Here is a 71243-nt window from a genome sequence, read left to right on the forward strand (position 1 = left end):
CCCGGAAGGGAAAACTGCCAATAAGGCAGCTCTCAAGGTGGGTGAGTAAATCTTCATCCCGCGGCGAAGCTTAAGGAACTGGCGTAGAGCACGTTCCTCAGAAATGGACTGGCCAAGGGGTGAGGGAACTGGGGTATTTATACCCCCACACGTCATTCCTAAGAACTTCTGGCACACGTCCAACAGAGGTCCAGGTACTTGCCACCAGAAAATGCTGCCTGACATACACAGACAAGTAAAGGGGATCCCAGGTGTCATGGATTGATCTCCCATAGCATTAGTACCTGCAAGGTCGAACGACAAAGTCGGGTCCAGGTCTAAAACTGGAAAATGAAGAGTCACTGCTTGAGACGGAGTTTTATTTTGTTTCATTCCTGAAGCAGCAAATAAGCTTTTCGAATGATCGAAATCAGATAAGAAACAGATGGGTACACATGTCTCACCACTGCTTCCTTTGTGCCTCCAGCTCACAATTTTGTGGTCTCAGCAGTTGTACTGAGAAGAGCCTACTATTGGGGTTGATGACCTTTTATTGCCTCGGACACACAATTTATCCTGCTAAATAAGCCATCGGTTACGGTGCACAAGCATCAGGTTTGTGGGTCTTTTGAAAAGGAAAAAATAGCCTTTGGCCTTTAAAAAAAATTTTTTTAATGTTTATTTATTTTTGAGAGAAAGAGACAGAACGTGAGTGGGAGAGGGGCAGAGAAAGAGGGAGACACAGTAGGCTCCAGGCTCTGAGCTGTCAGTACAGAGCCCGATGCAGGACTCGAATTCCCAAGTGGTGAGATCATGACCTACGCTGAAGTCGGATGCTTAACCGACTGAGCCACCCAGGCTCCCAGCCTTTGGTCTTTTTAAATATAAACGGACACCTAAAAACCACCAGACAATGAGAAAAACTAGCAGCATAAGGGAGAAAGACAAAAAAAAATAAGCAAACAGAATAAATTGACTCTTGAAGAATTAGAAAGCTGGAAAGAAGAGAATGTCACAAAAACACAAATTCTAAAAGACTTGACATGGTAGAGTATCCATAAAACAAAGACAGGATGTTATTTTTTTAAAAAAAGAACAATAAGAATAAGGAAATACTTTTGAAAATTAAACACATAATTGCAGAAATAAAATTTTCATTAGAGGTCAAGGAAATCAGAATCAAGAGCGAAAATACAAAGAGCTAAAAACTAGAGAGAACAGATTAAGAGACATCAAGGGGGAATCAGGGAAGTACAACGTTCTACTACGAAGGAAAAAAGCAGAAAAAATGGAAAGGAGAAAGTATCTAAAAAATAGTACCGTCTGGGACACCTGGATGGCTCAGTCGGTTAAGCATCTGGCTCTGGCCATGATCTCATAGTTCGGGGGTTCGAGCCCCACTCCGGCTCTCTGCTGACAGTGTGAAGCCTGCTTAGGATTCTCTCTCTCTCTGCCCCTCCCCCACTCCCACGCTCCGTCTCTCTCTCAAAATAAATAAACTGAAAAAAAAATAGTACAACAACGGGGCTTCTGTTTCTGGCTAGCGTGGAATAACACAGGCCAGATTCACTCTCCTGACTTAAATTATCAATACGCAAAAAGACAAAATATATTTTAGATAGATAATTGTTAGATAATAATAGGCAGCTCAAGACAGCACTGCTGAGAAAGGAAAAACAAACAAGATAAGCTCTGTAATTGCCCAAGCTGACTTCCTGGAGATAATTTCCAGCCCTCGGCACAGGAGGGAGGAACCCAAAGTCTTGTGAATTGAGAATACGGAGCCCAAGCAAGCTGAGACAGTTGGATCTGACAGGGCAGAGTGCCAGAGAGGACAATGCCGCGCACGGAGAAAGCTCTGGAGGTCTGCAAAGGGTCCCCCGAGGTATCTGGTCACATGAAGCGATCAGAGCATGTATTGTGAGGAAACTGGAAGCGAGGGAAAGAACCACCCCCCAAAAAACAAAGATGACCAACCCAACAGGCTCTTACAGGATGGGAATAGTTCACCGGCCAGAGTGGAAAGCCTCATAATTCATGGGGCATTGGGAACAGTACTCAGGAGACTATGAGTGGGGCAAATTTAGCCCCACATTAAACACTTCCTTGGGGGCGCCTGGGTGGTTCAGTTGGTTAAGCCTCCAACTTCGGCTCAGGTCATGATCTTGCGGTCCGTGAGTTCAGGCCCCACATCGGGCTCTGTGCTGACAGCTCGGAGCCTGGAGCCTGCTTCAAATTCTGTGTCTCCCTCTCTCTTTGCCTCTCTCTGACTCATGCGTGCACACACGCACACACTCTCTCTCTCAAAAATAAATAAACATTAAAAAAAATTGTTTTTAAATAACACTTCTCTGGTACCACCTAACAAAAGCAAGCCTCAAGAGGACAAAACTATTTCCAAGTAACTTAATTACATCCCAGAATGAAACTGAAGCATATTTATAGGAATACAGAAATTTCCAATACCCAATAATGTAATATTTACAGTGTCTGTCATCCAATCAAAAATTGCCAGGCATGCAAAGAGGCAGGCAAATACAACACAGAATGAGAAGGAAAAGAAGTCAATAGAAACAATAAATAGAATTAGCAACTTAGAATATTAAAACAGTTACTGAAATCATATTTCATATGTTCAAGAAGGTAGAGGAAAGCATTAGCATGTTAAAGAGAGACATGAAAATTTATTTTTAAACTTATTTATTAAATAATACGTTTATTTTTAACTTATTTATTAAATAATAAGTTTATTTTTTAACTTATTTATTAAACATAATTTATTTTGGGGGTACCTGGGTGGCTCAGTTGGTTGAGTGTCCGACTTCAGCTCAGGTCATGATCTCGCAGTTCATGAGTTCGAGCCCCGCGTCAGGCTCTGTGCTGACAGCTTGCTCAGAGCCTGGAGCCTGCTTCGGATTCTGTGTCTCCCCCTCTCTCTGCCCCTCCCATGCTTACGCTCACTTGCTCTCTCTCTCTCTCTCTTTCAATAATAAATAAATGCTAAAAAAAGAAATTAAAAAACAAAACATAATTTATTTTAAAAAACCCAAATCAAACTTCTAGAGATGAAAAACACAACGTCAGAGATGGAAAATATACTGAATTAGGGTTAACAGAGATTAGACACTGCAGAAGAAAAGATCAGTGCGCTGGATCACATCGCAACAGAAACTACCCAAAACTAAAGCCAGGGAGGAAAAAAAGAAAAGAAAAGAAATGAGAAGGATCCCAGCGAGCTACACCAGAATTTCCAGCAACCTAATATGTGTGTATTTGGAAAGAGAAGAAAGAGAGGGCGGGAAAGAAAAAAACATGTTTGAAGAAGTCATGGTAGATAATTTTCTAAACTTGATAAAAACTAAAAACCCACAGATCCAAAAAGCTCGCAAGCTGCGTTTCCTTCAGCGGAGGAGGGACTCCACGTTTTCAAATGGGAAGGGCCCGCTGAGTGATGTCAAGCAATCAAGTGTCCAGAGAGTCAGCTAGGACAAGAGCCCAAGTGCAATAAAAAGCAAGACTGTATTCATGTCCTGCCCCAGGCCAAACAAGAGAGGCGCACCGGCTTGCAGTGCTCCCTTTTCCCCCAGAAGTGCTCAGGGAAGTGGAGTAGGTGAAGCACCCGGGGTGGGAGAGCTCTCTCACCGACAGAGGCTTCCGAGCAAAAGAGACTGGGGAGAGTGGAAAGGGAGTGAATCCACCTGGAGGTTTCTGGATTACAAATAGGTATCTGAGCCTGGCTGTCCTGGGGCGCCCCGAGTTTTTGTCTGCAACGCCCTCTCTCAGACTGCAGTGCCCTGCTGTCATCAGGGAATGCCATCAAAAAGGCATGACCGCCCACTGACACATGAGCTGGACCAGGCCTCTCAGAGGCTCCTTGGAATGTGGGTTTGGCTCGCCTTGCTTCAAGGGCACAGTCTTGAGATCGTGACACACTATTGAAAGCCCCCGCATGGTGTATGGGACTGAACCCAGTTAGGGCCTCTTTATTAAGATTTGGTTTCAGGGCGGGAGTGTGGGGATCCATTCATCTTGCTGCCGTCCAAGACAAGCCTCGTTTGTAAATCCACCTTGCTTAAAATGAACTATTGGGACCTCATGAAGATAAAAAGCTTCTGCACTGCCAAGGAAACAATCAACAAAACTAAAAGCAAAACTCAAAGGCAACCGACGGAATGGGAGAAGATATTTGCAAATGACGTATCGGACAAAGGGCTAGTATCCAAAATCTATAAAGAGCTCACCAAGCTCCACACCCGAAAAACAAATAATCCAGTGAAGAAATGGGCAGAAAACATGAATAGACACTTCTCTAAAGAAGACATCCAGATGGCCAACAGGCACGTGAAAAGATGCTCAACGTCGCTCCTCATCAGGGAAATACAAATCAAAGCCACACTGAGATACCACCTCACGCCAGTCAGAGTGGCTAAAATGAACAAATCAGGAGACTATGGATGCTGGCGAGGATGTGGAGAAAAGGGAACCCTCTTGCACTGTTGGCGGGAATGCAAACTGGTGCAGCCACTCTGGAAAACAGTGTGGAGGTTTCTCAAAAAATTGAAAACAGATCTACCCTATGACCCAGCAATAGCACTGCTAGGAATGTACCCAAGGGATACAGGAGGGCTGATGCATAGGGGCACTTGTACCCCAATGTTTATAGCAGCCCTTTCAACAATAGCCAAATTCTGGAAAGAGCCTAAATGTCCATCAGCTGATGAATGGATAAAGAAATTGTGGTTTATATACAGCATGGAATTCTACTTGGCAATGAGAAAGAATGAAATATAGCCCTTTGTAGCAACGTGGATGGAACTGGAGAGTGTTATGCTAAGTGAAATAAGTCATACAGAGAAAGACAGGTACCATATGTTTTCACTTTACGTGGATCCTGAGAAACTTAAACAGAAGACCATGCGGGAGGGGGAGGAAAAAAAAAAAAAAGTTAAGAGAGGGAGGGAGCCAAAGCATAAGAGACTCTTAAAAACTGAGAATAAACTGAGGGTTGAGGGGGGGTGGGAGGGCGGGGAGGGTGGGTGATGGGCATTGAGGAGGGCACCTGTTGGGATGAGCACTGGGTGTTGTATGGAAACCAATTTGACAATAAATTTCATATTTAAAAAAAATAATAATAAATAAATAAATTCCCCTTGCTTATTAAAACTGCCTCTTTCTTCAGTCTCTCCCTGCCCTCTGGGTATTGGGGGCCAGTTTCAGATGATACCCAGGACAGCTGTGCCCCAAGTCTGGCGTGGGGAGGGCAGTTTCCCCCGTGACGCCCACCAGGCAAAGCTTTGTGACTGCTCGTGGTCAGGACTGAAAGGTCACACAAACGACCTTGGCCTGGAACTGGACTCCCCAGATGGGGAGCAAAATAACTGGGGAATGAAGTGGGAAACAAAGACAACCTGAGGGCAAGGCAGGAACTAACAACCCGCCCCCCCTTCCCCCCCCCCCCCAGTGGGATCTGTGTTACATTCCTCAGGCCGCCCAAGAACAAAGGAAAGGGAAAAAAAAGGTTAACTGATTGAGATCACAGGCACGCAGGACAGGAGTCTCTGTAAGTTTACATCTGACTTCCTGGTTTACAAGGAAAAAAAGCAATGTTATCAATAGCCAAACTTCCAGAAACCTACAGACTCAATTTCCTGAAGCCCGAACGTCACCCTCCCCTCCCTAGGAAAGAAAATCTTTTCTAATCAGTCACTCCTCACAACCCAAGTGCAGCTCTTTCTGCACACGGGTCCTGTCCCCCTGCTTTAATAAAACCACCTTCTTTGCATCAAAGGCCTCTCAAGAATTTTTTCTTAGCCATCGGCTCCAAACCCCAACACTTCAAACTGCATCAGGGAGTACTTCCAATACGTTGGTGGATGTAAAATCTGGATATCAGAAGGGAGATCTAAGCCAAAGACAATTTGAGGCGCCATCAGCATAAATGACAGCTAATGAACTCATACAGGGGAGGAGACCTTGAGGGGATATCACTTCAATGGAGAAGAGAGGAGGCTAAGACAAAGCAGTGAGTGACACCAATATTGAAGGGACAGGCAGTGGAGTGGGTTTGCAAGGGAGAATAACATGAAGGGGCAGAGAGATAGAAGAAAAGGCAAACAACTGTGAAAGTAGGAGACTCCAAGGGGAAGGGAATAGGAAACGAAATATACGAACTGCTATCAAGAAGTCAAGCATGACAGGGGTGCCTGGGTGGCTCAGTCGGTTGAGCGTCTGACTTCAGCTCAGGTCATGATCTCACGGTCTGTGAGTTCGAGCCCCGTGTCGGGCTCTGGGCTGATGGCTCAGAGCCTGGAGCCTGCTTCCGATTCTGTGTCTCCCTCTCTCTCTGCCCCTCCCCCATTCATGCTCTGTCTCTCTCTGTCCCCAAAATAAATATTAAGAAAAAAAAAAAAAAAAAAAAAGAAGTCAAGCATGACAGACGCCATAGACTTAATGGATTTTAATGCTAGAAATTAGCTGGTGACCTTGCTGAGAACAGGCTAAGCACAATGGCGGGGACAGAGAGCCAGACTCAGTGGGCTGAGGAATACATGGGAAGTGAGAAAATACAGATGGGTATGGATGAATGTAGCTATGAATGGTAGACAGCTTCTGGAGAGAGTGAAGGCTGTGCCTTGTTTAAGATGGGAAAGACTTGAGCGTGTTTCACTGTTGATGAGAAGGAACCAAAGAGAGGATGAAGTCATGGGGGAAGGGAAAGATAATCAGTGGAAGGCCATATGTAGAAAGGAGCTGCTTTTAGAACCTTTAAGAACCTATAGAACCTATAAGAGCTATAGCTGCTTACAGATAGATTATTGTTTGACTGAAGGAAGAATGTGTTCCCAGCCACAGGAGGAAAGAAAGGCATGGCTGCAGGTCCGAACGAGTTTGAGGTTTCGGTGGTGGGAAGCTGAAGTCTGGTCTGTCGAGAATGAGAAGTGGTGAGGCAAAGATTTACAGCGAGTACAGAAGGTTTTAAATTTCAACCCAGGTGAGGTTGGGGAATGAAGTTTTGATCACTGGGGCCATGTGATCCTTCTAGTTTTCTCTGGCAGAACTAGAGTTTCCCCCTGAGCCTTTCTGACGTACAAAAAACAATCATCACAATGGTTTGGGGGCGCGGGGGGGTGGGGAATAGTAATATTTATTGAACACCATGTGCCAGATACTGAACGAAAATCTACATGCATTAATTCACTGAATCCTCACGGCGCCACTAGGACATGCAAACTCTTATGGTCCCCATAAGAAAACAAGGTGAAATAACTTGCACAAGGTTCCAGAGTGTTGGAGCCGGGATACCAACCCAGGTCAAGCGAGCTTCAGAATTCATACTCTTAACCAATCATTCCGGTGTTCCTTTTTTGCTTAAAAAAATTTTTTTTATTATTTATTTTTTGAGAGACAGAGCACAAGAGGGGGAGGGGCAGAGAGAGAGGGAGACACGGAATCCGAAGCAGGCTCCAGGCTCCGAGCTGTCAGCACAGAGCCGGGTGCAGGGCTCGAACCCACAAAACCGTGAGATCATGATCTGAGCTGAAGTCTGTGCTCGACCACCTGAGCCACCCAGGCTCCCCAGTTCCAGTATTCTGTTTCAAGGATGCTTAGTTACCAGCTGGGAAAGGCAGGGCTGTCCTCCAGGGTATCACATACAACTGGTATCTTTTTCTCCATGTGGACTGGGACTCATGAACTGTGGATCATGACCCAAGCTGAAATCAAGAGTCAGAGCTTAACGGACTGAGCCACCCAGGTGCCCTGCCCCTGCTCACTTTTGAAGTTTGTGACTATGTCTAGCTGTTTACTTGGCCTCATTAAGTGTGTGTACAGATGACATTTGCTAGCTCTAACTAACTAGTTTTAACTAACTCAGGAATGGATTCTTGCAAATAAACTGGAATTAAAGATAATACTATCAACACAGTGAATAAGATAACGTCAGAACTTCCTCTTCCATTGGTGGTATGAACTTTTTTTCTTTTTTAGCACCACATTATGTTGCAAAAACAATGACAATCTGATCAGACCCTTAAAGGAGTTAGGAAAAAAAAATCATCACAAAGACTATTTGAAAAATGTCTTTTATGCTAATTTTATTAACCACTCACCTTGCCCTAAATCATATTAGCCAATTGACAGTGTGAACCATTGCCTTAGGAAGGCCATAAAAGCAAACCTCTACAAGTGTTTCAAGAATATGTTTAAGTCATGTGATACTTGGTCACTCCAGGTCTTTGCAAAGTTTCATAATTGAGGACAATGTTTAGAAGCTGCCTTCGATGTTCTCATTTAACAGCCAAAAAACAAAAAAGCTGCATGTCATAGGGAAATATTTGCTCTGCTTGCCACTGTATGATGATGCCTATTCCTTTGTCAGCAAATCTATTAGAAGGTGTCTAGAAAATGTGGCTGAAGGTTTGAAGAAGCAAAAATTAAACTTCATCATGTGAAAGTTTGCCATATAACTCCCTGGTAGGGGTACCTGCGTGGCTCAGTCCGTTGAGCATCCGACTTCTGTTCAATCTAGCTTTTTTTTTTTTTTTTTTCAACGTTTATTTATTTTTGGGACAGAGAGAGACAGAGCATGAACGGGGGAGGGGCAGAGAGAGAGGGAGACACAGAATCTGAAACAGGCTCCAGGCTCTGAGCCATCAGCCCAGAGCCCGACGTGGGGCTCGAACTCACGGAGTACGAGATCGTGACCTGGCTGAAGTCGGACGCTTAACCGACTGCGCCACCCAGGCGCCCCTGTTCAATCTAGCTTTAAATGTAAAACTGCTCCAAAAAATAAAATCTATTAGTTAAAAAAAAATAATTGTAACAAATAAGGATAGTGATGAACTATAACCTCTGAGAACACCGCACAATTTATGCAGTACTCCAGCCAGGACTGTGTAATCTAAATCTAATCTTTACAAGCATCGGACAAGCCCAAATTAGGTAGCGTTCTATAAAATAATTGGCCTGTATTAAACAGGGGGGGGCAGTGTTGTGAAAAACCAAGGGCAGGTAACAGATCAAAGAAAGCATAAAGAAGTTCAGGGAAATATTCCATTTGAATAGGAGAGAGAGAGTACAAATGTGGCAAAATGTTAACAATTTGGTGGATCTGAGCAAAGGGGTAGGGAGGTATTTTCATTACTTTCGTGACTATTCTTGTAAATTTGAAATTATTTCAAAATAAAAAGTTAAAAAAAATGTTTTATGGAAGAACTCCCAGTGTAACCTCTGACGAATCATTTTGACTTGAATAAAGGGGGTGGAGGGCAAGTTCTGGGCTAAGGTCACAGAACTGGCACCACAGGGGAAATTAATTCATGTTTTATCCATAGACAAACCACTACAGCAAGTAAGTCAAAATGAATACTTAGAATATTCCTTACAATATATTGTATTAAGATGGGGAAAGATGCTGAAAATCTTCTGTGCAATACAAATGCTGTCAACTTAAAGATGACTTATGTATTTTTTTTAACCTTCTCTCTGGTAACTGGGTAACACTAGCATGTTCTGTAGCAACACTGAAAAAATGAACCATTAAATCCTTTAAAACTGCTTTTATTGGGAGCAAATGAAAATCAAAAGAAATTATATAGGCATATACTATATATAACTCTTGCATTATTTTTTTATGTGTACTTATTTTGAGAAAGAGACAGTGTGAGTGGGGGAGGGGCAGAGAGCGAGGGAGACAGAGAATCCCAAACCAGGTAGACTGATGGGGGGTGGGGGTGGGGGAGGGCTCGACCCCACAGAACTGAGTAACTCTTGCATTTTAAAATACATTTGGAAAAAATAAAAAATAAAATAAAATATAATAAAATAAAATACATCTGGAGTGTTTCCATATGGATGTGATTTATGTTGCCAAAAATGCTATGTGCATCTGTAAAAAAACTCTAGCTTCCCATTTTTAAAAGTGGAGGAGGGGCATCTGGGTGGTTTAGCCTGTTGAACCTCTGACTCTTGATTTCTGTTCAGGTCTTGGTCCCAGGGTCATGGCAGCCTGCTTAAGATTCTCTCCTCTCTCCCTCTGCCCACCCCCTTTGAAACATTAAAAAAAAAAAAAAAAAAAAAAAAAAAAGCTAGGGTAGGGGGGATCTACCAACATATTTTAAAATATTTCAGATGGACTGTTTCAGTTCATGAAATGTTTTGGGCCCATAGTTTTAAATATAAAACTGCAACCTATTCCAACCAGTTTGCAAGAACAATTTGGACAACAGGAAATGGAAATTTTAATAAAAACCTGAAGTCAAAAAGTCATTGTAAAGTCTTTAAAAATAAGTATGATTTAGTAAGTGCAACCAGGAATTTCCCTTTTCCATTTAGCCCCACATATTCTCGTGGGTTATTTTTCCATCTACTACATCCTTAAAACAAAGAACTGACTGGGACGCCTGGTGGCTCAGTCCCTTAAGCGGCGACTTCAGCTCAGGTCATGATCTCCCAGTCTGAGTTCCACCTCTGTTAGGCTCTGTGCTGACAGCTCAGAGCCTGGAGCCTGCTTCAGATTCTGTGTCTTCCTCTCTCTATCCCCTCCCCCACCCTCAAAAAGAATAAACATTTAAAACAAAACAAAACAAAACAAAGAACTGACAAACTCAGAATTAAACCTAAAAGTTTCCTGAATCACAAAGTAGTAAGTTTTTGGTGTAAAAACAAAAATGAGGCTTAACAACTGGTTAGACTTACTAAAAATCATTTCTCACTTAAAATGGCTGAATCTCATGGTATGTAAATTATACTTCAACGTTGTTTACAAGGCAAATACCAAGTGCATTGTTCTCTACAAATATTCATTGTATCACATAATTGATAATATCCTTTAGTTGTAATTAACAGCTAGCTTTGCTTATTTCATCTCTCATCCTTTATATTTTTCGTTTTGCATATTTCAATAATGTACATAATCTGTTATTTAAGCATTTAAATAACCATTTAAATGGTGGACCCATAGTGTTTACAGCTAAGGGAAAACGATCGATCAAAAATGCTTAGAGACCACTGTCTTGGAGACCACCCCAAGCCCGGAGGCCGTCAGGACTCTCTCCCAGGGTCTCGGGGGCCCCTCGGCCAGGTCGCCCCGAAAACGAGTGCTCGAAACATCTTGGTTTACCTATGGACACTCTTGCCCTTCGTTCACAGCGCTCTGCACGGAAACGGCCTGGCCCGCTCAGCAGCTTCCTCATTCCTGCCTCCCTGAACCCCCAAGCCGCCCTACGCAGCATTTCCAAGGCCTCCCGCCGCGATTAGAGGACAAGAGGCTGGATAACTCCTGGGCCCTAAGGCCAGTGCAAGCGCGCGCCGCAGTCTTGCGAGGGTCAAGGCCTCCAGTTGGGCGTGGTCTTTCCGGAATGAGAGGGTGAGCCGCCATGGGCGGTCACTGGCGGGAAAAAGGAGGAGTGAGGAGCACAACATACTGCCCACCGCCACTCGAGGAGCGAGCGGCCGTCTCACCTCCCTCCTCGCCGGAGTCCACCAGCGCCCCAAACTCGTAGGAGGGGGAGCCCGCGCAGAGGGCGGGGCGAGCGTGGGTGGGCGGGGCGTGCGCGGGGGGGGGCGGGGCGAGCGCTCGTTGGGGGCGGGCGCGGGGAGGCGGGGCGAGCGCGGGGTCAGGGGTGGGAGGCGGTCGCGGACAGGAGGTGACTGTGCAGTGGGCGGGGCGAGGGGCGGAGCGAGAAGCCGCTTTTGCGCCGAGGGTTGCCTTGTGTTGTGGGGTTCTGCCCGAGGTGACCGAGGATGTGACTGGCCCGGCCGGCGGCGGCCAGCGGAGGATGTTCTCCCTCCTGGGCGCGACGACCCTGATGCTGGTTGCTGGAGCGCCGTGGACTTTGCCCGCAGCCGCAGGTGAGAGACGAGGGGTCCGGGGTGGGGGGTGGGCATCAGGCTGGGCGGTAGGGGCGTTGGAAGCCTCCGCCCTTGGAGGCCGGTGGAAGGGGCTGATGTCTGGGAGACCTCTGCTCGTCCGTGGTCACAGCGCTCAAATCGAAAATCAAGAGGAAATAGTGTTCGAGGATCCTTCCACGCCGCTTGCTTGGGAGCCAGCGCCCCCGTCCCCCGGCAGGGGACGCCCTCCTCGCCATCCCTCCCCGGGTTCCCACCCCCGCGGTGCTGGGTGTTCAGAGCCTTCCTGTCGCCTTCGTGTCTCTTTGAAAAATCCGGCAGCTTGACTAGAGCCTTAAAAAATAACCAGGGCTTTAGCCGCGAGCTATGCTGCTGCTCCTGAAACCGTGTCTCAATTCAGTAAACAGTTATTGAGATCCTAATGTTGCTCTCTTTCAAAGTCATAAAAATATTCATACTTTTTAAACCTAGTAAATGCAATTCTGGACCCTAGCTTCAGAAAATTATCCAACATGTGGGAGGAAATTTAATATGGGAGGATGTATGTGTTTGGATTTATGTCAGACTTAAGAAGATAGTAAATCATTTCTGACCATCAGTAGGCATGTGAAAAGCTGGAAGCAACCAATTGTGTAAATTGTACACGGTACAAAGGTGAAATAGACTTGTTGTCAAAAGGAGATTGCTGACAGTAATAGGACAAAATCTGAACTCGAAGATGCTACTTAATGACTATTTCCAAGTCCTTTTGCATTTCTCAGTCAATTATTTGGTGGTCTCCCAAATGCCAAGATGCCCCTAACTTCAGGGTCTCTCTCCTTCAGCAGTAGAAGGACTGCATCCCAGAGGAAATCCCTGGTTCTACCCCATCAATGTCCTCTTGTCTCAAGGCTCAGAATTGCTGAAATTAGGCTGTCTAAACTGGAGACTATAAATGCTTTCAGATCTTTTATTGATTCCCATAAACTCAATCACTGCCCTTTGGCTGCGTAGAATCCAGAAAATTACAACAAACGGGATGGGAATAAAGTTTAGAGGAGTGCAATAAGGAAAAGTAGTCTCAGTGATGAAGTCACAGAGAAAATGAATGTAAAAAAGAAAATTGAGGGAGGGGAGACTCAATAAGGAGCTCCCCAAAGTAAAAAAAAAAAAAAAAATTTCAGATGTTTTCTAAGATGCCTCCCCTTTTGACTGCATACCATAATATCTCCAGCTGGAAAATAGAGGAAGCAGTCCCAATAAAGAAAGTTCTACATGTGGACTCCTATGGTCGAAAGTCTGCAAGGAGATAATTGCTTGCCTTGAGGCAGAAGTAAAGGCTAGAAATACGGTAGGAATACATTTTAAAGCCAGTCTTTAAAAAACTGTAGTTTGTCATAACGAAAGATCAGTCCTTTGTGATGTTGAAGAAATTCCTGTGAACTCAGCATTACGCTACTGAGAAATGCAGGTTAAGTATGAAGCTATACAGACCCTGCCCTTAAGGAATTTGTAATCTGATTGCAGATATGTGCGTGACACAAAGAAGCAATTGAGTTTTGTTTTTTAGTTTGTTTGTTTGTAACATCTTCTTTCAGTGAGTTTTGAGGTCCTGCTAGATGTCAGGTACTGTCTTGAGTATCTACTTTAGTGTGAAATTAAGCAAATGGATTCCTGCTACAGCATATAAAGAGCAAGGTTAGTGTGGGCCGCAGTATTTGAGCTTCAGTATTTGAGCTTCCGTGAGCTGGGTCTGGAGGGTGAGAGGAAGAAAAATTCAGGTTGGAGGGGCCAAAAGGGAAAAATAAGAAGACAGGAAATCCAACTGGGGGAAGATTTGTACTCAAAGCATAAGAAATAAAGCAGATCTGTAGATAGAAGTCCTTAAAAATAAACAGAAGAGGGGCGCCTGGGTGGCTCAGTCGGGTAAACATCCGACTTCGGCTTAGGTCATGATCTCGCAGTTCACGAGTTCGAGCCCTGCGTTGGGCTGTGCTGACAGCTCGGAGCCTGGCGCCTGCTTCAGATTCTGTGTCTCCCTCTCTCTCTGCCCTTCCCCGGCGCATACTCTCTCAATAATAAATAAAACATTAAAAAAAAATTCTTAAAAAACAAAAACAGAAGGGTTCAGGCTTGTTAATGAACACCTTTGCAAGTTCCTGTAGGGCTCGGCTGACATGATCAACATTCCTACCTCTATCTCTCGATTTTGTCATGTGAATATCTGGTTTCTGTCAGTAGCTGTTCACTTTGAATCACACCTGTCTCATTCTCTATCAGAAAATATGAAGCGTGAACATAGAATGTGGAACCAAACTGAGGCTGTTTGTTACACAGTGGAACCCTGTATCCTCTCATTGCTTCTAAGATCAAAGAAAATGTTTATACAGACTATTTTTTCTTTTTTTTTAAACCTTAACTAAAGAATACTTTTAGTGCTAAAAAATGCCAACTGTAATCTGAGATTTCAGCAAGTTGTAATCTTTTTGCTGGTAGGTCTTTTTTTTTTTTTTTTTTTTTAATGTTTAATTTCTTTTCGAGAGAGCACAAGTAGGGGAGGGACAGAGAGAGAGGGACAGAGGGAAGGGACTTGAACTCACAAACCACGAGACCGTGATCTGAGCTGAAGTCAGACGCTCAACTGACTGAGCCACCCAGGTGCCCCAAGGTCTTTTTTTTTTTTTTTTTTTTAATTAATTAGTTTGTATTTATTTATTTATTTATTTATTTATTTATTTTTGTCATCATGATGAGGGCATTAATCCCCATCTCCTAGTTCACCCATCCCCCACCTACCCTCCCTCTGTTAACCATTAGTTTGTTCTCTACAGTTAATCTGTTTCGTGGTTTGTCTCTTTTTTCCTTTGCTCATTTTGTTTCTTAAATTGCACATATTAAAAGAAGGGGCGCCTGGGTGGCTCAGTCGGTTAAGCGTCCGACTTCAGCTCAGGTCATGATCTCACAGTGTGTGATTTCGAACCCCACGTCGGGCTCTGTGCTCACAGCTCAGAGCCTGGAAGCCTGCTTGCGATTCTGTGTCTCCCTCTCTCTCTGCCCCTCCCCTGCTCATGCTCTCTCTCTGTCTCAAAAATAAATAAAAACATTTAAAAGAATTTTTAAACTTGCACATATTAATGAGATCATACGGTGTTTGTATTTCTCTGCCTGACTTACTTCGCTTAGCATTATATTCTCTGGCTCTCTCCATGTTGTTGCAAATGGTAAGATTTCATTCTGTTTTACAGCTGAATAATATTCCATTATACCTACACACCACATCTTCTTTTTCTGTTCAGCTACTGACAGACACTTGGGCTGCCCCCATAACTTGGCTATTGTAGATAAAGCTGCAGTAAACATAAGGGTGCATGTATCCTTTTGAATTACATTTTCACATTTTTTGGGCAAAGAGACATTTTTTCAAATAAAAGACAATTTCCCTTTGTTTCTTTTCTCCAGCTTTACTGAGATGCATTTGCCATATAAGGCTAACTTTTTGCAGATTAAAAAAATCTCAGCCTTTCTCCAGCTTTCTCAAATGCAGAGATATAATTAGCAGCCTCCCTGGGCCGCGAGCACTCATTGGGTTTTTGTTGTAGATTTTTGTATATGCTTTATTATATTTGAATGCATTCACCCTTTGATCAGTGATGTGAAAGGAAGACTCACGTTTTAAAGAATATGCACGGTGTATATGTAACTGTGTTCTTTTTTGTTGCCTTTATTTATAGGGGGAGCAAATCTAAAATCTCCTGAAAATGTAGAGGTCCACATCATTGATGATACCTTCACCCTGAGGTGGAATGGGAGCGATCCAGCTGGCGGGAACGTGACTTTCTCAGCAGATTATCAAGTGTATGTGACTCTACTGATTGGTTTGCAAGAACCACCTGGATAATTTCAAACCATTGTAACCCTGTCATTTACTTCTCAGGGTTGGGAAACCATTGGCTTTTCCATCTTCTAGAGGAATTTTATGTTTGTGTGATATTTATGCCTTCGTTTCTACAAATTCATCTTTGGGTGTTTCAGCAAAAAAGGTTTGGGGCATAAGGACAGCAGACAGCTTCTGTAGACCACGCTTTTCTCTTCTAGACGCCCCGCCTTCTTTGAGTATAAATTAGGGTCGGAACTTGAACGTGTCTTGAGGACATGGGAGAGGGCCCCAAAAGGTCTATCCATGGTCTTGGAATAGGCCACCCGCACCCTGCCGGTCAGGCTTTACTATCTCCATTAGGCACAATGTTTGCATTTTAGATACAGGACCTCGCATTTCCACAGACCCTGTTTCTGGAGTTTCTGTCTCCTCCCTGGTGCTAATTTCCTACGTAATAGCTGCCAAGATAATTGGGCAGGTGGGGAGTTGCAGAAGAAAGGATTACAGAAGGGACACAGCTCAGGAGGCACAGTACTTTGCTTTGGGTGTCCTGGGTGTTAAGTGATCCCTGTCCGGGGTGATCTGTGTCCAAGAAAGAGCGGCCGGTAATTGGGCGGTGAAGAAACGGGGTGCAGGACCTCCAGAACCAGGACGCTCCCACTTCAGCCACAGCCCCGGCACCCTCCTTCTCCCATTGATTGTTCTTTGGAGTTTTGTTTGTTTTTTTAGGTTTATTTATTTATTTTGAGAGAGAGAGAGAGAATGAGCAGGGGAGGGGCAGAGAGAGGGGGCAGAGGATCCGAAGGGGGCTTCTGTGCTGACAGTAGACAGCCTGACACAGGGCTCGAACTCACGAACCGTGAGATCATGACCTGAGCTGAAGTTGGACGCTTAACCGACTGAGCCACCCGGGCACCCCCTCCAGTTGGTTGTTAATAGAACTGTGAGATTAATCCCACAACTTTAGTAATTAGCATGTGTGTACTTGTGCATGTGTACATAGATGTATGTGTGTGTGCGTGTACACACACGAACTTGTATACGTACATACGTGGTTTTTCTCGGAATTAATTATTTAAGAATTTAGCTCTAGAAACTCTTTAAGTTGAACTTGGAGTTTTGTCACTTTTGTTCTTTGCTCTCGTTGAGAACTTTCTCATGAAACAACGGCTTTCTGTATAACAAAGGTCGTTTCGGATACTCTTTTTTTTTAATTTTTTTTAACGTTTATTCATTTTTGAGAGACAGAGACAGAGCATGATCAGGGAAGGGGTGGAGAGAGAAGGAGACACAGAATTCGAAGCAGGCTCCAGGCTCCGAGCCATCAGCCCAGAGCCCGACGCGGGGCTCAAACTCACGAGCCGCGAGATCGTGACCTGAGCCGAAGTCGGACGCTCAACCGACAGAGCCACCCAGGCGCCCCTAGATGCTCTTAATTAAAGTTACCCTTTTAATAAAGAATAGTCATAGACAGCGCTCTTGTACTGTCGTTCCTCCGCATCCTGTTGCTTATCCTGAATTCTCCAGCCCATAATAGCCTTTTACCCTTTCTGACTTTAGCATCGAATGCATTATTTCACGGTGTTCTTATTCTACCCTGTTCTACTAGCTTTATAAATAATCGCCTTGTAAAAATATGCCAGACCACCAGCTTAAGGAGACAGTGTGGCGATGGTGTAGTGTCGTGCGGACTTGGGCCAGGCTGCTTGGGTTTAGAGCCGTCCCATGCTACCTATTCTGTCCCAGTTTTCTTGCCTGTTACGTTGTGATAATAAAAACTAATATGACCATATATGTTTATCATCCAAACCAAGACACTTTTCGGAGTTAGAAGGGGCAGTTCATTTTAGATAAGCGAGAACAACAAACTACAACCAGCACCACCCCGGGCACGCTGAGATGGGGCACCCCTGAAATAAGGTGTCTAACTCTGAAGGCTGTTAGAAGTATATAGAACAGTTGTATGGAAGGTGCCCAGAGCACTGACATGGAGTAAATGATCAGTGGAAGTGTAGTTAATCACAGCAGCAAACAAATATTTTTTAACGTAGTGTTTCTCAGAACATAGGACATAGGCACCGGTGATAAATGCCGCATAAAAAAGCTGTTAGGATTCCGGCGTCTGTAGAACACATGCTAAGACATCAGTGTTTGTAACCTATATCTACAGTTCATTATGATGTATGTAGTGTTTAGTATTGATTCTTTCATTCAATAAACACTGAGTGCCTCCTGTGCCGAATCCTCCTGTGGGCGCTTAGAATATATCCGTGAATAGGAAAGACAAAGGTGGCAGGTGATTATGTTATGACACTGGTTTTATGAAATGAGTTTTGTGTTGGTTACATAATCAGTTTCAAATTCTATTTTGTTCCGATCTAAATACTTTTATGATAAAGTTGAGTTCGGGGTTTGTTTTTTCTTTAAGTAACATAAAAGCAGCTACCGCTGCATTAGCTCCCTCGTCTACAGAAGCATCGGAATCAAGGATGTAAGTGCATCTCCTGGAACAGGAAAGAGGTAAAGAGTGAGAGTGGGTTAGAACCATGTCAAGACTTGGTTTTAGAAGTTTTATAAGGTCGGGGCCCCTGGGTGGCTCAGTTGGTTAAGCGTCCGACTTTGGCTCAGGTCATGATCACACTGCTCGTTAAGTTCAAGCCCCCCATGGGGCTCTGTGCTGACAGCTCAGAGCCTGGCACCTGCTCTGGATTCTGTGTCTCCCTCTCTCTTTGTTCCTCCCCTGCTCATGCTCTCTCTCTCTCTCTCTCTCTCAAATATTAAAACAAAACAAAACAAAAAAACCCACAAAATTTTTATAAGGTTTTCTGTTTATATTAAGAGTTTCTGGATTTTTAAAAATAGATTCTGGGGATGCCCGGCTGGATCAGTCAGTTGAGCATCCAACTTGATTTCAGCTCAGATCATGATCCCAGGGTTGTGGGATCTAGCCCTGCGTCGGGCTCCATTCTGAGTGGGGAGCCTGCTTAGGGTTCTCTGTCTCTGTCTCTCTCTCTCTCTCTGCCCCACCCCCACTCTTTCTCTCTCAAAATAAAAAATAGATTCTGGTGTGGAAAAGTGTCTCAGGAATGGTATCATTAAATGCCAGCTCTAACCTCACAGCTCAGATGAGTAAAATAAAAAAGGGAAACTGGCCAGGAATGAAGCTTTCCACATGCTAGTGTATGTTTTTGGCAGATTTTTCAAAGGTTTCTTTTTTGAAAAATGAGATAGACTTGTATTGGGGTCCTCAAAGAACTTATGTGGATAGATCACCCCTGGAGTCTGTTGTCTTAAAGCATTTTTATTTCCATGTATTTCCTTTATTTATTTATTTATTTATTTATTTATTTATTTATTTGAAAGAGAGAGAGAGGGGCGCCTGGGTGGCGCAGTCGGTTAAGCGTCCGGCTTCAGCCAGGTCACGATCTCGCGGTCCGTGAGTTCGAGCCCCGTGTCAGGCTCTGGGCTGATGGCTCGGAGCCTGGAGCCTGTTTCCGATTCTGTGTCTCCCTCTCTCTCTGCCCCTCCCCCGTTCATGCTCTGTCTCTCTCTGTCCCAAAATAAATAAAAAACGTTGAAAAAAAATTAAAAAAAAAAAAAAAAGAAAGAAAGAGAGAGAGCACGCACCCAAGTGAGCTGAGCGTGGAGCTTGACGCAGGGCTCAATCCCACAACCCTGGGATCGTGATCTGAGCTGAAATCAAGAGTTAATTGCTCAACCACCTGAGCCACCCAGGTGCCCCTTAAAGCATTTAAAAAAAAATTTTTTTTTAACGTTTATTTATTTATTTTATTTATTTTTTATTTTTAAAAATTTTTTTTTCAACGTTTTTATTTATTTTTGGGACAGAGAGAGACAGAGCATGAACGGGGGAGGGGCAGAGAGAGAGGGAGACACAGAATCGGAAACAGGCTCCAGGCTCTGAGCCATCAGCCCAGAGCCTGACGCGGGGCTCGAACTCACGGACCGCGAGATCGTGACCTGGCTGAAGTCGGACGCTTAACCGACTGCGCCACCCAGGCGCCCCAACGTTTATTTATTTTTGAGACAGGGAGAGACAGCATGAACGGGGGAGGGTCAGAGAGAGAGGGAGACACAGAATCTGAAACAGGCTCCAGGCTCTGAGCTGTTAGCACAGAGCCTGATGCGGGGCTGGAACTCACGGACCACGAGATCATGACCTGAGCCGAAGTCAGATGCTTAACCAACTGAGCCACCCAGGCACCCCCTTAAAGCATTTTTAAAATGAAATCTACAATATTCTCCTTCCCTCCTCGCCCCCCTCCCCTCCGAGGAGCAGCTTAGGCTGGAGCCATGAATTCATCTTGACAAAAATGCCTTCTCACCAGATAGTTCCTCTGCCTGGTTGAAGGTAGACAGGGCTTCACATAGGCAAAAAATTTCGAAACCTGGCAAGTTTCCTCTCACCTTCCCGTTAGCCTCCTCGGTAGGTCAGGCAAAGTGACATGTGGCAACATGACCCTTTCCCTTTTAGGCCCTCCTTGGCAATTTGATTTCTTCCTGTTTTTTGAAGAATCTAATATTGATCAGTTCTACTTTTGAATGGACTAAATCCACTTCAAAGAATTTGTTAATTTAGGTTAACATTTTAAGTTCTTTGTCTCTAGTGATGTAGCAGAATTACTGCAATCAGCGAGCCAAAGGGACGGTTTGGTGTTGATGAGGGCAGGGGAAGTTACCAAACCATGCTGATTCTGAGGTCTTTCTTTGGTCTGGTAAATCTATTCGTAGGACAAGTTTAGAAGGGCGTCATCGGGGCGCCTGGGTGGCTCAGTCGGTTGAGCGTCCGACTTCGGCTCAGGTCATGATCTCACGGTTCGTGGGTTCAAGCCCCGCATCGGGCTCCGTGCTGACAGCTCGGAGCTTGGAGCCTGCTTTGGATTCTGTGTCTCCCTCTCTCTCTTCTCCTCCCCTCCTTGCAGTCTGTCTCTCAAAAATAAAAATAAACATTTTTTAAAAAATTTTTTTTTAAAAAGAAGGGCATCATCAAATCCAGTTACCAAATTTTCGATAAGGAAAAGATCCAGAAACACAAGACAGCTGGCCAGAAGTCACACAACTATTCTTAACAAAGTTCGCTGTTACCTTACATGTTATTTCTTTCTCTGCTTTTTTGAAATCCTTCCTAATACAAACCGTCACAAAATTATAGAACTGTAGTAAAAAATTAACTCTGTCACGGGGTTCCTGGGTGGCTCAGTCAGTTAGGTATCCAGCTCTTGATTTTGGGTCGGGTCTTAACCCCACAGTCATGGGATTGAGCCCCACACTGGGCTCCATGCTGGCAATGGAGCCTGCTTGGGATTCTCTCTTGCACTTGTGCACGCACACTGTCTCTCTTTCTCTCTCTCTCTTTCTCTCTCTCTTTCTCTCTCTTTCTCTCTTTCTCTCTCTCTCAAAAACATTAACTGTCAGAATTATTCCATTTTATAAATAATAACTTGGTATATATGTATTGAAAAAGTGCAGAGTTGCGGAGGAAAACGTTAACAGGACCTCAAATAGAAAAAATAACTACTTAGACCAGCTTTATAATGTCAGTAAACAGAGACTGTGTTTAACACTTGTATTTATATATTTTCTTATGCATTTATTTGCCTTTTTATTTTAAAGACCCAGAAATGATACTTGGCTAAAATTGCCTGGGTGTCAATCTGTTACCAGTACCAAATGCAACTTTTCTTCACTCAAGCTAAATGTTTACGAAGAAGTCAAACTGCGTGTAAGAGCAGAGAAAGGAAACGAGACTTCTCCATGGCATAACGTTGACGCATTCACCCCATTTGAAAAAGGTAAGAAGTTGCCAGCCGAATTACAGTATATTCTTCATCAAATCTCACTGCAACAGCTCACTTTGTAAGCCTGTTCATTTGCACGATGTGAAGTCTCCCATTAAAAAAAAAAAGCGGGCCACCTAGGTGACTCATCGGTTAAGCGTCCGACTTCGGCTCAGGTCGTGATCTCGCGGTTCGTGGGTTCGTGCCCCGTGTCGGGCTCTGTGCTGACAGCTCGGAGCCTGGAGCCTGCTTCGGATTCTGTGCCTCCCTCTCTTTCTGCCCTTCCCCTGCTTGCTCACATTCTCTCTCTCTCTCTCTCTCTCTCTCTCTCTCTCTCTCTCTCAAAACCAGATAAATATTAAAACAAAAAAAAACTCCCAAGAATGATCTGTACCCCTCTCTGCACTTCTCTGCCTGCCGCTCAGCCTGCAGCCTTCTACATCAATTCCGTCCCTCATCACTACCCAAAACCACTCTCGTCCAGTACCCTGGTGACGTCAACGCCGAGTGAGTCCCCAGCCCTCTTCTAGATCTCCAGGGCCCTGCTCCCTCCCAGCACTCCTGCGCATCGGATCCCTCCTTTGCCACTTTGTTCCGGCCCCCCTGACCTTTCAGTGCCCCACTGCTCACGGGGCTCGGTCCTCACCTCTTCTCTTTCTACGCTCATCCGCTGCTAATCTGGCTTTTGAGCCCATCTGTACGCTCTTGAAAAAGGCCCACGCTTACACCTCCAGCCCCACTCTTTTCCCCTTGCCTTTAGACTGGTATCATCCGTTCTCAAATTCAGCATCCCTGCATAGATGCCTAGGGGTCATCTGGCCAAAGCTCTTGATTTCCTCCCCTCAAAACCTGCTCTTCTAGCAGTTTTTTCCATCCCTTCTAAGGACAGCACCTATTTATTCGCTCGCTCAGGCCAAGAGTCTTGGAGTCCTCCTTGGCATCCTGCCTCCAGCCTGCCAAGGAATTCTGAAAGATCAACCTTCAGAGCGTGTCCCGAATAGGATCCTTTGTCACTGCACCCCACCCCCCACCCCCACCTGGGCCAGCCTTCACTAAGCCACTCGCACTTGCCACTTGAACTTCTGCAGTAGCTTCTTCCCGGCCTCCCTGCTTCCTCGGACGTTAACTAGGATGATCTTTCCACACTGTAAATCACGGCGGCATGGCTCTCCTCCCATCTCACCCCGACACTGATTAACTACATGTCACTGATTTAACTACATGAACTAGGAACTACTACGGAGTTCTTCCTTTGTCATCTGGCTCCCAGCTACTCCTCTGATCTCCTTTTCAACCATTCAGCCATTCAAGCCTCTTCATCATCTCTTTCAAAGGGGGAGCACATTCCCACCTCGGAGGCTCTGCACTTGGAGCACCCTCGGGCAGAAATACCTTTTCCCTACGTAATGTGCGTGGCTGCCGCCCTTAAGTGACTTATGCCTCTGAGCACCTGTCTCAGAGAGGCTTTTCCAGACTAATTTACCTAAAACAGCCCTTGCCACCGTCCTCTATCCCTTTATGTCACTTCATTTTTCCGTATAGCACACCACATTGTATGTATTCGTTTATTTGGGTGTTTGGACGTTTTTTTGGTTTTTTCGATTGTCTTTTTTGTTTGTTGGTTGGTTTTGTTTTTTGCCATATGCCCCACTGAAATGTAGGCTCTGCGAGGGACTTTCTCTGTTTGACTATGCCAGGCACATATGAAGCACTTAGAATTATTTGCCAACTGAATGTTTTGACCTTGTGTTAATGAAATTGTTATAATAAATACGTTGGTCTTTTTACAGCTCAAATTGGTCCTCCGAAAGTACATTTAGAAGCCGAAGATAAGGCAATAAAAATAAACATCTCCCCACCTGGAGCAAAAGGTGGTGTCATGTGGGCTCTGGATAGTTCGAGTTTTACATACAGCTTAGAGATCTGGAAAAACTCTTCAAGTGCCGAAGTGAGCATGACTTTTACCTTTGTTCAGCAGAAGGGCAAAAGGACATGGATCTGGTCCAGATTTTGACTGTGTACTTTTTAACAGCAGAATTCTATTTGTTTTATTATAGATAAAGACTAAAACTGTTTATCCCAGAGACAAAATTTATAAACTCTCACCAGAGACGACTTACTGTTTAAAAGTTAAAGCAAGACTTTTGCCGAGAAAAATTGGTGCCTATAGTCCAGTGTATTGTATAAAGACCACAGGTAAGGAGGAAGTTATGCTTTAGATTCCGTAACTGTATGTCCGGATGGGCAATCTATTAATTGTGGCATTTTTTTCCCCCTTGGGTTGCTGGAGGTTATATGATGTTTAATAGATGTTAAAACAAAAACATTATCACTGCCGTTACATAAGGGGGAAAAATGTCACAGCGTTTGGGATTTTTTTTTTTTGTCTCAAGTCCAGAGGAATGAAAATTCTGCCTAAAAGTCTAAATAATTTCTAATGACAAAAACTGGTTTTTATTCGCTCAGAATCCACAAAGTAGCTGCCAGAGGAGCAGTTAGTTTTCCAAAAAGTATACCTTTATAAGTGAAATGTTCAAATGTGAAAGCATCCTGACATATTTCGTCAATGACATCTTGCCAGTAATGAAGGTCCGGGGTTAGGAGCTTAGATTTGTTTGTTATTTTGATCAAAGTTTTATATGCTTTGTTTTCAAAATCAAACAACACAGAAGGGTTTAAAGTTTTCCTCTCCTGCCTCCTTACCCCTGGTTCCGTTTATAAGTGACGAGCACTGCTCTCATTTTGTACATATTCTCTCCTGCCTTGGTCAGGGCTCGTGTAAGCATACGCACGGACCTACAGTTTCTTGGTTTTGGCTTTCAAAATAAAAAAATTGGATCGTGCTAGATCTGTCTTTCCACTTCCTCGTTTAACCTAATGCACTGAGGATCTCTTTGTGCGTGAGCACATACAGATCTATCACATTCTTTTAAGTGGCCGCACCATACTGCATTGTGTGAACATATACCAGAACTCACTTAGCCGTTACCTCGTGATAAAATGTAAGCCTTTTATTTTCTTTGCCGTGCCGCGAAGAATTCTTACCATACATTATCTCCCTAAAGTAAAAATGCATGCTCTTCTGTGTCATCTTTGTCTTCTAGTTGAAAATAAGCTGCCTCCACCAGAAAACGTTCGAATTGATGCTGTAAATGACATCTATGTTCTTAAGTGGGATTACGCATCTGAAAACACGACTTTTCAAGCTCAGTGGCTCCAGTAAGTCCTAGTCCATTAGTTTCCTTTTGCACAGTTTATTTTGCACAGTTCGTTATGGTTCCTTTCGTTCCACTTCAGCCGCCCACTGTTCCAGGCACACATGCTGACTGATGGAGACGCGTTGCCCTATATTGGAAACGGGATGTTTAATACCGGTTCCTGCTCTGCCGGTAACTGACTGGATGCCACTGAGCTAATCCCTTACTCTTTTGGCCTCACTTTCCTCATTTGTTGTAAGATGGGCACACTCTCATAATATCTCGAGTGCCCACTGGCTCTTTTTCTTTTTCCTAAGTATGTGTCTCGTTGTGTGTGTCATTTCCCCATTCTGCGATACTTGACACGTGACCCTGACCTGTTCTTCAGAACTCGCTTTTTCCGGGAGTCCTTGAAATGATCTCAGTCCAGCCACTCTGCCTTGCTCAAGTCAGCCTTCCCATTTTCTTGACGACTTCATTAGTTTTGACAGGGGTTTTTAGCGATGACTTCAGTGGGAAATGGAGAGAGCCGGGAGAACTGTGCTCTCGCCGACACTGGATGACGTCTAGGCGCCGCAGAAGTGGGTTGAGAGAGAACTGCACGCGGTTCACATTGACCGGGAGGTTGTAGGGGATAAAGAGGCAAATCAGGTGGAAGGAGAAGGGGGCCGTAGGGGAGGAAAGGGACGGGAAAGAAAGCTCTGTTTAGAGCAGAGGGATAGAGGGACCAGACACAAGGAAAGAAAGAGCCAGGAGAGAAGCGAGAAGCAAACAGGGCGAAGGGAAGTGGATACTGACTCTGCTGGACCTTCTCTGTCCTTCAGTGTTGGTCGTGGAATAGAAATGTGCCCCTGTGCCTCCATGCATGCCCATGAACCCTCAGACGGACCAGGAAACCGTGCAGTAGTCTTTTGTGTTCACTTCCCTCCCAGCAGGATGCTGAATGATAGGGCCACAGACGAGAGAGGGATGGAGGTTTCCGGTGGCCCGTCTCAAATTGTCTTTTGGGTACTTGGCCCACTGTACAGAGCCCGGAAGGGACTGTAAAGGGGCAGCCGAATACGGCCCGTGGTTCCTGAAATCCAAAGCGGGTAGCTGAGGTTGCATAGCAAGGTGTGATTTGGGGCTGAGGAGTGGTGTACAAATTAAAAGGTGACAGAAATCGAAAATGCGAAGGTGGGAGTGGGGCTGGAGAGGCCAAAGGAGCCGCGTGGAGGGGGAGGAGATGTGAACAAGGCCTGGATTGGTGAATCACATGTTTTAAACTGGACGAGACGGGGCACATTAGGCAGAGCTACACCACACGGGAAACTTGGGCTGCGAAGAGATTTAGAACTAGGTCAGCACGCCTGGGTGGCTCAGTCGGTTAAGCATCCGACTCTTGATTTTGGCTCAGGTCATGGCCTCACAGTTTGTGAGTTCGAACCCCGCATTGGGCTCTGCGCTGACAGTGCACAGCCTGCTTGGGATTCTCTCTCCTCCTCTCTCTCTGCCCCTCACTCCTCTCTAAATAAGTAAACTTTAAAAATGATAGATAGATAGATAGATAGATAGATAGATAGATAGATAAAGTTAGGTCAAGGTAAGGGGGAGGTACAGTTTTCTATTGCTCTGTAACAAATTACCACAAATTTAGCAGTGTAAAGAGGGCTGTTACCTCCCACTGACTTCGGGTCAGGGGACCAGGCCTGGCTTACATGGTCCCTCTGCTCAAGGTGTCCCAAGGCAGCAGTCAAGGTGTCATCTGGGGCTGTGGTTTCATACAGCCCTCATAGAGGACCTTGGCTTCCTCTCCTACACTCATGTGGTTGTTGACAGAATTCATTTCTCAAAGCTATAGGACTTGTGGTGACCTACTCCTTGGAGGCCATCAGGAGAGAGAATCTCAGATCTCTAGACCTCTTTTCGGGGGCCTGTTTGATGAGGCAGGTCCCTCAAGCTTAGTGTCATTCAGTTAACAAAGAGTCTGCTGATTTGGGACCTTAATTTCATTTGCAAATCCCTGTATCTTTGCCATATAATGTAACCTACTCAAGAGTTCATGGATTCTGCCCACACTCAAGGGGAGGGAATATATAGGACATGTGCACCAAGGGTGAGAATCTTGGGAGCCATCTTGGAATTTTGCCTACCATGTGGGAGAAGACCCGCGTTGAGAACAGTTGAACCTTTGGTCATGGGAGAGAAGTGGGAGAGAAAGTTGAATAGGTAGGATAGAGTAAGATAAGCTTAGCCTCAGACTGCCCTCTAGGCATTTATTTGGGTGCTGTTCAGAATTTTACATTGAGGGATAGGTAACATGAGGTCCATATTCAAGGAGGGTGAAGGTTGCTGCATTGTATGTGATGCAGTGAACCACTGAAACCCCAAAGACAGGAGAACCAGTTAGGAGGCTATTGTAGTTCCAAGCTTGAACTGGGATGCTCTGAGCCGTTGGTTTCTGAGCAATTTACTTGACCTCCCCAGGCTCAGTTAGGTGCCCACGTTCTGTTTAGACTTGCTCTTATCACCCTGTGGTGTACATCTCCCATTATAACAGGCAGCCATTGGCGTGTGGGTGGATGTTTCACAGCTGGTTTTCCAGAAGAAGAAAAAGCCTTATTTTTAATGTTTGCCAGTTTTCATGATGTAAATGCTCCCACTGTGGTCACTTTTTTTTTTTCTTTTTACTGTGTTCACTTTCAAGCTTCCAACATAATGTCACCGAACATGGCTTTGGGAAGAAACGCACAGCAAAACTCCATTACACAGTATGTCCACCACATAGATACAATAGGCGTGAATAGCTTTGAGCACAGATAATAAAATATAGTCAAATAATTAGGACAGAGGACTTTCGAGCCAGGTTGTCACCTGTGCTTCTGACCCACCAGCTACAAATTAAAAAAAAAGACAGAAAATGAAAAAAGAAGAGAAGAGTTTTGAGTATTTTTATTTTTAATACAAACTCTTTGTAAGCTTATACAATTTGATGATTTTTTTTTAATATCTTATTTACTTTTTGGGAAAGTGCAAGTGGGGGAGGAGTAGAGAGAGGGGGACAGAAGACCCGAAGCAGGCTCTGCACTGACAGGGTGACAGCAATGAGCCCGATTTGGGGCTCGAACTCTCAAACCGGGAGATCATGACCTGAGCTGAAGTCGGACGCTCAACCCACTGAGCCACCCAGGGGCCCTGCAATTTGATTTTTAATAATGGCTTTTAATAATGGGTTTGCAGCATTGCTGACTATTCAGCAGCTGTTTTTGTGTGCTGGCACTGGTCAGCCCCGGCACACCCGTGCTTTATCACATTCTGGAACAAGGTCTTCAGTTCTCTGCGTCGTATGGACGTCTCTGATACCGTATTGCGAGACACTGAGGGTGGGGACTGTTTGCCTCTGTAACCTTAGTCCCTAACAGAGTGTCTAGCATATTATAGGTGTTTCATAAATACTTACTGAATGATTATGTTTGTAATAAAATTTTTTTTTTTTTTGTCTTAAAAGTGCCTATTTTAAAAAGATTCCTGGGAACAACTCAGGTAAATGGAAACAAATGCCAGGCTGTGAAAATGTCAAAACTACCCAGTGTGCCATTCCTCAAAATACTTTCCAAAAAGGAATTTACCTTATCCGTGTTCAAGCATCTGATGGAAATACCACATCTGTTTGGTCTAAAGAAAAAAGATTTGATGCTCAGTTACAAAGTAAGCCAGTAGCTTTTCCTCCGGAATGTGTTTCTCTGATTTGATGCAAATTCTTAACGCTGTTTTCCTAAGTCCCAAGTTGAGCTTCGTGTCTGTACATTTTTTTCCTAGGTGTCCTCGTTCCTCCAACCATTAACGTGAAACCCACGAATGATGTTTCCCTGCGGGTCTTTATTGGCGCTCCAGAAGAGTCTGAAAACAAGTCTGTGAACCAGCATTACTCACTAATTTATGAAGTCGTATTTTGGGAAAATACTTCAAATGCTGAGGTAAAACACACACAACAACAACAACAACAAACTATGTGCTGCAAGTTTGTAATGTAGGGCTGTAAATGTGATTTGGGTAAACAAAGTTTGAAGTTAAAATTTTGGCAAAATTTGTAAACTCTAATAATGTTAGCATCTTTCCATGTTTTGCGTGCTAGTTATGGATCATCTGCGTCTGGGCCCGTTTGTTTTTAACACTCAGATCCCTGAGCCCTTTTACTACTCAAATCAGAATCTCCAGAGGTAGAACTCAGGAATTTGTGTTTTTAAAACGATTCCTGGGTATTTATCTAAACCAGGGTTGCTCAATGCTGTTGACCTTTGGATTGGATCATTCTTTGTGGTCAGAGTTGTCTTACGCATTATGGATGCCAGGATCATCCCTCCCAGTCAGGACAACCAAAAAAACCTTTAGATGTTGCCAGATATCCCTCGGAGGCAGGGTACCTCCGAGGAGGTGAAGAATCTTAGATGGTACAACGGTTTGTGGCCCTCCAGGAGGAAACCATGCCTCCAGAGTTCAATTTCACTCAACAAAATCAATTTCGTGGCAAGGGAGAGATTAGAAAACAGTCGTCTAAAAAGGCTCCTGAGCTGGGGGACTCCTGAAAAAAAAGGTTAAGAAACATGGGTTCAAATACTAAAATTCAAAAACCATGGGCAAAGATACAACATCAGATAATCCACATTATTTCTAGATTTCTTTTCCCTGTGGAATTACAATCAAGGACTCAACCTTTAAAAATCTTAGGCAGTCGAGTGGGGTGAATTCTGTAACTTGACTTCATTTTCAGTTGGAAATCCAAGAAGATTCCAGTGACTTGGCTGCTTTCCTTTTAACTATCTGAACACACTGTAACCAAAGCATAATTTTTTTTTCAATTTTTTTTTTCAACGTTTTTTATTTATTTTTGGGACAGAGAGAGGCAGAGCATGAACAGGGGAGGGGCAGAGAGAGAGGGAGACACAGAATCGGAAGCAGGCTCCAGGCTCCGAGCCATCAGCCCAGAGCCTGACGCGGGGCTCGAACTCACGGACCGCGAGATCGTGACCTGGCTGAAGTCGGACGCCTAACCGACTGCGCCACCCGGGCGCCCCCAAAGCATAATTTAGTACACTGAGAATTAGTCAGTTCTCAGTTATCCCTACATCAGGAAAACCTAAATATGTGTCTCAAGCCACCAAATTGTGTAACCTTACGCAAGGTGCTTTACCTCTCTGAGATTTTTTTTCCTCTTTTGTAAAGTGGTGGTAGTCATAGTAACTACATTTTTTTTTGAAAGGATGTTTATGTTTATAAGGTTTAAAATGAGGCAACATCTGAGGGGTACCTGGCCAGCTCAGTCGGTGGAACTTGTGACTTTTGATCTTGGATTGTGGTTTGAGCCCCATGTTGGGTATAGAGATTACTTAAAAAAATTTTTTTTTAATTTTTTTTTTTAACGTTTATTCATTCTTGAGAGACAGAGAGACAGAGCATGAGTGGAGGAGGGGCAGAGAGAGAGACAGGGAGACAGAATCCGAAGCAGGCTCCAGGCTCTGAGCTGTCAGCACAGAGCCTGATGTGGGGCTCAAACCCACGAACTGTTGAGATCATGACGTGAGCCGAAGTCAGACGCCCAACCTACTGAGCCACCCAGGCACCCCTTATTTAAAAAATTTTTTAATCTTTTTTAAAAATTGTTTTTAATGTTCTTATTTATTTTTGAGACAGAGAGAGACAGAGCACGACTGGGGGAGGGGCAGAGAGAGAGGGAGACACAGAATCGGAAGCAGGCTCCAGGCTCTGAGCTGTCAGCACAGAGCCCGACACGGGACTCGAACCCACAGACTGTAAGATCATGACCTGAGCTGAAGCTGGACGCTTAACCGACTGAGCCACCCGGGCGCCCCTAAAAATCTTTTAAAACGAGGCAACATATGAAAATACCTAGTACATGACTTGACAGATAGTAGAGATTAAATAATTTCACTGGCCATCTTGTCCTGTCTGGCCAGTACGGCAGTTATTACACTCATGATAGCAACTCCTATTTATTGAAAGCTTATTAAGCAGCAGGTACTGTGGTAAGTAATTTACGTCAACTGCCTCAGTCATTCTTCCACAGAACAACCCTGCCAGGCGATCTGATTGATGAAATCATTCAGCAGACACTTGGGATGGAGTGTCCGTCCCTTATTCCTTCCCTGATTGATGCGGAGCTTTCGACAGTGGAACGTGGCTGGGTGTGATGTGAGCATAGTTTGGCTTGGCACTCAGACTTCTCTCGTTTGCCAGGAGGGAACAATGCTCCACCTGGTTTCTGGTCCAAGGAGGATGAGGGACTCATGGAGGAGACTTAAACCTGACCCACCGCCTCCATGAGGGCTCCCCAGGCAGTCAGAACATGTGGGGGGGGGGCGGGGCAGGGGGGGAGAATAAATGTGTTTTCAGCCACAGGACGTTTAGTGTTATTATGTAACACTGCGCGTTACTTCGTTGTCCTTGTTTTGTGATGTTGTTACACAATATTATGGTGGCCATACCCGACTACTACAGGGAGGTGCAATAATTGTCTTCGTTTTACAGATCTGGAAATAGGGCAAGGAGAAATGAAATAACTTCACCAAAGGCCACATAGCTATACGTGATACCTTAATACAGGCAGTTGAAGGCCAGAACCCCCCACTCCTGAGCAGAGGAAGTACAATGGCAATTAATCCAAATCCACGGGTACTTATAAATTAGAGTTGTCTTAGGACTCTATCTTACTCTTTTTTTTGGAAGCAGCATTTTTAACTTTGATTTGGTTCTGATGTGTCATCCAAAATAAATTTATAGTTCTTAAATGCACTCCAACTAAGTGGTTAGGAGGGGCCAGTCCTAGACTGGATATTTAGAGAATTCAGGAAAGTGACATTCCCTAGCTGATTTCCTAAGGTAACTAAATTTTATCAATGATCTCCTTATATTTTTTATAGAGAAAAACTCTAGAGAAAAGAACTGACTTTACTTTTCCTAACTTGAAACCACTGACTGTATATTGCGTCAAAGCCAGAGCACTCACTGAGAATGAAAGGTGGAATAAGAGCAGCGTTTTTAGTGATCCTGTGTGCGAGAAAACAAAACCAGGTCAGAATCTTTCATTATATCTTTAAAAAAAATTGTTTTAATGTTTATTTTTGAGAAAGAGAGAGAGAGAGAGAGAAGACCGAGTGTGAGCGGGGGGAGGGGCAGAGAGCAGGGCAGACTCAGAATCTTAGGCTCCAGGCTGTGAGCTGTCAGCACAGAGCCCAACGCGGGGCTCGAACCCATGAACTGTGAGATCATGGCCTGAGCCGAAGTCGGACACTTAACCAACTGAGCCACCCAGGTGCCCTCATTGTATCTTTTTTAAAAATGTAACTAGACTTGGGGCGACTGGGTGGCTCAGTCAGTTAAGCATCCAACTCTTGATTTCAGCTCAGGTCAATGATCTCACGGTTTGGGAGTTTGAGCCCTGCATCAGGCTCTGTGCTGATGGCATGGAGCCTGCTTGGGATTTTCTCTCTCTCCCTTTCCTTGTACCTCCCCTGCTTGCTCTCTCTCTTTCATCAAAATAAATAAACTTTTTTTCTTTTTCTTTTTTTTTTTGTTAATGTAACTAGACTGGGACGCCTAGGTGGTTCAATCAGTTGAACATCTCTTGATTTTGGCTCAGGTCATGATCTCACAGTTCATGAATCCAAGCCCCACATCGGGCTCTGTGCTGACAGTGTAGAGCCTGCTTGGGATTCTCTCTCTCTTGCTGTTTCTCTGCCTCTCCCCAGCTCGCTCGCTGTCTCTCAAAATAAATAAATAAACTTTAAAAATAATTCAGTTCACTGAGATTGTAAAATATTTCCTTTTTGACTACTTTAAAAGTATAAAGAGAATATTTTCTTCATGAACTACATGAATCAAAAGTAGACCTTGAAGTTAAGTCTTTCGGTTTTAGAAAATATTTTTCTTTTCTTTTCTTTTTAATGTTTTATTTTTGCGAGAGAGACAGAGCACAAGCAGGTGAGGGGCAGAGAGAGAGACAGGGAGACACAGAAACCAAAGCAGGCTCTAGGCTGTGAGCTGACAGCACAGAGCCCGACGCAGGGCTTGAACCCACAAACCACGAGGTCACGACCTGAGCAGAAGCCGGACGCTCACTCGACTGAGCCACCCAGCCACCCCTAGAAAATATTTTTAATGCACAATTCAGTGTTTTTGAATGCCTTAAATTTCTTCCAGTACCCACATAATTAATTGCTCTTACCACTTACTCTTTAGCATTTAATAAAACTATTTTTGACTTTTTTTTTTTTTACATCATTCTTAATACGATTATCACGCGGAAGTCGCTTAAGTAGCTCAATTGTGAATTTTGTTACGAGGGAATGGTGAAGTCCCATGTTGTATTTTCCAGTTCCTAGTGTTGACCTGTAGGGACTTACTCGTCGCAGAATGGTTTTAATTAGGCCAGCTGTGTGTTGCAGAAATGCTAGAGAATACTTCGCACGTTGGGAGCCACATGTCAACGGCGGCCTCCTTCACTAAGCCTCTCTTACTTCACTGGCCAGGCCACCATCTTTAAACGGAAGTGGGTTGCCCACAGCTGCTGTATGCTCAGTGTTACCAGAAATATTTCTAGGGGCGTACGGTTGCCTACATTTTATGTTTCCTTTCACGTGGCTACGTGTTATGCGCACACGGTGTCAGCACTATTAATGCGTTTGCGTGTCAAAACTTACGTTGAAGCTAAACATCACTTATTTCTGTTTTAGGAAGTACTTCCAGAACGTGGCTCATAGCTGGGATTTGTGCTGCCTTATTGTCCATCCCGGTCGTCACTTACGTTCTGAAACTATTCCTGCGATGTGTCCGTTATGTGTTCTTCCCATCAAGTAAACCTCCTTCCACGATAGATGAGGTATGTTACTCTTCTGTGTCGCCAGGTGGATTTTTCTTAAAATGAACGGGAAGTACGTTTCGTTTCAACAGAATCCATACTTTTTTCTTGTTACGCAGAAACTAATACAGACTGGGCTGTTTTCTTCAGCTTTCAGTAAATTGGCTTTAGAAACAGCCATTTAACATCACATAACATGGACTGGTAACATGTGTCCGTCATCTCCCAGGATTCTGGCAGTTTGGCCCCTGTGGCATTTGTTTTACCACTGAAAGGCTTGGCAAAACATAAGAGACTCTTAAAAACTGAGAACGAACTGAGGGTTGATGGGGGGTGGGAGGGAGGGGACGGTGGGTGATGGCTATTGAGGAGGGCACCTGTTGGGAGGAGCACCGGGTGTTGTATGGAAACTAATTTGACAATAAATTTCATATTAAAAAAAAAAAAGAAAGAAAGGCTTGGTAGTCACCAAAAGCCTACCACATTGTCGTGAGTTGCACAAAGCGTATTCTGTAGATGACATCACAGACAGGGAAATAAGGAGAATGAGCCTCCTCTCGCGATACCTCGCAGGTTCCTGTTTGGCACACCTGTGAGGGGAGCCGATTTAATTAATGAAAGCACTCGATGATCAAGGCCCAAGCGCAAGGACCTGGCCTGGGGATGGTGGGTTCACCTAGGTGGGCTTCAGGCTGCCTGCCTCGAGAGTGTCGTTCGGGGCTCCGGCTTTGCAGCTCCAGAGACGTGGAGGCGAATTGTTGATCAGCCACAATCCGTCTGCACATGTTCACTCTGTGAGCTCCAGCCGATCACTGAAGAGAACCTGGGCGAGCGCCCTTACGGGGTAAAATTTCCAGACACCCTCGCCACAATCCCAGAGCACGACCCCCCCCCCCCCCCCCCGTTCCGTCCTCTCCCGCGCTCACCGGGCCCCTGACCCTAACAGTGCTCAGTTGTACGTGACCTCACAAGTGGCCGTGTTCTAAACTTTAGACTGGGGTCGACAGGCTCTTAGCTGACTTTTTTTTCATATGCACGCCAAAAGACAGCTTTTCTCGGTACTGGATGTAGGAGACGGAAGCTAGGTTATTAGTAGGAAACTGTTAACTCTTTTAAACAACCTGTTTCCATTCCTCCCCTTCTTTAAATCAGTATTTCTCTGAGCCGCCACTCCGGAACCTCCTCCTTTTCACTTCTGAAGAGCAAACTGAAAGGTGTTTTATAATCGAAAATACAAACATTATCACCGCAGTAGAAGAAACTGAGCAAATCGGTGAAGATCACAAAAAATACAATTCCCAAACCAGTCAAGATTCGGGAAATTACTCGAATGAAGACGACAGCAACGACAGCAAAAGTGGCGAAGACTTCCCGCAGCAGGAAGCCGAGTGACCGGAAGCGAGCCCTACACCCTCCGGAAGTTGCGTGGGAGGCACGCCGGAAGTGCGAGCTGCGCCGCTCGATCCCTCCGCTCCGGCTTGCTGGGGAAGGAAAACATCTCCGGGTCGTAGGTCCTAAAATACAGGCAAGCAGGTGACGGCGGTGTTTGCAAATGGAAGAACACAGATCGGGACACACGTTCTCTGTATTCTTTCCCACATGTGGAGCCGTGACTGAGGGTAGTTAATTGTGTTCCTGTCGGGTAACACGGTCACCGTGCTGCCTGTGGCCGCGCGTCACCCATTCGTTCGCCATCCTCCATTCCCAGTGTGATAGTTCAGGATTTTTCGGTGAGCAGTTAGACACTCTTGTAGGCCCTTGGGAAATTTCCTTAGAGAAGCCGGGTTCCGTTACCACTGGTTTTCTGGAAAACAGCTTAGTCCAGAAAACATCTGCAGATGCCAGGAATGGGATCCGTAACATTTTCAGGGGACTTCTCTCCGGGTATCCCCGAAACACTGGCTCTACATCACAGTTACTCTTCCTTCTGTGGTTGAGGCTTCAAAACAGGTAATCTTTTGCTAGACATTAACACTTCCCGATTCAGAACTTAATTCACAACTTAGTAGAACAGTAGCTTCTGAATTCGCAGCCACCGAAGTTACAGAGAAAGGGCAAACTGTCTAATTAGAGAAGTTAGGATTTTTTTTAGCAGAAGGAAGTATGTAGAGGTGAGCCAGGTGTATGCAGGAAGGCTTGAGACCAGAATTTGCTACCGATAGAGTAAGAAGTAGAAGATAATGCAGTAGGAGGAAAGCAGGTGACTTTAATGAAAAACAAGAGTAATGTGTCTAATCAACTTTTAATTATTAACGTGCCGTGTGGTCGCTTGTTGCTAGGCTCATGTGCCATTTTTTTTTTTCCTTTCTCAGTTTTATTGAGATGTAATTGACCTGTAACTTACCTGTGTCGTGTTTCAAACCCGGCCAGCTTCTCTGTGTAGCTGTGTTCAGGCATCCCTTCTGTTTCGTTTACGTGTGCTCAAGAAAAGGAAAATGTATTGCCGAGGTGAGGAAGAAAATGTAACTGGAAGGAAAACCTAATTTTAAGAATTACGTGTTTTCCAAAGGCCACCTAGAGTTTATATTTAAACTATTCACGGAGCTCCTTCCCTTAGGAAGGAAGTCTGGGAATTTTGGTGGCCTCTGAAGGGAGAAGAGATGGGAGTGACATGGTGCGCTGGGACATCCGTAACCTAAGGCCAGTATTGTGTACGCGGTGGTCCCCACGGAGGTGACAGGTTCCTCCGTGGGGAAGAAAAGGTTGAAGGCGGCTGCCGTGGGAAGGCCGTACACCTGCACGTCATGCGCTCTCCGGGCTTCCTGCACTCTCCGGGACCTGCCGTCCAGGCTGCGGGCAGAGCGCCGCGAGGGTCAGGAAGGCCCTGGAGCCCCTCTGAGACACAGGCCTGCGCTGGGGGGATCCCTGAGGTGACCCGCACACATTCGCCTTTTGATCTTTCTGACCGGAGACATTTCCTTGCAGGCAGACCTTCTGGGTTGGCCCTCTGCTTGTAGAGGTGATAGGAACGTGTTCGGACACCCTGTCCCCCACCCTGTGGCTTTCATGCCGAGCTGATGGCGACGGTCCCGGCCAGCACCCAGGCCCTAGATTGACCCCGGCAACAAAGCTGGGCGCCACGATGTGGCAGCATGCGTCTTCACCTCTATGGTGTTGGGTGAGCACACGTCTCAGCAGCAGCAGCAAACACAAAGCTGCTCGGTTTTGCCCTCGTTGTCTAGACCTGAAAATACAGTTCCTTTCCATTCCGCATTATGGTCTGCTTGTAACACAGCCAGGAGGTGCTTCCTTGCAAAGTGAGGAGTATTCTTCCCGAAGAATAGTTTGCTTGGAAGTATCGTGTCCTCGGGGGTGCCGAGAAAATGCCTCGTGATCACAATATGGATTGTTCTCTGAGAGGCTGAATGTAACCTAAGAGTTTGTGTAAAAGATTTGTATCATCGCAGCCAGAAATCTTTATCATAGATTAATAGCCATCGTAAGTAGTGCCATGGGTCCGTAAACACATACCTTCATGTTTATATTTACCCTTGCCCTCACATTGACGTGGGCCATATTCCATTGTTAGGACAGCCATAAACCACTTACTAGTGTAGATTCTAATTCGAAAATTAGCAATGCTGCTCAGAACTATGCATCTTAGAGCATTTTAGAATCTGATCAGAAATTTACAACCGGTAAAGTTATTTTTTTAAATAGAATTTGCAGTTTGGGGGCGCCTGCGTGGCTCAGTCGGTTGAGCGTCCGACTTCGGCTCTGGTCACGATCTCGCAGTCCGTGAGTTCAAGCCCCGCATCGGGCTCTGTGCTGACTGCTCAGAGCCTGGAGCCTGTTTCACATTCTGTGTCTCCCTCTCTCTCTGACCCTCCCCCGTTCATGCTCTGTCTTTCTCTGTCTCAAAAATAAATAAACGTTAAAAAAAAAAAAAAGAATTGGCAGTTTGTTATCTTTTTCCCAGCCTGTGACCTTTAAAACAGCCCCGGATTGCTCTTAAGAATTCTGAGTGTACAAAAACTTTCCTCCCTCCCCTCTCCTTCCTGTGACTCCCCTGACATGTTACATATTTGTTTTTCATGTGGTATCTGTCTGCCCCCATGAGACCAGAAGCTGTATGAGACCAGACTTTCTCTTACTCAGTGCTGTATCCTCAGCAGAAAATAATTATCTAATGTGTGAAATCTACAGTTTGAACCACGTGGGTGCCTCTGACAATGTTTGTATGTTTGTTGAGTTTGTTGGAAGGTCATAGCCATGTTTTCAGTGTTTCTTTGCAGTAAACTTGCATCCTTTATTCATGTTTTTGTCTTTAAACCCTGTTACTGTGAACAATTCTATATAATAAACACTGGGGCCAGAAGTCTTCAATTTTGTTGTTGTCATGTTTAGACTTAATAAACTTCCATGTACAAAGGCGCCTGGGTGGCTCATTTAGGCGCCCAACTTCGGCTCAGGTCATGATCTTGCGGTTTGTGGGTTCGAGCCCCACATCGGGCTCTGTGCTGACCGCTCAGAACCTGGAGCCTGCTTCGGATTCTGTGTCTCTCTCTCTCTCTCTCTGCCCCGACCCCACTCATGCGCTGTCTCTCTCTCTCTCAAAAATAAAACATTTAAAAAATAAATAAACTCTCATGTACCAAAGATGCCACAACTGATGCCTTCACACAGTGCTCAGAGCAAAGGGGGCCGATGCCTGTGCCCAGAGTGCTGAGGCCCAGTGCCGAGGATCCTAAAGGAGCCACTGCGGCCATCCTGCGTCCCCCAGCCCCTGGACAAGTCGCTCACTCGCTTGTTCTTTTCCTTTTCACAACCTCCACTTCAGACACGTGGATGGAGCACAGCCTTGGATAAATCTGTGCGATGGTGTTGCGTGTGCTTCTTTCCTGAACTGAACTGCCTGCCTTTTACAAATATTTCTTCTCCGAGTAAATTCAGAAATTTCTGACGACACTCCCCAATCCTGTACGTAAACTGATCTCTCCTGCCACTTGGACACATTTAAATTTTTTTTTTTTTTTTTTTTTTTCAACGTTTATTTATTTTTGGGACAGAGAGAGACAGAGCATGAACGGGGGAGGGGCAGAGAGAGAGGGAGACACAGAATCGGAAACAGGCTCCAGGCTCTGAGCCATCAGCCCAGAGCCCGACGCGGGGCTCGAACTCACGGACCGCGAGATCGTGACCTGGCTGAAGTCGGACGTTTAACCGACTGCGCCACCCAGGCGCCCCATGGACACATTTAATCTGAAGTTGAACACAACTGATACTCGGACCGGGGACCCTTCGATAATCTGTTTTTTATAAGCTTTCTCAAATTTTCTTTTCAAAATGGACAGTACTTTTTCAAAACACTAATAAATTCATCTCCGATGCCCAAGAACTGCCCTGTTAACCTAACAAATACCAGTAACATCCAATATTTTCTCACCGCATTTTTTCCTTGGGTTTAGGTGACCACAGAATTCTAGGTCTTGCAGGCCACATAAATATATGTGGAATATATGTCATAGGCTATTTATATTGATGGAAGAAAAAGAGGAATAGCTTTTCCCTCACCTGAGGGAAGAAAAAGGCAAGAAGAGACAATTTGATGCTTTTCGTGCGAAGGATATACCAGTTTCCCACCCTTTAGGAGGCCGGTCCCCACTTGGGACTCACATTCTAGCAGAGGACATCTTGCAGATGAAGTAGTCATTGATGAGGGAGAAAGCAAAAATTGACAGGCCTAGAAAAATTTGAGGAAGAGAGAGGACGTGGGGAGATTGTTCCTCTCAGTCGCTGGTTTAACGTAAACTGCCCTTCTCACGGTGAATCTCGCTGCCCTGAACCCGATCCTCAAGATTTCCTAGCTCCATCAGAGAAGAAGAAGCTGAGAGGAAAGCAAATGAATGAATGAATGAATGAATGAATGAAAACGTTTTCCTATCTCTCAAGTAGAAAGATGGTCCCTTTTTCCAAAAGATTGGAGTTAGTCCTTAAATATACAACAGGGGCGCCTGGGTGGCGCAGTCGGTTAAGCGTCCGACTTCACCCAGGTCACCATCTCGCGGTCCGTGAGTTCGAGCCCCGCGTCGGGCTCCGGGCTGATGGCTCGGAGCCTGGAGCCTGTTTCCGATTCTGTGTCTCCCTCTCTCTCTGCCCCTCCCCCGTTCATGCTCTGTCTCTCTCTGTCCCAAAAATAATAAATAAACGTTAAAATAAATAAATAAATAAATAAACAACAAATAGTATAGTTGCATAGTCCCAAATATTGTAATGCTTTGCCACTCTGGAATTTTAGTCATAAAAAGAGATGATAATGACTTTTACAGAATAAAGGGGTGCATCATCCACTCTGAAATCTTCCTAAAAGACCCCTACTCATCCACCTGTGTTGTCTTTGTGACCCTGGGCACCTGCACATTTGTCTAGCTTGCTGCCTAGGAGAGATTTCATAGCGATATGCCTCCGTATATCCTTCTGCTAAATGGCGAGCTTCACAGAAGCAAGTTTCCTTCTTTCTTTTTTTTTTTTTTTTTTTATAGCTCTGTGGCTGACACTCCGTGTTTCACCAGTGATGAAGTGGGGCATTGAAGGTACATAAACTGACCAAGTCCACCACTAGGGGAAGACAAGTCACCCTGTTCAGGTTCACAACCAGCTGGTATCTTAGAAAGAGATTCCTGAAGGGCCCAGTCATTAGGAAACATGAAGAGAGCAAATGTGCAGCTAAAGACTATCTAGGGTTCGAGTGGCTAGATTTAGCAAATAAAAATACAGAACACTGAGTTAAATCTGAATCGAATTTGAACTTCAGGTAAACAGTGAATACTTTTCTTAGTACAAGTGTGTCCCAAACATTGTATGGGATATACTTATGCTTCAATAATTTGGTTTTGTTGCATAATGCTTTGAATACTTTGGCGTTTACTTCTAGAGGGATTATTAGGAGTTTTTTTTTTTTTTTTTTTAATTTTTTTTTTCAACGTTTATTTATTTTTGGGACAGAGAGAGACAGAGCATGAACGGGGGAGGAGCAGAGAGAGAGGGAGACACAGAATCGGAAACAGGCTCCAGGCTCTGAGCCATCAGCCCAGAGCCCGATGCGGGGCTCGAACTCACGGACCGCGAGATCATGACCTGGCTGAAGTCGGACGCTTAACCGACTGCGCCACCCAGGTGCCCCAGGAGTTTTTTAGTATAAAAGTGTATCCTTCCCTCTTTGAACTCTAAATGACTCCTACCACGTAGCCGTGTAGAGGTCATCTTTGGATTCCATCTATAATCTCAGCTGGATTCCATCTATAATCTCAGCTGAACAACAAATACCTTTGTCCTAAAGTTTATGTCCCGTGCAATATTTGGGACATGTTTATACTAAAACATTCATTTGTTTATCTGAAATTCACATATAACTGGATGCCCTGCATTTTTAATCTGGCACCCCTGTTAATGTTAGGTTTCTGAAGTACTATTAGGCCCTCTCAGACCCTTAGGCCAATAGAAGTAATGCTTCCTAGAGAAATGTATAGTAAGTACCTGTTTTATTTACAATTTGAAACAGTGGTTAAGAGAGTTAATACAGCAAACATGATATAGCCAGAAAAATTAATTTCAATCTAATTCTCTCCCTAGGAGAAGGTGTTGGGGACGGCAAGGGGGGTCTGAATCCTGTGGGGGTGCAGGCCTTTCTGAGGAATTTGACCTGCGGCCCACTTTGCTGCATTTCTCACCCGGCTCTGACCGCGTGTTTCATATCCCGGTTATTTTTATGCTTCTTTTGTCTTTCCTAATGGACTGTGAGCAACTTGAAGTCTGGGGCCGTGTGCCTTTGTCTCGGATTTTCCTTAGGCCAAGTGGCACCTGGCCTGTTGTGAGTGGTTGCTCGACAGAAGGGATATTGATTTTTAACTTCAGCTGTTTTCTTTAGAGTCGTTTCTTCCCACCACCATCCAGGAGCAGGACAAGTTGGCCAAAAAGCAGGAATATTCTGGATTGCCTTGACTTGGGGGACATTTCTCTTTTGTGCCCTTTTTCCAGGCAAAGACAGCCTTTTTTGCTCAACCCTTTACTCTCCTTAGCACCTCTTACTAAGAGATCAATAAATGTACATGAATAAACGGACTTTCACACCTCCCCCTACTCTCCCCCATTCAGGAAATGGGCCCGTGGGGCATCCTTTGGCTCAGACCAGAACTCGACGAGGTGTCTCGGGCCCTTCTTTCTTCCTCCTTATCCAACCCTTCGCCAAGTCTCCTTCATTCTGCCTCCTGAGTAGGTCTCGAATCCTCCCATTTCTGTCCCTGCCGCCCCACGGTAGTCTACACCCGCATCTGGGCTCCCACACACCAGCCTCCTATCTACACTTCCTCCTCCCCAACCTTCTCCAAGTCGTTGTCCCTCAGTCGCTGGTCCTTCAAAGAAAACATTCAAGACGCATCAGATCCTTCTCCATTGCCCTTAGGTTAAGCTCCAGCCCTTCCACACCTCATGGGCTTCCTTTCTGCAGCCCCACCTGCGGCCTTACTTCTGTTCCTCGAATTGACTAATTCTCTGACGAGGCCAGAACCTCCCGTGCTGGCACTCCGTACCTCCACGTCACCCGAGAGATTACTCACTTTTTTTTTTTTCTAATGTTTATGGATTTAAGGAGAGAAAGAGAGAGAGAGAGGGAGTGAGCCGGGGCGGGGCAGAGAGAGAGAGAGAGAGAAAGAATTTCCACACTGTGAGCACAGAGCCTGACGCAGGGTTGAACTCACGAAGCGGGAAATCATGACCTGAGCCCAAATCGGACACTGATCACTTAGCCCACGGAACTACCCAGGCGCCCTGAGAAATTACTTAAATACCTTCCCCCTACTCGACGGTCAGCGTCCAGAAGGCAGGGACAGCCGGTTATGCACACCACAGTGATCCCAGCATGCAACAGCAGGCCTGGCACAAGCGGGTACTTGATCAATACATGTTTTTGAATGAATGAATGAATGAATGAATGCCTTTACTTGCACCCACGAACCCATCCTAGCAAATGGCTTCGGGCCTGGAATGGGAGACATAGGGGAAATCAAGGACAAAGAGGTCGCTGTGAGAGGCAGGTCTTTGTGTCTCCTGCCAGTGCCACCGGAAAGCACCCACCACGGGGGAGGCACTGGACCAGCACGCGGACCGGTTCATTCACTCTTCTCATGGGGGTCAGCCAGCCTCCGCCTTCGCCGCCCCCGGTGTTTGCGGGGGGGGGGGGAGGGGTCGTGACCAGCCGTGAGAGAACCTAGCCAGGGGCCCAACAGAATGGGCAAGGCTGATCGTCCAGCCCCACAGCAGCCTGCAGTGATGCTGAGCGCCCCCCACAGGAACATCTTCCCCCCCACCCCCCCCACCCCCCCTCCATGCTCTCACCACCCGCCCATTCCCACCTGGAGGGGCAGCAATTCAGGTTTACTGGGATTCATGCCTGGCAGTGCCTCGATTATCCAGGGGTCAAAAGAGCGTGTGCCAGGGGCGCCTGGCTGGCTCAGTTGGCAGTGCGTGTGACTCTCGACCTCAGGGTTGTGAGTTCGAGCCCCGTGTTGGGTGTCAAGCTTACTTACAGAAAAAATAAAGTATTTTAAAGTATTTTTGTAAAAGAGAGTGTGTAGCTGGGGTGCCTGGGTGGCTCAGTCAGTTAAGCGTCTGACTCTCGAGTTGGGCTCAGGTCATGATCATGGTTCATAGGATCAAGACCCATATTGGGCTCTGTGCTGACAGCCTCTCCCTGACTCTCTAAACAAACAAACAAACAAACATCGGGGCGCCTGGGTGGCTCAGTCAGTGGAGCGTCCAACTTCAGCTCAGGTCATGATCTCACGGCCTGTGAGTTCGAGCCCCACGTCAGGCTCTGTGCTGACAGCTCGGAGCCTGGAGCCCGCTTCGGATTCTGTGTCTCCCTCTCTCTCTGCCCCCTCCCCTGCTCAGACTCTGTCTCTCAAAAATTAAAACATTAAAATAAATAAACAAACGTTTAAAAAAGAGTCTGTAACAGCCTTTTGTTGTGTCAATGTGGCCATGCTGAAGTTATCTTTTCCTAATTTCCTTCCTTGCCTGCTTCCAAGTTAGCGTTTGCCACAAGAGCAATTTCCAGAGGTGTGGAGGGCAGAGGCAAGCGTCTGTCATGGCACAGGAACAGATGGCCTGCCTTGCTGCTCTGGTGTGGGACAGCAGCTGGTCTGTAGATGTCCACCTCTTCCTTCTGACAGCCAGGCCTGCTCTCCCCCAAAAGCACAGGCTATAAGTAGTTTTCCACAACATTCTTCACCAACTTCCGCAACTGCTGAGGGCCTAATCCCTATAATAAACACCAATATTAGTTTTCAAGTTCCTTTCACGTGCCACCACGGTGACTTCCTCTTCTTCCTCCCTCTTCCACATGAAAGGACCCTGTGACTGCATTGGGCTCCACCCAGATAATCGAGAACAATCTCCCTGTTTGAAGGTCAGCTGAGAAGTAGCCTTAATGCCATTTGCTACCCTAATTCTCCCTTTGCCATCAAAACTAACACATTCACGGGTTCCGGGGACTGTGACTGTCATCTGCCCGCTACGATGTCGTATCTCTCAAAGCGGTTCTGCTCCTCTGACTGAATCCTGATAGATTGCCTTAGACCACGGACCCGTTTTATGTCAACGGAGGTACAACAATGGACAGAGGACAATGGGATCCACTCTCCTGCCTTAGGCCACATCACATAGAAGCTACCAGCCCGAGAGAACATTGGGACGGCCTGAAACACCATAGCTAAGGCGCCAGCCACCAGACTGCAGGTGAACCCTGAGGGGTTGAAATGCTGGGTTTTCGACAGGTAGCACCGAGGGATGGCCGTCTAATGCCCCTCTCAAAACCACCCTCAGTTTTCCCTCGGGGAGCCTGCACTTTAGGTTGGGCTGGACTAGAGGTCCTGGTTTCCTGGTGGGGAGAGGGGAGAGGGACAAGAAGGTCTTTTCCAGAAGGACGGTAAGGGCTACACCAAATCTGCAGCTGTGGCTCAAACCTGGCTGTTTTGAGTTCCGCGTGCCAATAGACCGCAAGAGGTGAGATACAGACAAGGGTAATTCACCTCAATTCTTACAGGAGATTAAGTTACAACTACATAATGGGCGCCAAGGAAGGGAGGCTCTGGAATGCTGGGAATCCCCTGGGGCACATTTTGGTGCTTCCGTGCCAGGTGATGACTGGGAACGAGCAATTACAGGAACAGAGCCTGACAAAGGCCAAGGAATGTGGGCACAACCTTCTCAGAGATAAAGGCCTGGGTTATCACACCAGGCAAGCAACCCAGATCAGAAGAAATGGTGGCTGAGGGGCGCCTGGGTGACTCAGTCTGTTAAGCACCTGACTCCTGATTTTGGCTCAGGTCATGATCTCATGGTCTTGAGCCCCGCTTCAGATTCTTTCTCTCTCCCTCTCTCTCTGCCCCTCTCCTGCTCACACTCTCTTTTAAGATTTTCTTTTTTAAAAATATTTTTTAATTGTGACCAGCCATCACCTGGAAGAATCAGTTACGGCATGAAATTGATTAACGTGGGACACAAGTGGTTCTGAATGGTATAGGGGTTCACTGTAGCAGATGCTGTTGGTGCCACCCTTATTTCCATGGCATTTTCATGCTTTTGAGCAGGAGGGAAATTCCAAATCTCTGTCTTCCAAGACCCATTTTACCCAAGGACTAATGAGAGTTGACACCTAGCAGGTAGAGGTCAGAGATGCTGCTAAATATCCTACAAAGCACAGGACGACAAAGAATAAATTTTAGAATCAGCTTTCCAGTTTCTACAAAAAACAAAGAAACAAACAAGAACAACAACAACAACAACAAGAAACAACCCAGGTGGGATTTGATAGGGATTGCGTTGAATCTCTACACCAGTGTGGGAAAATAGTGCCATTTTCACAATACTGGCTGTTCCAATCCATGAATATGGGATATTTTTCCATTTATTTAGGTCTCTTTTAATTTCTTTCAATAATGGTGGTGTTATGCCCAGAATTCATGATCCCCAAAGACCACTAGAGAGCCAAGTCCGATGCAAAAGCAAAGAGCCTTTATTCGAGCTAGCTCGAGCTCAATCCCCTACCTGCACCGACGCAGCGGTGAGATACCAGGGAAAGAGAGCGAGTTTCAAAAGGACAAAGGTTTTATTGGGGCCTGGGGGCAGTTGGTGAGGTAATGGCTGTGGCCTCAGCCGATTGGCTGGGGAAGGGTCCTGGGGAAGGGTCCGAGTCCTGTTAGGCAGGTGAGGGGGGGTTACTCAAGGGGAGGAGGTGTGGTCAAGGTGAAGGACACAGAACAAGATGGAGTCGGCTGGCGTAGGCCCGCCCTTTCATTCCCCCCTTGTCATGTAGCTTAGGGACCCAATCATGGGACCGGCTGCATTTATGGTGACAAGGGGAACAGAGTTTGGAGGTTTATGCAAAGTTCTGGGAACCAAGTGTCCCTGGGGTGGCTCTGGGACGTCTGATTAAGTATTGTCCCCAAGCTGGTGTCTATGATCTGCCAGGTGATGTTTTGGGGGGCGTGGGGACTCCCGGCAGCATGAGCAATGACAAGCAGTTAACAGAGTTACCAATATTAGGTAGGTCAAATGCGCTGTAGCTTGAGCTTGAGCGGCTTGTGTTGGTCCCGACTGATGGCCCATCGCGTGACAACGTCCTTCCGGATCGAGGAGGGGTCCGCTGGCTGAGCGTGGGTGTGATGGACCCAGGTCGCGATGCCGTCTACCTTGAGAGCGGTGGGGGTTGTCAACACCACGATGTAGGGTCCCTTCCAGGGCGGCTCGAGAGTCTCTCGGTGGTGCCTCTTGACGTAGACCCAGTCTCCCGGCCTGTACTGATGAGGTGTCGGGATCGGGCCAGCCTCGTAGATGGCACGGAGGCGCGGCCAAATGTCCTCGTGCGCCCTCTGGAGCCCGCTCAAGGAAAGAAAAAGTTCTTGATCTTTAAACTCAGCAATAAGTTCAGCTCGAAGGCTGGGAATAACAGGGGGTGGCCTGCCAAACATGATCTCGTAGGGAGTAAAACCCAGAGTGTAAGGAGTGTTTCTAACCCGGTAAAGGGCGTACGGTAGGAGAGTCACCCAGTCCCCGCCAGTATCCATGGTTAATTTGGTAAGGGTCTCTTTTAGGGTTCTATTCATTCTTTCTACCTGTCCTGAGCTCTGGGGCCTATAAGCACAATGTAATTTCCAGTTTGCCCCCACCGCCTTGGCTACTGCCTGTGTTACCTGCGAGATAAAAGCTGGTCCATTGTCTGATCCTACCATGGCAGGAAAACCATACCTGAGTAAGATGTCTTCTAGTAGCTTCTTAGCCACCGTCTGAGCCGTTTCATGCTTGGTTGGGTATGCCTCCACCCAGCCAGAGAAGGTGTCTGTAAATACCAGGTCCTCGTGTAGTGCCTCGTCGAAGATGGTGGGTGAATTTTTGAATCCCTGAGGTAGCCGTGTCCAGGTGAGTTGCCCATTGTAGCCCTCCTCCGGATCATGCCACTCGAAGGCGAACAAGGGTTGGCTCTGCGGTGCCAACGGCAGACTGAAGAAGGCGTCCTTTAAATCTAGTACAGTATACCAGACCCTGGAGGGCGCCAAGGAGCTCAAGAGAGTATATGGGTTGGGAACAGTTGGGTGTATGTCCATGACCCTCTTATTTACTTCCCGGAGGTCTTGTACCGGTCGGTAGTCATTTGTGTGAGGCTTTTTGACCGGCAGTAAGGGGGTGTTCCAGGCAGACTGGCAAGGAACTAGTACCCCTAGGCTTCGTAGTCTCCGGATGTGTGGCTAGATCCCCTTCCGGGCCTCCTGAGACATGGGGTATTGTTTGATCCTTACCGGACTCTCTCCTGGCTTGAGCTCTACCAGGACTGGGGTCCTATGAGCGGCTAGTCCCATCCCCCCGTCTCTGCCCAAACCGAGGGGAATTCTTGTAGCCATCTGTCTATATTATCCTCTCTCAGGAGCGCCTCCTGGTGGAGGAGGTATTCATCCCCCAGTTTCGTGGTCAGGACCTGGATGGGGTGGCCCTTGCCATTGGTGACCTGAGGACCCCTTGTCTGAAAGTTATCTGAGCTCCAATCTTGGTCAGTAAGTCCCGTCCTAACAGCGGGTAGGGGCATTCTGGTATTACCATAAAGGAGTGGGATACCCAGCCCGTTCCCAAATCTACTGTTCTTCGGGTAGTCCATGAATACTGGCTCATACCAGTTGCGCCTTGTGCCCAGGACTTCTTGTTGGCTAGTTTTCCTTGTGGGGTGCGGAGGACCGAATGTTGTGCTCCGGTGTCGACAAGGAAGTCAATAGGGGTCCCCTCCACTTTAAGAGTTACCCTGGGTTCGGGGAGAGGGTCCGAACCCCGACTCCCCTAATCACTTAGTTCATCTAGCTCTAGGACTTTTACTCGATCAGTCTTGCTTCCCTTCCCGCCGGCCCTTTTTGGACAATCTCGGGCCCAATGCCCTATCTCCTTGCAGTATGCACACTGATCCTTCTGCAGCCTCTGCTTCCCCCCCTTGGTGGTTCCTTTACCTTTTCTTGCGTCGTCTGCCAACTGCCGGAGACGGCGGTCTCGTTCCTCAGGGAAGTCAGCAGTGGTAGCTAGTAGTATTCTGGCCAGGTCTCGAGTCTGCTTACTGCTGGCAGCCGCCATGGCGCGAGCCTGCTTGTCCTCAGGAGGCTCCCGGTTATTATATACCTTTTTGGCTACCACCAGTAAGTCCTGCAGACTTTTTTCTCCTAGTCTATCTATTTTCTGTAATTTTCTCCTAATGTCTTTGGCCGATTGGTTTACAAAGGCCATGAGAACAGCTGCCTTGCTTTCCGGAGCCTCTGGATCCATGGGGGTATAGGTACGGAATGCCTCCATGATCCGTTCTAAAAAGGCAGCCGGAGATTCATCTTTTCCCTGTTGTACATTTCCTACCTTGGCCAAATTGGTTGGCTTTCTAGCAGCCATTCGGAGACCCCCCATTAGAGTCTGGCGGTAGACCCGGAGCCTCTCCTTACCTTCTGCCGTGTTGAAATCCCACTGGGGCCGAGTTAAGGGGAACTGAGCCTGGTTGGTGGTGGGATTTCCGTCTGCGCCTGGAACTAGTTTTCGGGCCCCACTGAGGATTCTTTCTCTTTCTTCAGTCGTGAACAGGACCTGCAAAAGCTGCTGGCAATCATCCCACGTGGGCTGATGGGTAAAAAGAACAGAGTCTAATAAATCAATAAGCCCTGCCGGTTTCTCGGAAAACTTAGGATTCTGAACTTTCCAATTGTAGAGGTCACTAGTGGCGAAAGGCCAATAGTGATGGGGCTGATTCCCCTCCGCGTCTGGGGGTCCGGTGGCTCGCAGGAGCAGAATAGTGGAGTCGGCGGCGGAGGCGGATTGCCCCCTCTGAGCCCTTTGTCTGGTAAAGGGCGGGCTTCCCCCTGGAGCGTTTCCGCCTCCCGCTCTCGGAACAGCGTCTGCCTCCCCCGGAGGGGGAGGATGGTGTTCTTCCGGCATCCTAGAGGGGTTATACGGGGGAGGAAAAATTAATTCTTCTTCAGTACCCCCCTGTAGGACAGGGTAGAGGGGTGCTGAAGGCTGGGTAGGACTTTTCCTCTTCTCTGTCTCCTGCAAAGCAAGAATGGGTTTTGGCTCCAGAGGGAGCAGGGTTAGGAAGGGCTTAAGCCAAGAGGGTGGGTCTTCTACAAGGTCCTGCCAAGTGATAATGTAAGGGAGCTGATCAAGATGGCCGCCTTAGGCTGAGAGATGATACTCCTGGCTCGGTGGATGGTAGGGAGGTCGAAGGTCCCCTCTGGTGGCCATCCGACATTGAAAGTTGGCCACTCGCTAGAACAAAAAAACTGCAACCGACCCTTTCGGACTTCCACACTGAGGTTGTTAGCTCTTCCTCTCACATCCTTAAAGTGATCAATCATAATACTTAGAGGAGTAGTCTGAGTCTGTCCCATAACGTCCACAGTACGTCCACAGAACAAAACAGAGAAACACAAAAACAGACAAACAGAGAGCCCCTGGAAAGTCTTCCAACTCCATGGAAGCAAAACTGCAAGCTAGCTTAGACCTTTGAGGGGATTCCATGTCCCTCCAAAACCGATGAGGGGATTCCACGTCCCTCCAAAGACGACGGCCTCACGCCGACCAGCGGGAACGACCCGCCTCGTCTCAGACCTTTGAGGGGATTCCACGTCCCTCCAGAAGGGAGAATCGGAACGTCTTCCGAAACTCCGGGCCCGTGGTCCTCCAGTGCGTCCACTTAGACCGCGTCGGGCACTACCAGAATTCCAGAAATGAGCTCACACAGAAAAGACAGAACAAACAGACACTAACCGTGGCCAGTCAGGCTCTCCGGGTCGGGGGTCCCTCGGGGTTCTTGGGGATCCCGGGCTGAGCCCCCAAATGTTATGCCCAGAATTCATGATCCCCAAAGACCACTAGGGAGCCGAGTCCGATGCAAAAGCAAAGAGCCTTTATTCGAGCTAGCTCGAGCTCAATCCCCTACCTGCACCGACGCAGCGGTGAGATACCAGGGAAAGAGAGCGAGTTTCAAAAGGACAAAGGTTTTATTGGGGCCTGGGGGCAGTTGGTGAGGTAATGGCTATGGCCTCAGCCGATTGGCTGGGGAAGGGTCCTGGGGAAGGGTCCGAGTCCTGTTAGGCAGGTGAGGGGGGGTTACTCAAGGGGAGGAGGTGTGGTCAAGGTGAAGGACACAGAACAAGATGGAGTCGGCTGGCGTAGGCCCGCCCTTTCAGTGGGTTTGTTTTTTTTTTTTTTTTTCATTTTTAATGTCTAATCCTTATACTTCTTTGGTTAAGTATATTTCGAAGTATTTTATTCTACTTGATGATATTGCAAAAGAAATTGTCTTCTTAATTTAATCATCAAATTGTCATTGCTAGTGTACGGAAGCAAAACAAATAAATAAATAAAAACACCTTGGGGTCAAGGGAACCAAACCATTTTATTGAGGGGTTTTGGGAAAAGTGGAAGGGCTAGGAGGACACTAAGATCTGACTTCCTCAGCCTGGCCAGGATCTTCCCAGCCTCACAGCTGCCAAAAGCTAGAAGCCAAGTTTTTTATATATTTATCTTGCAACCTTACTGAGTTTATTTATTGGTTCTTACAGTAGTTTTGGTAGATTCCTTAGGATTTTCTATCCTTATTGTGCCCCAAGACGAGATTACATCATCTGTAAATAGAGATAGTTTTGGGGCGCCTGGGTGGCTCAGTCGGTTAAGCGTTCGACTTCGGCTCAGGTCATGATCTCACAGTCCGTGAGTTCGAGCCCCGCGTCGGGCTCTGTGCTGACAGCTCAGAGCCTGGAGCCTGCTTCAGATTCTGTGTCTCCCTCTCTCTCTGACCCTCCCCCGTTCATGCTCTGTCTCTCTCTGTCTCAAAAATAAATAAACATTAAGAAAATTAAAAAAAAAAATAGTCGAATAGAGAGTTTTACTTCTTCTTTTCCAATATGGATATCTGTTATTTGTTTTGCTTGTCTAATTGTCCCAGCTAGAACATCTAATGCAATGTTGAATAAAAGTAAATAGTGTCTTTTTCCTGATCTAGGGAGAAAGCTTATGGTCTTTCACCATTAGCTTTGATGTTAGATGTGGGGCTTTTTGTAGATGTTCTTCATCAGCCTGAAGAAGTTCCCTTCTTTTTTTAGTGTGTTTAGTGTTTTTAATCATTAAAGGGAGTCATATGTCATATTATGTTTGTCAAATACTTTTTCTGTGCCTACTGAAATGATCTTTTTTTTTTTTCTTTTGGTCCTTTATTCATTTTTGTATGTTAAATCAACCTGCATTCCTGGAATAAATCTCACTTGATTATGGTGTATAATCCTTTTTACACATTACTGGATTCAGTCCGCTCATATTTTGTTAAAGGTTTTTACATTCAACTTCATAAAGGATACTGGTCTCTGTTGGTTTTGGATGCCATCGTTTGCTTTTGGTATTAGGGTAATCCTGGCCCTCATAAGATGAGTTGGGAAATATTTTCTTCTCCTCTGTTTTTGGAAATGTTTGTGAAGAATTGGTGTTAATTTTTCTTTAAATGTTTGGTAAGGGGCACCTGGGCAGCTCAGTCGGTTAAGGATCCAACTTCAGCTCAGGTCATGATCTCATGGTCTGTGAGTTCGAGCCCCTCATCAGGCTCTGTGCTGACAGTTCGGAGCCTAGAGCCTGCTTCATATTCCATGTCTCCTTCTCTCTCTCTGCCCCTCCCCTGCTTACACTCTGTCTGTCTGTCTCTCTCTCAAAAATAAGTTAAACATCAAAAAAATTAAAGCTTAGTGATTAAAAAAAAATGTTTGGTAAAATTTCCCAGTGATACCATATGCTGATTTGAGCTTTTCTTTGTGGGAAGTTGGATTGTTATGGGATTGGCTTATTAACCCAATTTTTTTACTTTCTATTGGTCTATTCAGATTTTCTATTTTTTCTTGAGTTAGTGTTTATAGGTTTCGTCTTTGTAGGATTTACCCATTTCATCTAGGTTATCTGATTTTTTGGCATATGATTGTTTATAATATTCTTTTATAGTCCTTTTATGTCTGCAAGTTTGACCATTTTTTTTTATTAAATTTTTTTTTAACGTTTATTTATTTTTGAGACAGAGAGAGACAGAGCATGAACGGGGGAGGGTCAGAGAGAGGGAGACACAGAATCTGAAACAGGCTCCAGGCTCTGAGCTGTCAGCACAGAGCCCGACGCGGGGCTTGAACTCACGGACCGCGAGATCATGACCTGAGCCGAAGTTGGCGGCTTAACCGACTGAGCCACCCAGGCGCCCCAAGTTTGACCATTTTTCATCAGATCTGTTTATTTAGCAGGATGTTCCTCAAATTTGAGAAATGTCTCCTTTAAAGGAAAAAAGCTTCTTTGGCATCTCCCAATGTTGACAACTTTTTTTTTATAATATTCCTTAAATATGTGTGAATTTAAAACTAATCATAACCTTCAGTTTGTAGCTCTCACACAATAAGACCAAATCTAATTTATAAATTAATTATAATCAAAACTGAAAAACAATACAATTAAAGCAAAAATCACTAATTTAACATTTGAGTTCAGCGTGGCTTGTCTACCATACACCCTGCAATGAACCAATTCAGCCATGACTTTTTTTTTTTAATCAACCTATGATGAATGTCTAATTGTACAACCTATGGTTAATGTCATTTGGCCCTCATTTGGCTGAAGCAGTCATATTAAGTTCATCTTTTTTCATGGCCCATTACCTGAAAATAGTCAAAATAGTACTATTGTGCCCCAAGAATATCGTAAACACAAACATAACAACAGGTTCATTCTGATGATTCCAGAATATGCCCATATTATATTTTAAGCTTACTATCAAAGTGAAAGCAAAGTTTTTCATTTCTGAAGGAAAGCTGACAGACCCCACAAATAAACCTACAATCTGGAAAACACTGGCTTGGAACTTTGCTTTAATGGAGTGCCTCAATGCTTTCCAAAGGGCTCCACATGAATCCTTAACCATTATTACTTTCAAAGGATACTTCTTCCAACTATGGCTACACAGGGAGTTTCTTGAAGTTCTATTTGTGACTATTTCCTCTTTTTAAAAAATTTTTAAATGTTTTTATTTATTTTTGAAGGAGAGGGAGACATAAAATTTGAAGCAGGCTCCAGGCTTAAGCTGTCAGCACAGAGCTCGGTGCGGGGCTCGAACTCACAAACTGTGAGATCATGACCTGAGCCGAAGTCAGATGTTTAACTGACTGAGCCACCCAGGCGCCCCTTTGTGAATATTTCCTCTTGAGCAATAGGGAAAAGAAAGCAAAAGTGAGAATCTTGTGCTGGTCACCATGACATGACCCAGAAATGGTTTCGTTGCTGGGTTTACTAAGCAAGAGAAACCAAGATAAAGCAGTTGGGCAAATACTTAGCCACCACCTTCCCTACTACAAGCGTCTTTGCCTTGTACTGAGCAGAACTTTGTAGTAAATGAATCCTTGAGAAGGAAGCCTCACATCCATAGTAGCAGCTTTGGAGAGGATGGGAAGAAATAAGTCCTGTTTGGGAGCCGAGTTGGACCAGGAAAGAAAGAGCCCTAGCCCTGGGGTATGATCAGCACAATGCACATCCTGCTAGTTGAGATGACTCATTAAGCTCTGACTCAGCCCCTTACACTCACCTGTTGAACAAGCAATTGAAGATGAGGGTACAATCAGTCATGACACAGGGGAAGTGACTAGTGGGCAGAAGCCAGACCACACAAGGTCACACCTTGAAGTTACAGAGTGCAGTGTGGGCACAGTGTTTGCTATCACCTCTTCCTTCTTTGTCCACTGAACCCAGTAAAGAGCCTATGAATGACCTATGAGTTCTCTTTGTACAGAACAGGTGCGAATATATTTAGTCCGACGGACTCGTGTGGGAAAGTTTTGGAAGAACTTGAGTGTAGTGGTTTCCTCGTGTCTTAATTCAACTAGTTGACTCGGGGGCCATATAGAACAGTGGTTAGCCCCTAGTGGAAGACGAGAGAGAACAAAAATGACTTTTCCCAAAATAATAGGCAAACTACTTTGTTATATATACTCCAAAATTCTCTTCTGAATTTCTTCTCAACAAACCAAGAGACTGAGTATCTTTATACATTTTCCTTGGAGGGTTCACGTCAGGCCCAATGTTTATGTTGAAAATTATTCTACTTGCATCTCATTGCCCATCTGTTCAGACTTATGCTAAGACTTTTGCAATGGTTACAGAACTCTCTGACCACGTGGCATGATAAGGGGAACATGGGAGAACTTTCTAATAGAGGAGGAACAGGAGTTAGGTCCTTCATTTTCACCATCTGGCATCTCTTTCCTCCCAATCACACAGCACACGTATGGTTTAGGCATTCCCCAGAGAGCTCGCCTGAAAATTGCTCTGTCTTGTCTAAACATGGTTGAGAGCGTGGCAAAGCATTGGAGAGGGCTCACTCATCTAGCCATCCCCTTAGCTGCATATAGAAAGCAACTGATGGACTTTGAAATACCCTATGAATGTTCCAGGAGCGCCTGGGTGACATTTACCCCCTTTTTGTTTCTGGAAACTCCCTCAGCTTTCACTTCCCCAGAGAGACCTTTCTATAGTCCCTCTACATAGTCCCTCTCTGTAGTCCCTGACCTGACTCCTGGACCATTTTCTTCACAGTTCTTATCACACTTTGTCATTGTTTTTATTTGTTTGGTTACTAAAATCTAGGCTGAAAGAGGCAGAGACCAAGTAAGCTTTATTCATCAGTATGTATCCAGATCCAAGCACAATGCCTGGAATATGTAGGCACTCAATTCATACCTGTCAATGAAAGAATAAATAAAAGACATGATGACAAAAATTTTCTTTATTTTCTATAGAATAATGGCTAAGAATGTCATCTATCACATTACCAAATAATGTTCCAACAAAGTTTAACCGAAATAAAATTCCCCGTGAAAGTGTTTATATTTCCACCCAGAAACGAAGCCGCGAATGTATGGCCAACTAATTTTTGACAAAGCAGGAAAGAATATCCAATGGAATAAAGACAGTCTCTTCAGCAAATGGTGCTGGGAAAACTGGACGGCGACATGCAGAAGAATGAACCTGGGCCACTTTCTTACACCAGACACAAAAATAAATTCAAAATGGATGAAAGACCTCAATGTAAGACAGGAAGCCATCAAAATCCTTGAGGAGAAAGCAGGCAAAAACCTCTTCAACCTTGGCTGCAGCAACTTCTTACTCAAGACGTCTCCAGAGGCAAGGGAAGCAAAAGCAAACATGAACTATTGGGACCTCATCAAAATAAAAAGCTTCTGCACAGAGAAGGAAACAATCAGCAAAACTAAAAGGCAATCGACAGAATGGGAGAAGATATTTGCAAACGACATATCAGATAAAGGGTTAGTATCCAAAATCTACAGAGAACTTATCAAACTCAACACCCAAAAAACAAATAATCCAGTGAAGAAATGGGCAAAAGACATGAATAGACACTTCTCCAAAGAAGACATCCAGATGGCCAACCGACCCATGAAAAAATGCTCAACATCACTCATCATCAGGGAAATACAAATCAAAACTACACTGAGATACCACCTCACGCCTGTCAGAATGGCTGACACGAACAACTCAGGCAACAACAGATGTTGGCGAGGATGCGGAGAAAGAGGATCTCTTTTGCACTGCTGGTGGGAATGCAAACTGGTGCAGCCACTCTGGAAAACAGTATGGAGGATCCTCAAAAAATTAAAAATAGAACGACCCTATGACCCAGCAATTGCACTACTAGGTATTTATCAAAGGGATACAGGTATGCTGTTCAAAGGGGCACACACACCCCCATGTTTATAGCAGCACTATCAACAATAGCCAAAGTATGGCAAGAGCCCAAATGTCCATCGATGGATGAACGGATAAAGAAGATGTGGTATATATACACAATGGAGTATTACTCTGCAATCAAAAAGAATGAAATCTTGCCGTTTGCAACTATGGGGATGGAACTAGAGGGTATTATGCTAAGCGAAATTAGTCGGAGAAAGGCAATATCATATGACTTCACTCATATGAGGACTTTAAGAGACAAAACCGATGAACATAAGGGAAGGGAAGGAAAAATAATACAAAAACAGGGAGGGGGACAAAACATAAGAGACTCTTAAATATGGAGAACAGAGGGTTGCTGGAGGGGTTGTGGGGGGGGGGTGGGCTAAATAGGTAAGGGGCACTAAGGAATCTACTCCTGAAATTATTGTTGCACCATATGCTAACTAACATGGATGTAAATTAAAAAATAAATAATTAATAAGAAAAGAAAAGAAAGTGTTTATGTTTCCAGGGCGTTAAATTTGCAACAGACTAACACATTCACTAAAGTTGTAGGATACGAAATCAATACACAAACATTGGTTATATTTCGAGCAGCAAATGATCTGAAAAGGAATTTAAGAAAACAGTTCCGTCTGGGGCGCCTGGGTGGCTCAGTCAGTTAAGAGTCTGACTTCGACCCAGGTCATGACCTCACAGTTCCTGAGTTTGAGTCCCACATTGGGCTCTCTGCTGTCAGCACAGAGCCTGCTTCTGATCCTGTGTCCCCCCTCCCTCTCCCTACCCCTCCCCTACTGACTCTCATGTGTGTGCGTGCTCTCTCTCTTTCTCTCTCTCTCTCTCAAAAATAAATAACCATTAAAAAAGAGGAAACAATTCCATTTACAGTAGTATCAAAAAGAATAAAATACTTAGGAATAAACTTAACCAAGTAGGTAAAAGATTTTTTTTTCTATTCTCAAGTTAGTTAACAAGTTAGTTAACTCCTGGCTTCAGGAGTAGAACCCAGTGATGCATACATACAACACCCAGGGCTCATCCCAAGAAGTGCCCTCCTTAATGCCCATCACCATTTTCCCGTCCCCCTCCCCCCCCCCCTCCCCCCTAACAACCCTGTTTGTTCTCCATATTTAAGAGTCTCTTATGGTTTGCCTCCCTCTCTATTTTTATCTTAGTTTTCTTTCCCTTCCCCTACGATCATCTGTTAAGTTTCTCAAATTACACATATGAGTGACATCATATGATATCTGTCTCTCTGACTGACTTCTTTCACTTAGCATAATACCCTCCAGTTCCATCCATGTTGTTGCAAGATTTCATTCTTTTTCATTGACAAGTACTATTCCATTGTGTGTGTGCGTGTGTGTGTGTATCACATCTTCTTTATCCATCAGTTGATGGACATTTGGGCTCTTTCCATAATTTGGCTATTGTTGATAGTGCTTCTATAAACATTAGGGTGTAAATGCCCCTTCAAATCAGCACTCCTGTATCCTTCAGATAAATTCCTAGTAGTGCCATTGCTGGGTCATAGGGTAATTCTATTTTCAACTTTTTGAGGAACCTGCACACTGTTTTCCAGAGTGGCTGCACCAGTTTGCATTCCTGCCAACAGTGCAAGAGGGAGCCCCTTTCTCCACATCCTCGCTAACATCTGTTGTTACCTGCGTTGTTAATTTTAGCCACTCTGCTCGGTGTGAGGTGGTATCTCAGTGTGGCTTTGATTTGTATTTCCCTGATGATGAGCGATGTTGAGCATCTTTTCATGTGTCTGTTTGCTATCTGGATGACTTCTTTGGAAAAGTGTCTATTCATGTCTTCTGCCCATGTCTTCGCTGACTTGTTTTTCACATGTTGAGTTTGGTAAGTTCTTTATAGATTTTTGACACTAACCTTTTATCCAATATGTTATTTGAAAATATCATTTCCTATCCCATCAGATGCCTTTTAGTTTTGTTGATTGTTTCCTTCACTGTACAGAAGCTTTTTATCTTGATGAGGTCCCAATAGTTCATTGTTGCCTTCACTTCCTTTGCCTTCAGAGACATGTCAAGTACGAAGTTGCTGAGACTGAGGTCCAAGAGGTTGCTGCTGTTTTCTCCTCTAAGATTTTGACGGTTTCCTGCCTCACATTTACGTCTTCCGTTCATTTTGAGTGTATTTTTGTGTATGGGGTAAGACAGTGGTCTAGTTTCATTCTTCTGCATGTTGCTGTCCAGTTCTCCCAGCACCATTTGCTAAAGACACTGTCTTCTTTCTGTGGGATGCTCTTTCCTGCGTTGTCGAAGATGAGTTGGCCATATATTTGCGGGTCCATTTCTGGGCTCTCTATTCTATTCCATTGATCTATGTGTCTATTTTTGTGACAGGATCGTACTGTCTTGATGATTACAGCTTTGTAATACAGGTTAAAGTCTGGGCTTGCGATGCCTCCAGTTTTGGTCTTCTTTTTCAACATTACTTTGGCTATTCAGGGTCTTTTGTAGTTCCATACAAATTTTAAGATTGTTTGTTCTAGCTCTATGAAGAATGCTGGTGCCATTTTGATTGGGATTGCATTGAATGTGTAGATTGCTTTGGGTAGTATCGACATTTTAACAATATTTATTCTTCCAATCCATGAGCATGGAAAATTTTTCCATTTCTTTATGCCTTCTTCTATTTCTTTCATAAACTTTATATATATATATATATATATATATATATATATATATATTAGTGTTTATTTTTGAGACAGAGAGACAGAGCACAAGTGGGGGAGGAGAAGAGAGAGAGGGAGACACAGAATCCAAAGCACGCTCCAGGCTCTGAGCTGTCAGCACAGAACCTGATGCAGGGATCGAACCCACAAACCACGAGATCATGATCTGAGCTGACGTCAGACACTTACCTGACTGAGCCACCCAGGCACTCCAGCTTTCTATAGTTTTCAGTATACAGATCCTTTACCTCTTTGGTTAGGTTTTATTCCTAGGTATTTTATGGGTTTTGGTGCAATTGTAAATGGGATCGATTCCTTGCTATCTCTTTCTGTTGCTTCATTATTGGCGTATAGAAATGCAACCGATTTCTGTACATTGATTTTAGATTCTGCAATTTTGCTGAGTTCATGGATCAGTTCTAGCAGTTTTTTGGTGGAATCTTTCGGGCTTTCCACATAGAGTATCATGTTATCTGTGAAGAGTGAAAGTTTGACTTCTTCTTTGCCAACTTGGATGCCTTTTATTTCGTTTTGTTGTCTGATTGCTGAGGCGAGGACTCCAACACTATGTTAAACAACAGCGGTGAGAGTGGACATCTCAGGGGAAAGTTCTCAGTTTTTCCCCATTGAGGATGATATTAGCTGTGGGCCTTTCATATATGGCTTTTATGACGGTAAGGTATGTTCCTTCTATCCCGACTCTCTTGAGGGTTTTTATTAAGAAAGGATGCTGTATTTTGTCAAATGCTTTTTCTGCATCAATTGACAGGATCATATGGTTCTTACTTTTCTTCTATTAATGTGATGTATCACGTTAATTGATTTGCAAATATTGAACCCGCCCTGCAGTCCAGAAATGAATCCCACTTGACCACAGTGAATAATTATTTTTTTTAATGTTTTTTTATTTTTGAGAGAGAAAGACAGAGAGTGGGGGAGGGACAAGAGAGAGAGAGAGAGACATAGAATCCAAAGCAGGCCCCAGGCTCCGAGCTGTCAGCACAGAGCCCGACATGGGTCTTGAACTCACGAACCGTGAGATCATGACCTGAGCTGAAGTCAGACACTCAACCGACAGAGACACCCAGGTGCCCCGTGAATTTTTTTAATGTACTGTTGAATTCGATTTGCTAGTATCTTGTTGAGAATCTTTGCATCTGTGTTCACTAGGGATATTGGCCTGTAATTCTCCTTTCTAGTGGGGTCTTTGGTTTTGGAATCAAGGTAATGCTGGCTTCATAAAATGAATCTGGAAGTTTTCCTTTCATTTCTATTTTTTGGAACAGTTTGAGAAGAATAGGTATTAACTCTGCTTTAAATGTCTGGTAGAATTCCCCTGGGAAGCCACCTGGCCCAGGACTCTTATATGTTGGGAAATTTTTGATAACCAATTCAACTAGTTATAGGTCTGTTCAAATTTTCTATTTCTTCTCATTTGATTTTGGTAGCGTGTGAGTGTCTAGGAATTTGTCCATTTCTTCCAGATTTTCCATTTTGTTGGCATATCATTTTTCATAGTATTCTCTAGTAATTGTTTCTATTTCTGTGGTGTTGGTTGTGATCTCTCCTCTTTCATTCATGATTTTATCTATTTGGGTTCTCTTTTCTTTTTGAGAAATCTGTCTAGGGACTTATCAAGTTTGTTTATTCTTTCAAAAAACCAGCTCTTGGATTCATTGATCTGTTCTACTGTGTTTTTTTTTTTTTTTCTTTTATGGATTCTATACTGTTTATTTCTGCTCTAATCTTTATTATTTCTCTTCTGCTGCTGGCTTTGGGCTTTCTTTGCTGCTGCCTTTCTAGCTCCTTTAGGTGTAAGGTTAGGTTGTGTATGTGGAACCTTTCTTGCTTCTTAAGATAGCCTGAATTGCAATGTATTTTCCTCTTAGGACTACCTTGGCTGCATCCCAAAGGGCTCGGACTATTGTGTTTTCATTTTTCACTTGCTTCCGTATATTTTTTAAATTTCCTCTTTGATTTCTTGGTTGACCTATTCATTCTTTTTTTTTTTTTTTTTTAATTTTTTTTTTTTTAACGTTTATTTATTTTTGGGACAGAGAGAGACAGAGCATGAACGGGGGAGGGGCAGAGAGAGAGCGAGACACAGAATCGGAAACAGGCTCCAGGCTCTGAGCCATCAGCCCAGAGCCCGACGCGGGGCTCGAACTCAGGGACCGCGAGATCGTGACCTGGTTGAAGTCGGACGCTTAACCGACTGCGCCACCCAGGCGCCCCGACCTATTCATTCTTTAGTGGGATGTTCTTTAACCTCCGTGTGTTTGGGGGCTTTCCACATTTTGTAGTCTTTGCTGCTTTCCACTCACAGAATTCCACCTTAGGACCCCCTGTAGGGCTCGTTTAATGGTCATGAACTCCTTTCGTTTTTGTTTGTCTGGGAAAGGCTCCATCTCTCCTTCTATTCTGAATGACAGCCTTGCTGGGTGAAGGATTCTTGGCTGTATATTTTTCCTATTCAGCACATTGAATATTCCCTGCCACTCCTTTCTGGCCTGCCAAGTTTCAGTGGAGAGGTCTGCTGCTACTTTTATGCGTCTGCCCTTTTAGGTTAAGAACCGTTTGTCCCTAGCTGCTTTCGGAATTCTCTCTTTATCTTTGTATTTTGCCAGTTTCACTATGATATGTCGTGGTGTTGACGAGTTTTGTTGTCGTCGTTGATTTTGAAAGGAGTTCTCTATGCCTCTTGGACTTCGATGCCTGTTCTCCTTCCCCAGATTAACCAAGTTCTCAGCTATAATTTGTTTAAATAAACCTTCTGCCCCTTTCTCTCACCATTCTTCTTCCGGAACTCCTATGATACAGATATTGTTTCATTACATGGAATCATTTAGCTTTCTAATTCTCCCCTTGTGATCTAGTAATTTTCTTTCCCTCTTTTTTTTTTTCAGCTTCATTTTCCATAATTTTATCTTCTGTTTCACCTATTCTCTCCTCTGCTTCTTCCGTCCTCGTTGTCACTATAGTCTATTTTGCATCTCATTTATGGCGTTCCTAATTCATCGTGACTATTTCTTAGGTCTTTGATCTCTGCACTAATAGATTCTCTGCTGTCTTCTATGCTTTTTCCAAGCCCAGACATTAGTCTTATGACTGTTTTTTCTAAATTATATCTCTTTTGAGCAATTCTCTGGCTGTCATTTCTTCCGGAATTTTCTTTTGAGGGGAATTCTTCCATTTCATTGTTTTGGCTAGGTTTCTGTCTTTTACATGTTTTATTTATTTATTTATTTATTTATTGAGAGACAGAATGACAGAGCGTGGGCACGCGCGTGAGCAGGGGAGGGGCAGAGAGAGGGAGACGCAGAATCCGAAGCAGGCTCCAGGCTCCGAGCTGTCAACACAGAGCACGATGCAGGGCTCGAACCCACGGACCGTGGGATCATGACCTGAGCCGAAGTCAGATGGTGAACCAACTGAGCCACCCCGGCGCCCCTGGGTTTTAATAGCTTGTTATGTGTCCTACACCTGCAAATACTACTATATTAAAAAGGGGTCATACACTGCCCAGGGCCTGGCCCTTCAGGAAGTGTTTTTGGGATATGTTGCGTGCACTCTGTGGTGGTGTTTTGGCTGCTCTATCCCACTGGACAGTCTTCTACAAAGCTCCTCCTTACTCGTAGTGGTGGAGTGTTTGGAGCTTTGACCAGGTGTGCTTAGATTTGTTCGTTGAAGTAACCCTGGAAAAAAGGAAAGGGGAAAAGGAAAGGGAAAGCCTGATCCCATACAAAGAGAAAAATGAAAGGGAAGAAAAGAAGACCAGGCAGAGAGTCAAAAAAACTAGAAGGCTTAATCCAGAGAGAGATAAGGGAAAATAAAGAAGATATAGAAAAGGTGTCAAAAGAATTGAGTAAAAATGCCTGGTTAAATAAACAAAACAGAAAAAAAGAAATGTGTATATAAAATAAGACTTGACCCCAAACAAATCAGAAACTTTAAGTCTGATTCCAAAAGAAAAAAAGAAGAGGGGAGAAAGAAAAAGAAAAGAGAAGAACAAACAGGCAAACCGACAAACAGACAAGCAGACAGACAGACAGACAAAAACAAAAAGCAGTTGTCTGTTGGTGCCCAGACCGGTGGCTGTGCTGGCCTGGAGGAGGGGCCCCCTGGTTTGGTCAGGGTCAGACCCACTCTGAAAGATAAGCAGTTACCAGGCAGGGAGGGGCGGGGTTTGGTGTGAGCGGGCCCCGCCTCCACTGGGGGCCGCCGTGCTGCCCCCTGAAGCCCGATCCTGTTGGTGATGGGGAGAAATGGCGACCCCCCAATCTCTCCTCCCCGATGGGTGTCTCAAACCACACGGTTCAGGCCGCCCTCCCAGAGCAGCGCCGGTGACAGGCTTGTCCCGCTCCGCAGTCTCCCATGGCTCCCAGGTGCTCGGCTGGGATTCAAACCCCCCTGTCTTACAGGGCCCTGCACCAGGAGGGCCCTGTGTGGGGTAGCGCCACTCCGCCCTGCCGATTAAAGGCCTTTAGTGTCTGCAGAGTCTTTTGTCCTTGGTAGGGGGGCAATAAACCCTCTTCCACTGGAGGGAGGGGACTGCTCTGACCTTAATACAGTTCCGTTTGAGGGATGAGAGAAATCCCGGGCCCCCTACTTCTCTGCCATATTAACTCCTCCTGACATTTCTCAGAAGATACACAAGCTGACAGACAAGCATGAGGAAAGATGCACAGCGTCACTAACCTTTCGAGAAACAGAAATCAAAACCACCATGACGCCTCGCCTCACCGCATTGAGAGAGCCACTATCCAAACAGAGAAGAGCCAGTGCTGATGGGGATGCAGAGACATGAGAGCACCCCGTGCACTGCTGGTGGGGATCGTGAAATAACAAAAATTCAATTGAGTGAGCTTTAAAGATCTCATTGGCTTTCTTATTCAATTCGTTGATTGGGCAACATCCCATCTAGCAAGTAGAGGGGAGCTCCAAAGGGCTACAGGAAAGGAGTGGAAAAAAGGAAATTATTGGCAAAGAATCCATCGTTTTAGGCAAGGTCATCCTCCCGAAGGGAATGGAATGGGCCTATCGATATACTTCTCAGTGCCCACCAGGAAATTCCCATGTTGATGGGTTAAAGGTAACATGTCTACGGGGCTGGAACTGCAGTCAGGTTAAGTATTAAGTCTTGGTTTACTGACTTGGGGCCTTAACTGGAGTGACGCCCTTTTAGGCCTGTGGTTTTCTTGTTAGCGGGATGTAAAATGGTGCAGCTGCTATGGAAAATCGTATGAAGAGGCCTCAAAAAGCGCAAAACAGAACTGCCACGTGATCCAGTAATCCCGCTTCTATGTCTGTATCCGTAAGAACTGAAAATAGGATTTTGGAGAGAGAGAGGACAGCCACGTTCACTGCAGCATTATTCATAATAGTCAAGAGATGAGAGCAACCCGGATGTCCACTGATGGACGAATAGGTGAGGAAAATGTATGTCCATGCAATGGAATATTATTCAGCCTTTAAAAAGGAAATCCTTCACATGCGACAATATGGGTGCCCCTTGAGGACATAACGTTAAGTGAAATAAGCCAGTGACAAAAAGACAAATACTCTCTGATTCTATTCATATGAGGTCTCTAAAGAAGTCAAACTAATAGAAACAAAGAATTGGGGGGGGGGGGGTCCTGGTTGGCTCAGTGGGTAGGGCATCCGACTCTTGATCTTGGGGTTGTGATTCCCAGCCCCACCCTGGGTGTAGAAATTACTGAAAAGGAAAGAAAAACACAAAGAATGGCAGTTGCCAGAGGCGATGGGGAGGGGGAAATGGGGAGTTGCTGTTCAATAGGTACAAAGTTTCAGTTTTGCAAGACGGAAAGTTTCTAGAGATCTGTTGCACAATGATGGGAATGCGGTTAACAGAGCCGTACATTTAAAAATAGTTAAGAGAGTAAATTTTATGCAACGTGTTTTTAACCACGGGTGTTTTTTTTTAAGTCTGTAATTAATTGTTTGGGAAAAGAAAATAAGAATTTAGAATTTTTATGTGTTTATTTTTTACTTAAAAGGTTTCAAACACAGCTTAGCAATTTTGCAAGTCTGGATATGCATACTTTGGCTTTGATTGATGAAGAGCAAACCTTCTCATTATTACATCTCATGGGAGATTCTTTGTGTTTTATTTCCTTCCAACAATGGAATTAAAGAGGTTTGGAGGGTGCGTGGGTGGCTCAGTCGATTAAGTGTCCAGCTCTTGATTTCGGCTCAGGTCATGATCTCACGGCTGTGGGATTGAGCCCTGAACCAGGGTCCAGACTGACAGCGTGGGGCCTGCTTGGGATTCTCTCTCCCTCTCTCTCTCTCTCTCTCTCTCTCTCTCTCTCTGCCCCTCCCCTACTCGCGCCCTCTCTCTCCAAATAAATAAACTTTAAAATAAATAAATAAAATAAAGAGTCAGGTTTGGGAAAATCATCTGAGTCATACACAAAGTGAATCTAAATAGACTGAGAGAAAACAAACCTAGATATTCTAAGAATAGAGGCTAATCAATGAAAAAAATTGTCATGATTTTAATAAAAAAGAGATTGAGGGCAGACTTACATCACCTCTCATCTTTGGTTCCTGTACATTCTTTCCTCCTTCTCTAAAGGGAGTCTGTTCTCTTCTCTGCTATTATTTGAGCCGCCCAGAATACAGGTCTCGATGTGTTGCATTATAAGATTTATTATATGCAAATCTGTTTCCAAAGCAAGAATGCAGTTAGTCACACAGGCTTTTGTTCATGTTAATGCAAAGCAAGTACTTCCCCTTTCCTCTTAAATAGTGAAATAACAAGTATGCCCAGTGCTTCAGCTGAGAAGGGTGGGTAATTTGGATGTAGCAAGACAGTGGTTTTTAAACATTTTGCCTGTGCATCCCCTAAAAGGAATTTGTCCTACTTCACACATTTTAAGGGACATCTAAAATAGTAAGTTGAAATAGTTGCAAAGGACGCACTTTCCGGTAAGAAGGAAAAATTAACATTAAAAGCAAACTTGCTTTATCACTCTTATAAATATATCCAGTGGAATCTAATGCAGAAGCAATTGACGCCCACCATCACCTACTCTGAAATTACAGAAACGCTTCTTTTTAAAAAAAAAACTTAAGTTTACTTATTTATTTTTGAGAGAGAGAAAATGCAGGGGAGGAACAGGGAGAGGGAAACAGAGAATCCCAAACAGGCTCTGCACTGTAATCATAGAGCCCAAAACTTGGGCTTGAACTCATGAGCCATGAGATCATAACCTGAGCCAAAACGAAGAGTTGGCCACTTAACCAACTGAACTAGGGGGTGCCCCAGAGGCATTTATCTTAATGTAACAGATTTCTTGATTCCCTATGGTCCATCTTTGCAACAAAAAAGTATACAGATTGACACATTTCTTTCCAAAGTTTCTATGACCATAGTGTCTAACTGTTAAAAAAAAGACCTCACAACTGAGAAACTAGCTGATAATATGCTCAACCGACTGAGCCACCCATGCGCCCCAAAAATAAAATACTTTTTAAAAAAGACTCTGACTCTTGATTTCACTCACAGTTCATGGGATTGAGCCCCACACTGGGCTCTGTGCTGACAGCGTGGAGCCTTCTTGGGATTCTCTCTCTCTCTCTCTCTCTCTGCCCCCACCCCTCAAAATAAAATAAACATTAAAAAAAAAAAAAAGGAAATGCATCTCTTGAGGAAATGGATGGAGCCTCTTCCTTCCATTAGTGCAGGTATGTGTGAACATATGTTACTTCTTGCCTGATGGAGACATCGCAGATCTTGTTTTCAGTGTTAGGAGGTGAAGTTTTGCAATGAGAAGAAACTCCTCATAGGAGTTTTGCTGAGTCACTGCCGCTTGAGTCTTTGAATTCCTTCTGAGTTATAGGTCAGAAGCCACTTAGTGAACGTTCATCAAAAATTATTTCACTTCAGGGTCTGGCTCAGTTGGAAGAGTGTGCGACTCCTGATCTCAGGGTTGTGAGTTCGAGCCTCATGCTTGGTGTAGAGATTACTTAAAAAAACAAAAACAAAAAAAAAAAAAAACAAACCTTTCCATTCAGATGTTAAGCATCAACAGCTGCTAACACCCCAAAATAAAAGACACTACCCAACATTATGCACCTCACAATAGAGGAATGTGTCACCGTCTTTGGAGCAGACTTGCCAAAACATCTATCCTCATCTGATCGAACCTTCGATCCGATCTCCGGTCACCAACGTACAAGAAACGAAACATGCCAGAGGACGGCATACGGATGCAAAACCCAGACCGTGAGCAATTGATCTGGTTTCATTAACAACTCAAGTGCAAGGAAAAAGAGACTTGATCCGTTTTCCATTTTGATTTAAACAAGCAAACTTCAGAGAAGGAGAAACACAGAAAAACAGGGAGATGGTGACATATATGAGACACAAAAAAGTTTTAGCGCTAGCTGTATTTTTATAATATGGGACACTAACTCATTTTGGGTGAGGTCATGACATCACGGTTCCTTGTATTTTGAAGACATAACCGGGAGTTCGCACCTTGGTGAGTTCCAGGTAGAGACTACACCAGGCGGAATTGCCATACAAAGGACACTTTGCAGGAAATAAGGAGATCACTGGGAAAAATTTCCAAAGCCTCGACTCCCTGAACAGGGCAAGTGGGTTCCTTTTCTTTAGGGTTAGGATGCATATTCCACAAAGTATTGCCACTGTTTGTAGAGGTGGGCGTAAAGTCATTCATGCGCCTTAGGAAATATACATTCTGTGCCGCTAATGAGGTTTGTGCTCATCCTTGGGTTTTAACATCATGATGATTTTAACATCATAATGAAGCCCAGGTAACTGTCAGACTAGGGGAAGGGGCTATGAGCCTGCTCGGAGAGAGGCAGATAAACTGGACTGGGTCTCGGGCTCGTGATCTTGGGTAAGGAACGCAGGGCCCTGCTTACTTTTGAAACGGCATTGGTCTCTTATCTGGTTAGGCTGTTTTCCAGGCTTGGTGGAGACTGTTAGGTTTTACATTCCCTTCATTCCCTTAAAATCCTTAACTCCTGGGGTGTTTGCATTTCTTGGTCACTCTCACACCTCCTAGGAAGTTCTGCAGGAAGTAGAACTTGGTTGGACAAGTAGGGCACAGATCACGTAGAGAGGAGGGGGAAAGAGGTGGGGGTCTAAAATGACTTCTCTGGTGCCACTAAAGCTATGTCTCGTCTTCCTTTCTTTTCTGGGGGCTGCTAACTTGTTGCTTACAATGACACACACTGAAATGTTTACAGGTGAGGCAACACTGCAATGTTTATAGATGGCAGAATATGACATCTTCAATCGACTTCGGGGTGATGCACCCATCGGAAGTGCAAAGTTTATTTCCTCACCTACCCAAGTGTTGCCAAGAGGTACCCTGCCAGCAGCTGTGATTTCAGGGAGAGCCCTCGGTGAACCCCTGCCTGGGGCAGCCCACATCCAGGGTCTTGGCCATGTAGGGGTCTTGGAACGCCTCTGAAGGGCTACTTCAGCTCCAGCACCCCTTTACCCTCCCCTCCCGTGCAGAGTAGATCCTGCCAGCACTCCCGCTAAGCTTCCTGCAGCTAACCTTCATCTCAGAGCCTGCTTCTGGGGGAACCGTTCCGCAACCAGATGAACAAGATGGGCCACGGGTTGATAACTCTTGGAGCTGGGCTCCGTGGGCAGAATTCAGAGGAGGTGTCCAATACCCCCACGCCTGGCGTGCACGGTTTGTATAATCCCCAGGATAGTGAAGATAATAGATTTTACTCTCATGATTAGGTTATATTTTATACAGCACAGTTGACTTGAGAGAAGGAGATTACCCTGGTGGGCCTGATCTGATCACATGAGCCCTTTAAAAGCAAAGAGTTTTCTCTGGCTCATCTCAGAAGAGGAAGTCAGAAATCTGAAGCGTGAGGATTCCACACGCTGTTTGCTGGGGTGGCTTGAAGATGGAGGGAGCCACGGACAAGGAGTTCGGGTGAGCAGCCACTGGCTGATAGTGGGTAGTCAGCGTGTAAATTCAGGTCCTCGGTCCTATAACGTCAGGGAACTGAATTCTGCCAACAACAAGCATCAGGGAGGATTTGTCCCCCCACAGAGCCTACAGATGAGAACTCTGTCCAGCAACCTTATCGCATGCTGAGCAGACAAGCTGGCCAGGCCTACGTGGTGTGGTCGACAAATCCGTAGGCTTAGAAGTTGGGAGAATCTATCTTAAATGATCAATTACTTATGTGGTTCTAGTACATGCTTATCTTGACCAGGAAGGATTCATGTGATTGCATTAAAATCACAACTGGTTGGAAAGTCATAAATGAAGTTGTTGTTGCTTTTTTAAAGAGAAGATTGGAGGGGCGCCTGGGTGGCTCAGTCGGTTGAGCGTCCGACTTCGGCTCAGGTCATGATCTCGCAGTGTGTGAGTTCGAGCCCCGCGTTGGGCTCTGGGCTGATAGCTCAGAGCCTGGAGCCTGCTTCCGATTCTGTGTCTCCCTCTCTCTCTGCCCCTTCTCTGCTCATGCTTTGTCTCTCTCTGTCTCTTTCTGTCTCAAAAATAAAAAACATTTAAAAAAAAAATAAGAGAAGATCGGAGGGACGCCTGGGTGGCTCGGTCGGTTGAGCATCCAACTTCAGCTCAGGTCGTGATCTGGCGGTTCACGAGTTCAAGCCCCGAATCAGCACGGAACCCACTTCGGATCCTCTGTCCCCCTCCCCCCCGCCCTTCCCCCACTCACACGCTCCCTCTCTCTCAAATAAATATTTTCTTAAAAAAAATTAAAGAGAAGAATTGGAAATGAAGCATTCGTCTTGCGTATTCGTTTTCCTCTATACTGGGATTATGCCCTAAACCTTCCTTCTGTAACTGGCCCTGTACCAGCTGAGACTGGTATGCACTTCCTGTAACGCACATCTTTAGGACGATAATCATCAAGAATAAGTATGTGAACTGAAGCCTGGGCCTTCCCAGTTCTGTTGCTGTTTGTCATTTCAGGGAAAGGAAGTTGAAAAAAAAAAAAAAAAGTGCACGCATTCGTCCTAGGAACCCTTGTCTTGCGCATTTGCGTCCTACACCGTGCGGATCTCTTCACTACCACGTTCAAGCATCACTGACTTAGACTGATTACAAATGTAGGATGTGCAATGCTGTTGTGCTGTTCCTTTGGTTTTAAACAATTATTATGGAGAAGTGCAAATTTCTCTGATTCTTCATTGGTCTCCTGTTGGCCCTTAAAGCCCGTTACCCACTTCCTCCAATGTATCATGTCTGTTTTTTCGAAAATTCCCCCTTGACTAAGCATGCAGTATCTAGTTATACTTCCTCTAATGTAGGGTCACTTGTTTTGCCAAGTGTAGAACTTGAAAAGCAAGAACTTAACTGCCATAAGAAAAATCCAATAGTTTATTGGCTTTTCCATCCTGGAGCATGGGAATAAGTAATTTAGAATTATCGTCAAGCACTTCTTTCTGACGTAGTACGATGTTCAGTTTTGCAGTTAGGCGCTAAACCGTGTTTCAAAGGGCTAGAGACTTCAGACTCCAGCTCCAACCCCTGCTGGCTGTGTGCACTTGGGCAAACAACTTAACCTCTCTGCGCCTAAAATCCAAGAAGTGCTCAGTTAGTGTTAGCTCTCATTAATTTCGCCTCGTTATCATACATCATATCTTAATAAATGTAAAATTGCCAGGCTCTTACCAGTGTCACAGAGATGTTACTAGAATAAGCACTGATGGATCTAGAATTTCTAGAACGATTCTTAGGGGCAGGGTTATCTAGAAGATTCTAGAATTATGTGCTGTAGCTACATTATCTTTTATTTTTTTTATGTTTATTTATTTTTGAGGGGGCGGTGGTGAGGGGCAGAGAGAGAGAGGGAGACACAGAACCCAAAGCAGACTCCGGGCTCCAAGTCATCAGCCCAGAGCCCAACACGGGACTTGAACTCACGGAGTCACAGACGTGAGATCATGACCTGAGCCGAAGTCCACCGCCCAACAGACTGAGCCACCCAGGCGCCCCAGGACACATTATCTTTAGAAAACAAGAAGCCTTCCGCTACGAAATGAGAGCTGCTGATGCTGATGGGGCCACATCGACCCTGCCCACCTTTAGCCTTCCCCACCACAACCAATGGCAAGTCCTGTCTTCCAGGTGCTGAGGCCAAAACCCTCGTGCCACCCTGGATCCCTCGCTCTCTCTCGTCTCACATTCTACCCGTTGGGCAGTTCTGTCCGTCCAATCTTCAAAATATCTTGAATTGGACCCCTTTTGCCACCTCCACCGTGACCACCCTGGCCCAGACCACCATCAGCTCCTCATGGCTGATTACGATCACTTCCCAGAAGGTCATCCTTCTTCCTTCAGCGCTTGTGTCTTCTCAGTCACTTTAGGTGACCCTTCAGCAATGTAAGCCAGATCACACTGCTTTTTGATCCCAAACTCTTCCGTAGCTCCCCTCTCAAAGTAAAACCTCAAATCGTTCCAATGATCTGTGAGGCACTTCATCGCCTCTCTGACTTCATCTCCCGCTTGCTCCCTCCTCTCCAGTCACACTGGCTTCCTTGCTCTTCCTCAAGGACCCTAGGCATATTCCTGCCTCAGGGCCTTTGCACTTGCTAATTGCTCTGCCTGGAATGCATTTCTCCCATGCTTATCCCTGTGACTCACATATTCACTTCCTTCAGGTTTTTACTCAAATGTTATTTTCTCAGGGATGCCTGTCCTGCTCGTTCTGTCTTACCCATCCCCTTCCCCCC

The 71243-nt window shown here is 45.1% G+C and overlaps 1 protein-coding gene and 1 long non-coding RNA gene across 3 annotated transcripts; one reads left to right on the forward strand and one right to left on the reverse strand.

The window, feature by feature from the left end:
* The first annotated feature begins 11651 nt into the window (after window positions 1–11651).
* On the forward strand, window positions 11652–37857 carry IFNAR1 (interferon alpha and beta receptor subunit 1). Of its 2 annotated transcripts, XM_025913326.2 has the most exons (11): window positions 11652–11829; window positions 15537–15660; window positions 21317–21495; window positions 23271–23428; window positions 23538–23676; window positions 24585–24699; window positions 28165–28364; window positions 28476–28633; window positions 31595–31745; window positions 33407–33552; window positions 34684–37857. In XM_025913326.2, exons 1-11 carry the CDS (start codon window positions 11757–11759, stop codon window positions 34921–34923), a joined length of 1683 nt encoding a protein of 560 aa, XP_025769111.2. In that variant the 5' UTR covers window positions 11652–11756; the 3' UTR covers window positions 34924–37857. The 2 variants fall into 2 exon arrangements, with proteins under 2 accessions (XP_025769111.2, XP_086532005.1); XM_086675879.1 differs by lacking the exons at window positions 23271–23428; window positions 23538–23676 and having other exon boundaries at window positions 11681–11829.
* Window positions 33440–34417, reverse strand: LOC147577595 (uncharacterized). Its single transcript, XR_015240424.1, has 2 exons — window positions 34012–34417; window positions 33440–33587 (listed from the first exon to the last, which is right to left on the reverse strand). It is a non-coding gene; the product is annotated as an uncharacterized LOC147577595 (long non-coding RNA).
* Window positions 37858–71243: the final 33386 nt, after the last annotated feature.

The sequence above is a fragment of the Puma concolor genome, chromosome C2 (assembly GCF_028749965.1).
Source record: "Puma concolor isolate L17-30 chromosome C2, mPumCon1.1.hap2, whole genome shotgun sequence".
NCBI lineage: Eukaryota > Metazoa > Chordata > Mammalia > Carnivora > Felidae > Puma > Puma concolor.

Excerpts from the sequence above, each read along its gene's own strand:
- IFNAR1 (XM_025913326.2), top strand. The coding sequence starts at position 11,757 with ATGTTCTCCCTCCTGGGCGCGACGACCCTGATGCTGGTTGCTGGAGCG. Across the intron at positions 24,700-28,164 it reads TTTCAAGCTCAGTGGCTCCA|TGCCTATTTTAAAAAGATTC; the intron begins GTAAGTCCTAGT and ends TTGTCTTAAAAG. Across the intron at positions 28,634-31,594 it reads AAAATACTTCAAATGCTGAG|AGAAAAACTCTAGAGAAAAG; the intron begins GTAAAACACACA and ends TATTTTTTATAG.